This window comes from Schistocerca gregaria, chromosome 3 (assembly GCF_023897955.1).
Source record: "Schistocerca gregaria isolate iqSchGreg1 chromosome 3, iqSchGreg1.2, whole genome shotgun sequence".
Lineage (NCBI taxonomy): Eukaryota > Metazoa > Arthropoda > Insecta > Orthoptera > Acrididae > Schistocerca > Schistocerca gregaria.
This window is the reverse complement of record NC_064922.1, coordinates 52,501,776-52,573,864: the sequence shown is the minus strand read 5'-3', so window position 1 is coordinate 52,573,864 and position 72,089 is coordinate 52,501,776.

Sequence of the window (72,089 nt, the reverse complement as noted above, 5' to 3'; positions counted from 1 at the left end):
GATGCACATCTGGAGGCATTCTGTGTTCTGTGGACTATCTGAGTGTTGATGAAACACAGAAATTGCATCGGGATTGAATACAACGGTCACCATGCGCACTTTCCTTCATGGGAGTAATGTTTCAAACAGTCTACGCTTTGATCCGTCCCTTGAAGACCAGTTGTAGTTTCCGATGCACATCTGGAGTCATTCTGTAATCTGTGGACTATCAGACTGTTGATGAAACACAGAAATTGCATCGAGATTGAAAACAACAGTCACCATGCGCACTTTCCTCCATGGGAATAATGTCTCTAACATTCTACGATTTGATCGTTCCATGGAAGACCAGTAGTAGTTTCCGATGAACATCTATAAGCATTCTGTAATCTGTGGACCTTCAAAGTGCTGATGAAACACAGTAATTGCATCGGGATTGAATACAACAGTCAGCATCCGCTTTTTCCACCGTGTTAGTGATGTCTCAAACAGTCTACGCTTTGATCGTGCCCTGGAACACCAGTGTTAGTTTCCGATTATCATCTGGAGGCATTCTGTAATCTGTGGACTATCAGAGTGTTGATGAAACACAGAAATTGCATTGGGATTGAATACAACAGTCACCATGCACACTTTCCTCCATGGGAGTAATGTCTCTAACAGTCTACGCTTTGATCGTTCCCTGGAAGACCAGTAGTAGTTTCCGATGCACATCTGGTATCACTCTGTAATCTGTGGACTATCAGACTGTAGATGAAACACAGATTTTGCATCGAGATTGATACAACAGTGACCATGCGTACTTTCCTCCATGGGAGTAATGTCTCAAACAGTCTACGCTTTGGTCGTTCTCTGGAAGACCAGTAGTAGTTTCCGATGCACATCTGGAGGCATTCTGTAAGCTGTGGAGTATCAGAGTGATGATGAAACATAGAAACTGCATCGGGATTGAATACAACAGTCAACATGCGCACCTTCTTCCATGTTAGTAATTCTCAAACAGTCTACGCTTTGATCGTTCCCTGGATGACCAGTAGTAGTTTCCGATGCACATCTGGAGGCATTCTGTAATCTGTGGACCTTCAAAGTGTTGATGAAACACAGAAATAACATCGGGATTGAATACAACAGTCACCATCCGCACTTTCCTACGTGTTAGTAATGTCTCAAACAGTATACGATTTGATCGTTCCCTGGAACACCAGTGTTAGTTTCCGATGCACATCTGGAGGCATTCTGTAATCTGTGGACTATCAGAGTGTTGATGAAACACTGAAATTGCATCGGGATTGAATACAACAGTCACCATGCGCACTTTCTTCCATGGTAGTAATGTCTCTAACAGTCTGCACTTTGATCGTTCCCTGGAAGACCAGTAGTAGTTTCCGATGCACATCTGGAGTCATTCTGTAATCCGTGGACTATCAGACTGTTGATAAAACACGGAAATTGCATCGGGATTGAATACAACAGTCACCATGGGCACCTTCCTCCATGGGAGTAATGTCTCAAAAAGTCAACGCTTTGATCGTTCCCTGGAAGTCCAGTAGTAGTTTCCGATGCACATTTGGAGGCATTCTGTAATCTGTGGAGTATCAGAGTGTTGATGAAACACAGATATTGCCTCGGGATTGAATACAACATACACCATGCGCACTTGCCCCCATGGGAGTAATGTCTCAAACAGTCTACGCTTTGATCGTTCCCTGTAAGACCAGTAGTAGTTTCCGATGCACATCTGGAGGCATTCTGTAATCTGTGGACTATCTGAGTGTTGATGAAACACAGAAATTGCATCGAGATTGAATACAACAGTCACCATGCCCACTTTCCTCCATATGAGTAATGTCTCAAACAGTCTACGCTTTGATCGTTCCCTTGAAGACCAGTAGTAGTTTCCGATGCACATCTGGAGGCATTCTGTAATCTGTGGACTATCAGACTGTTGATGAAACACAGAAATTGCATCGAGATTGAAAACAACAGTCACCATGCGCACTTTCCTCCATGGGAGTAATGTCGCTAACATTCTACGATTTGATCGTTCCATGGAAGACCAGTAGTAGTTTATGATGCACATCTGGTGGCTCTCTGTAATCTGTGACTATCAGACTGTTGATGAAACACAGAAATTGCATCGATATTGAATACAACAGTCACCATGCGCACTTTCCTCCATGGGAGTAATGTCTCAAACAGTCTACGCTTTGATCGTTCACTGGAAGACCAGTAGTAGTTTCCGATGCACATCTGGATGCATTCTGTAATCTGTGGAGTATCAGAGTGTTGATGAAACACAGAAATTGCATTGGGATTGAATACAACAGTCACCATGCGCACCTTTCTCCATGGGAGTAACGTCTCAAATAGTCTACGCTGTGATCGTTCACTGGAAGACCAGTAGTAGTTTCCGATGCACATCTGGTGGCATTCTGTAGTCTGTGGAGTATCAGAGTGTTGATGAAACACAGAAATTGCATCGGGATTGAATACAACAGACACCATGCGCACTTTCCTCCATGGGAGTAATTTTCAAACAGTCTACGCATTGATCGTCCCCTGGAAGACCAGTAGTAGCTTCCGATGCACATCTGGAGGCATTCTGTAATTTGTGGACCTTCAAAGTGTTGATGAAACACAGATATTGCCTCGGGAATGAATACAACATACACCATGCGCACATTCCTCCATGGGAGTAATGTCCTAAACAGTCTACGCTTTGATCGTTCCCTGTAAGACCAGTAGTAGTTTCCGATGCACATCTGGAGGCATACTGTAGTCTGTGGACTATCTGAGGGTTGATGAAACACAGAAATTACATCGGGATTGAATACAACAGTCACCATGCGCACTTTCCTCCATGGGAGTAATGTCTCAAACAGTCTAAGCTTTGATCGTTCCCTGTAAGACCTGTTGTAGTTTCCGATGCACATCTGGAGGCATTCCGTAGTCTGTGGACTATCTGAGTGTTGATGAAACACAGAAATTGCATCGGGATTGAATACAACAGTCACCATGTGCACTTTCCTCCATGGAAGCAATGTCTCAAACAGTCTACGCTTTGATCGTTCCTGGAGCACCAGTGTTAGTTTCCGATGCACATCTGGATTCATTCTGTAATCTGTGGACCTTCAAAGTGTTGATGAAGCAAAGAAATTGCATCGGGATTGAATACAACAGTCACCATGCGCACTTTCCTCCATGGGAGTAATGTCTCTAACAGTCCACGCTTTGATCGTTCCATGGAAGACCAGTAGTAGTTTCCGATGCACATCTGGTGGCACTCTGTAATCTGTGGACTATCAGACTGTTGATGAAACACAGAAATTGCATCGAGATTGAATACAACAGCCACCATGGGCACCTTCCTCCATGGGAGTAACGTCTTAAACAGTCAACGCGTTGATCGTTCCCTGGAAGACCACTAGTAGTTTCCGATGCACATCTGGAGGCATTCTGTAATCTGTGGAGTATCTGAGTGTTGATGAAACACAGAAATTGCATCGGGATTGAATACAACAGGCACGATGCGCACTTTGCTCCATGTTAGTAATTCTCAAAAAGTCTACGCTTTGATCATTCCCTGGAAGCCCAGTAATAGTTTCCGATGCACATCTGGAGGCATTCTGTAATCTTTGGAGTATCAGAGTGTTGATGAATCACAGAAATTGCATCGGGATTGAATACAACAGTCACTATGCGCACCTTTCTCCATGGGAGTAATGTCTCAAATATTCTACGCTTTGATCGTTCCCTGGAAGACCAGTAGTAGTTTCCGATGAACATCTATAAGCATTCTGTAATCTGTGGACCTTCAAAGTGCTGATGAAACACAGTAATTGCATCGGGATTGAATACAACAGTCAGCATCCGCACTTTCCTCCGTGTTAGTGATGTCTCAAACAGTCTACGCTTTGATCGTTCCCTGGAACACCAGTGTTAGTTTCCGATTATCATCTGGAGGCATTCTGTAATCTGTGGACTATCAGAGTGTTGATGAAACACAGAAATTGCATTGGGATTGAATAAAACAGTCACCATGCACACTTTCCTCCATGGGAGTAATGTCTCTAACAGTCTACGCTTTGATCGTTCCCTGGAAGACCAGTAGTAGTTTCCGATGCACATCTGGTATCACTCTGTAATCTGTGGACTATCAGACTGTAGATGAAACACAGATTTTGCATCGAGATTGATACAACAGTGACCATGCGTACTTTCCTCCATGGGAGTAATGTCTCAAACAGTCTACGCTTTGGTCGTTCTCTGGAAGACCAGTAGTAGTTTCCGATGCACATCTGGAGGCATTCTGTAAGCTGTGGAGTATCAGAGTGATGATGAAACATAGAAACTGCATCGGGATTGAATACAACAGTCACCATGCGCACCTTCTTCCATGTTAGTAATTCTCAAACAGTCTACGCTTTGATCGTTCCCTGGATGACCAGTAGTAGTTTCCGATGCACATCTGGAGGCATTCTGTAATCTGTGGACCTTCAAAGTGTTGATGAAACACAGAAATTGCATCGGGATTGAATACAAAAGTCACCATCCGCACTTTCCTACGTGTTAGTAATGTCTCAAACAGTCTACGATTTGATCGTTCCATGGAACACCAGTGTTAGTTTCCGATGCACATCTGGAGGCATTCTGTAATCTGTGGACTATCAGAGTGTTGATGAAACACTGAAATTGCATCGGGATTGAATACAACAGTCACCATGCGCACTTTCTTCCATGGTAGTAATGTCTCTAACAGTCTGCACTTTGATCGTTCCCTGGAAGACCAGTAGTAGTTTCCGATGCACATCTGGAGTCATTCTGTAATCCGTGGACTATCAGACTGTTGATAAAACACGAAAATTGCATCGGGATTGAATACAACAGTCACCATGGGCACCTTCCTCCATGGGAGTAATGTCTCAAAAAGTCAACGCTTTGATCGTTCCCTGGAAGTCCAGTAGTAGTTTCCGATGCACATTTGGAGGCATTCTGTAATCTGTGGAGTATCAGAGTGTTGATGAAACACAGATATTGCCTCGGGATTGAATACAACATACACCATGCGCACTTGCCCCCATGGGAGAAATGTCTCAAACAGTCTACGCTTTGATCGTTCCCTGTAAGACCAGTAGTAGTTTCCGATGCACATCTGGAGGCATTCTGTAATCTGTGGACTATCTGAGTGTTGATGAAACACAGAAATTGCATCGAGATTGAATACAACAGTCACCATGCCCACTTTCCTCCATATGAGTAATGTCTCAAACAGTCTACGCTTTGATCGTTCCCTTGAAGACCAGTAGTAGTTTCCGATGCACATCTGGAGGCATTCTGTAATCTGTGGACTATCAGACTGTTGATGAAACACAGAAATTGCATCGAGATTGAAAACAACAGTCACCATTCGCACTTTCCACCATGGGAGTAATGTCGCTAACATTCTACGATTTGATCGTTCCATGGAAGACCAGTAGTAGTTTATGATGCACATCTGGTGGCTCTCTGTAATCTGTGACTATCAGACTGTTGATGAAACACAGAAATTGCATTGGGATTGAATACAACAGTCACCATGCGCACCTTTCTCCATGGGAGTAATGTCTCAAATAGTCTACGCTGTGATCGTTCACTGGAAGACCAGTAGTAGTTTCCGATGCACATCTGGAGGCATTCTGTAGTCTGTGGAGTATCAGAGTGTTGATGAAACACAGAAATTGCATCGGGATTGAATACAACAGACACCATGCGCACTTTCCTCCATGGGAGTAATTTTCAAACAGTCTACGCATTGATCGTTCCCTGGAAGACCAGTAGTAGCTTCCGATGCACATCTGGAGGCATTCTGTAATTTGTGGACCTTCAAAGTGTTGATGAAACACAGATATTGCCTCGGGAATGAATACAACATACACCATGCGCACATTCCTCCATGGGAGTAATGACCTAAACAGTCTACGCTTTGATCGTTCCCTGTAAGACCAGTAGTAGTTTCCGATGCACATCTGGAGGCATACTGTAGTCTGTGGACTATCTGAGGGTTGATGAAACACAGAAATTACATCGGGATTGAATACAACAGTCACCATGCGCACTTTCCTCCATGGGAGTAATGTCTCAAACAGTCTAAGCTTTGATCGTTCCCTGTAAGACCAGTAGTAGTTTCCGATGCACATCTGGAGGCATTCCGTAGTCTGTGGACTATCTGAGTGTTGATGAAACACAGAAATTGCATCGGGATTGAATACAACAGTCATCATGTGCACTTTCCTCCATGGAAGCAATGTCTCAAACAGTCTACGCTTTGATCGTTCCTGGAACACCAGTGTTAGTTTCCGATGCACATCTGGATTCATTCTGTAATCTGTGGACCTTCAAAGTGTTGATGAAACAAAGAAATTGCATCTTGATTGAATACAACAGTCACCATGCGCACTTTCCTCCATGGGAGTAATGTCTCTAACAGTCCACGCTTTGATCGTTCCATGGAAGACCAGTAGTAGTTTCCGATGCACATCTGGTGGCACTCTGTAATCTGTGGACTATCAGACTGTTGATGAAACACAGAAATTGCATCGAGATTGAATACAACAGCCACCATGGGCACCTTCCTCCATGGGAGTAACGTCTTAAACAGTCAACGCGTTGATCGTTCCCTGGAAGACCACTAGTAGTTTCCGATGCACATCTGGAGGCATTCTGTAATCTGTGGAGTATCAGAGTGTTGATGAAACACAGAAATTGCCTCGGGATTGAATACAACATACACCATGCGCACTTGCCTCCATGGGAGTAATGTCTCAAACAGTCTACTTCTTTATCGTTCCCTGTAAGACCAGTAGTAGTTTCCGATGCACATCTGGAGGCATTCTGTGTTCTGTGGACTATCTGAGTGTTGATGAAACACAGAAATTGCATCGGGATTGAATACAACGGTCACCATGCGCACTTTCCTCCATGGGAGTAATGTTTCAAACAGTCTACGCTTTGATCCGTCCCTTGAAGACCAGTTGTAGTTTCCGATGCACATCTGGAGTCATTCTGTAATCTGTGGACTATCAGACTGTTGATGAAACACAGAAATTGCATCGAGATTGAAAACAACAGTCACCATGCGCACTTTCCTCCATGGGAGTAATGTCTCTAACATTCTACGATTTGATCGTTCCATGGAAGACCAGTAGTAGTTTTCGATGAACGTCTATAAGCATTCTGTAATCTGTGGACCTTCAAAGTGCTGATGAAACACAGTAATTGCATCGGGATTGAATACAACAGTCAGCATCCGCTTTTTCCTCCGTGTTAGTGATGTCTCAAACAGTCTACGCTTTGATCGTTCCCTGGAACACCAGTGTTAGTTTCCGATTATCATCTGGAGGCATTCTGTAATCTGTGGACTATCAGAGTGTTGATGAAACACAGAAATTGCATTGGGATTGAATACAACAGTCACCATGCACACTTTCCTCCATGGGAGTAATGTCTCTAACAGTCTACGCTTTGATCGTTCCCTGGAAGACCAGTAGTAGTTTCCGATGCACATCTGGTATCACTCTGTAATCTGTGGACTATCAGACTGTAGATGAAACACAGATTTTGCATCGAGATTGATACAACAGTGACCATGCGTACTTTCCTCCATGGGAGTAATGTCTCAAACAGTCTACGCTTTGGTCGTTCTCTGGAAGACCAGTAGTAGTTTCCGATGCACATCTGGAGGCATTCTGTAAGCTGTGGAGTATCAGAGTGATGATGAAACATAGAAACTGCATCGGGATTGAATACAACAGTCACCATGCGCACCTTCTTCCATGTTAGTAATTCTCAAACAGTCTACGCTTTGATCGTTCCCTGGATGACCAGTAGTAGTTTCCGATGCACATCTGGAGGCATTCTGTAATCTGTGGACCTTCAAAGTGTTGATGAAACACAGAAATTGCATCGGGATTGAATACAACAGTCACCATCCGCACTTTCCTACGTGTTACTAATGTCTCAAACAGTCTACGATTTGATCGTTCCCTGGAACACCAGTGTTAGTTTCCGATGCACATCTGGAGGCCTTCTGTAATCTGTGGACTATCAGAGTGTTGATGAAACACTGAAATTGCATCGGGATTGAATACAACAGTCACCATGCGCACTTTCTTCCATGGTAGTAATGTCTCTAACAGTCTGCACTTTGATCGTTCCCTGGAAGACCAGTAGTAGTTTCCGATGCACATCTGGAGTCATTCTGTAATCCGTGGACTATCAGACTGTTGATAAAACACGGAAATTGCATCGGGATTGAATACAACAGTCACCATGGGCACCTTCCTCCATGGGAGTAATGTCTCAAAAAGTCAACGCTTTGATCGTTCCCTGGAAGTCCAGTAGTAGTTTCCGATGCACATTTGGAGGCATTCTGTAATCTGTGGAGTATCAGAGTGTTGATGAAACACAGATATTGCCTCGGGATTGAATACAACATACACCATGCGCACTTGCCCCCATGGGAGTAATGTCTCAAACAGTCTACGCTTTGATCGTTCAATGTAAGACCAGTAGTAGTTTCCGATGCACATCTGGAGGCATTCTGTAATCTGTGGACTATCTGAGTGTTGATGAAACACAGAAATTGCATCGAGATTGAATACAACAGTCACCATGCCCACTTTCCTCCATATGAGTAATGTCTCAAACAGTCTACGCTTTGATCGTTCCCTTGAAGACCAGTAGTAGTTTCCGATGCACATCTGGAGGCATTCTGTAATCTGTGGACTATCAGACTGTTGATGAAACACAGAAATTGCATCGAGATTGAAAACAACAGTCACCATGCGCACTTTCCTCCATGGGAGTAATGTCGCTAACATTCTACGATTTGATCGTTCCATGGAAGACCAGTAGTAGTTTATGATGCACATCTGGTGGCTCTCTGTAATCTGTGACTATCAGACTGTTGATGAAACACAGAAATTGCATCGATATTGAATACAACAGTCACCATGCGCACTTTCCTCCATGGGAGTAATGTCTCAAACAGTCTACGCTTTGATCGTTCACTGGAAGACCAGTAGTAGTTTCCGATGCACATCTGGATGCATTCTGTAATCTGTGGAGTATCAGAGTGTTGATGAAACACAGAAATTGCATTGGGATTGAATACAACAGTCACCATGCGCACCTTTCTCCATGGGAGTAACGTCTCAAATAGTCTACGCTGTGATCGTTCACTGGAAGACCAGTAGTAGTTTCCGATGCACATCTGGTGGCATTCTGTAGTCTGTGGAGTATCAGAGTGTTGATGAAACACAGAAATTGCATCGGGATTGAATACAACAGACACCATGCGCACTTTCCTCCATGGGAGTAATTTTCAAACAGTCTACGCATTGATCGTCCCCTGGAAGACCAGTAGTAGCTTCCGATGCACATCTGGAGGCATTCTGTAATTTGTGGACCTTCAAAGTGTTGATGAAACACAGATATTGCCTCGGGAATGAATACAACATACACCATGCGCACATTCCTCCATGGGAGTAATGTCCTAAACAGTCTACGCTTTGATCGTTCCCTGTAAGACCAGTAGTAGTTTCCGATGCACATCTGGAGGCATACTGTAGTCTGTGGACTATCTGAGGGTTGATGAAACACAGAAATTACATCGGGATTGAATACAACAGTCACCATGCGCACTTTCCTCCATGGGAGTAATGTCTCAAACAGTCTAAGCTTTGATCGTTCCCTGTAAGACCAGTTGTAGTTTCCGATGCACATCTGGAGGCATTCCGTAGTCTGTGGACTATCTGAGTGTTGATGAAACACAGAAATTGCATCGGGATTGAATACAACAGTCACCATGTGCACTTTCCTCCATGGAAGCAATGTCTCAAACAGTCTACGCTTTGATCGTTCCTGGAGCACCAGTGTTAGTTTCCGATGCACATCTGGATTCATTCTGTAATCTGTGGACCTTCAAAGTGTTGATGAAACAAAGAAATTGCATCGGGATTGAATACAACAGTCACCATGCGCACTTTCCTCCATGGGAGTAATGTCTCTAACAGTCCACGCTTTGATCGTTCCATGGAAGACCAGTAGTAGTTTCCGATGCACATCTGGTGGCACTCTGTAATCTGTGGACTATCAGACTGTTGATGAAACACAGAAATTGCATCGAGATTGAATACAACAGCCACCATGGGCACCTTCCTCCATGGGAGTAACGTCTTAAACAGTCAACGCGTTGATCGTTCCCTGGAAGACCACTAGTAGTTTCCGATGCACATCTGGAGGCATTCTGTAATCTGTGGAGTATCTGAGTGTTGATGAAACACAGAAATTGCATCGGGATTGAATACAACAGGCACGATGCGCACTTTGCTCCATGTTAGTAATTCTCAAAAAGTCTACGCTTTGATCATTCCCTGGAAGCCCAGTAATAGTTTCCGATGCACATCTGGAGGCATTCTGTAATCTTTGGAGTATCAGAGTGTTGATGAATCACAGAAATTGCATCGGGATTGAATACAACAGTCACTATGCGCACCTTTCTCCATGGGAGTAATGTCTCAAATATTCTACGCTTTGATCGTTCCCTGGAAGACCAGTAATAGTTTCCGATGAACATCTATAAGCATTCTGTAATCTGTGGACCTTCAAAGTGCTGATGAAACACAGTAATTGCATCGGGATTGAATACAACAGTCAGCATCCGCACTTTCCTCCGTGTTAGTGATGTCTCAAACAGTCTACGCTTTGATCGTTCCCTGGAACACCAGTGTTAGTTTCCGATTATCATCTGGAGGCATTCTGTAATCTGTGGACTATCAGAGTGTTGATGAAACACAGAAATTGCATTGGGATTGAATACAACAGTCACCATGCACACTTTCCTCCATGGGAGTAATGTCTCTAACAGTCTACGCTTTGATCGTTCCCTGGAAGACCAGTAGTAGTTTCCGATGCACATCTGGTATCACTCTGTAATCTGTGGACTATCAGACTGTAGATGAAACACAGATTTTGCATCGAGATTGATACAACAGTGACCATGCGTACTTTCCTCCATGGGAGTAATGTCTCAAACAGTCTACGCTTTGGTCGTTCTCTGGAAGACCAGTAGTAGTTTCCGATGCACATCTGGAGGCATTCTGTAAGCTGTCGAGTATCAGAGTGATGATGAAACATAGAAACTGCATCGGGATTGAATACAACAGTCACCATGCGCACCTTCTTCCATGTTAGTAATTCTCAAACAGTCTACGCTTTGATCGTTCCCTGGATGACCAGTAGTAGTTTCCGATGCACATCTGGAGGCATTCTGTAATCTGTGGACCTTCAAAGTGTTGATGAAACACAGAAATTGCATCGGGATTGAATACAACAGTCACCATCCGCACTTTCCTACGTGTTAGTAATGTCTCAAACAGTCTACGATTTGATCGTTCCATGGAACACCAGTGTTAGTTTCCGATGCACATCTGGAGGCATTCTGTAATCTGTGGACTATCAGAGTGTTGATGAAACACTGAAATTGCATCGGGATTGAATACAACAGTCACCATGCGCACTTTCTTCCATGGTAGTAATGTCTCTAACAGTCTGCACTTTGATCGTTCCCTGGAAGACCAGTAGTAGTTTCCGATGCACATCTGGAGTCATTCTGTAATCCGTGGACTATCAGACTGTTGATAAAACACGAAAATTGCATCGGGATTGAATACAACAGTCACCATGGGCACCTTCCTCCATGGGAGTAATGTCTCAAAAAGTCAACGCTTTGATCGTTCCCTGGAAGTCCAGTAGTAGTTTCCGATGCACATTTGGAGGCATTCTGTAATCTGTGGAGTATCAGAGTGTTGATGAAACACAGATATTGCCTCGGGATTGAATACAACATACACCATGCGCACTTGCCCCCATGGGAGTAATGTCTCAAACAGTCTACGCTTTGATCGTTCCCTGTAAGACCAGTAGTAGTTTCCGATGCACATCTGGAGGCATTCTGTAATCTGTGGACTATCTGAGTGTTGATGAAACACAGAAATTGCATCGAGATTGAATACAACAGTCACCATGCCCACTTTCCTCCATATGAGTAATGTCTCAAACAGTCTACGCTTTGATCGTTCCCTTGAAGACCAGTAGTAGTTTCCGATGCACATCTGGAGGCATTCTGTAATCTGTGGACTATCAGACTGTTGATGAAACACAGAAATTGCATCGAGATTGAAAACAACAGTCACCATTCGCACTTTCCACCATGGGAGTAATGTCGCTAACATTCTACGATTTGATCGTTCCATGGAAGACCAGTAGTAGTTTATGATGCACATCTGGTGGCTCTCTGTAATCTGTGACTATCAGACTGTTGATGAAACACAGAAATTGCATTGGGATTGAATACAACAGTCACCATGCGCACCTTTCTCCATGGGAGTAATGTCTCAAATAGTCTACGCTGTGATCGTTCACTGGAAGACCAGTAGTAGTTTCCGATGCACATCTGGAGGCATTCTGTAGTCTGTGGAGTATCAGAGTGTTGATGAAACACAGAAATTGCATCGGGATTGAATACAACAGACACCATGCGCACTTTCCTCCATGGGAGTAATTTTCAAACAGTCTACGCATTGATCGTTCCCTGGAAGACCAGTAGTAGCTTCCGATGCACATCTGGAGGCATTCTGTAATTTGTGGACCTTCAAAGTGTTGATGAAACACAGATATTGCCTCGGGAATGAATACAACATACACCATGCGCACATTCCTCCATGGGAGTAATGTCCTAAACAGTCTACGCTTTGATCGTTCCCTGTAAGACCAGTAGTAGTTTCCGATGCACATCTGGAGGCATACTGTAGTCTGTGGACTATCTGAGGGTTGATGAAACACAGAAATTACATCGGGATTGAATACAACAGTCACCATGCGCACTTTCCTCCATGGGAGTAATGTCTCAAACAGTCTAAGCTTTGATCGTTCCCTGTAAGACCAGTAGTAGTTTCCGATGCACATCTGGAGGCATTCCGTAGTCTGTGGACTATCTGAGTGTTGATGAAACACAGAAATTGCATCGGGATTGAATACAACAGTCATCATGTGCACTTTCCTCCATGGAAGCAATGTCTCAAACAGTCTACGCTTTGATCGTTCCTGGAACACCAGTGTTAGTTTCCGATGAACATCTGGATTCATTCTGTAATCTGTGGACCTTCAAAGTGTTGATGAAACAAAGAAATTGCATCGGGATTGAATACAACAGTCACCATGCGCACTTTCCTCCATGGGAGTAATGTCTCTAACAGTCCACGCTTTGATCGTTCCATGGAAGACCAGTAGTAGTTTCCGATGCACATCTGGTGGCACTCTGTAATCTGTGGACTATCAGACTGTTGATGAAACACAGAAATTGCATCGAGATTGAATACAACAGCCACCATGGGCACCTTCCTCCATGGGAGTAACGTCTTAAACAGTCAACGCGTTGATCGTTCCCTGGAAGACCACTAGTAGTTTCCGATGCACATCTGGAGGCATTCTGTAATCTGTGGAGTATCAGAGTGTTGATGAAACACAGAAATTGCCTCGGGATTGAATACAACATACACCATGCGCACTTGCCTCCATGGGAGTAATGTCTCAAACAGTCTACTTCTTTATCGTTCCCTGTAAGACCAGTAGTAGTTTCCGATGCACATCTGGAGGCATTCTGTGTTCTGTGGACTATCTGAGTGTTGATGAAACACAGAAATTGCATCGGGATTGAATACAACGGTCACCATGCGCACTTTCCTCCATGGGAGTAATGTTTCAAACAGTCTACGCTTTGATCCGTCCCTTGAAGACCAGTTGTAGTTTCCGATGCACATCTGGAGTCATTCTGTAATCTGTGGACTATCAGACTGTTGATGAAACACAGAAATTGCATCGAGATTGAAAACAACAGTCACCATGCGCACTTTCCTCCATGGGAGTAATGTCTCTAACATTCTACGATTTGATCGTTCCATGGAAGACCAGTAGTAGTTTCCGATGAACGTCTATAAGCATTCTGTAATCTGTGGACCTTCAAAGTGCTGATGAAACACAGTAATTGCATCGGGATTGAATACAACAGTCAGCATCCGCTTTTTCCTCCGTGTTAGTGATGTCTCAAACAGTCTACGCTTTGATCGTTCCCTGGAACACCAGTGTTAGTTTCCGATTATCATCTGGAGGCATTCTGTAATCTGTGGACTATCAGAGTGTTGATGAAACACAGAAATTGCATTGGGATTGAATACAACAGTCACCATGCACACTTTCCTCCATGGGAGTAATGTCTCTAACAGTCTACGCTTTGATCGTTCCCTGGAAGACCAGTAGTAGTTTCCGATGCACATCTGGTATCACTCTGTAATCTGTGGACTATCAGACTGTAGATGAAACACAGATTTTGCATCGAGATTGATACAACAGTGACCATGCGTACTTTCCTCCATGGGAGTAATGTCTCAAACAGTCTACGCTTTGGTCGTTCTCTGGAAGACCAGTAGTAGTTTCCGATGCACATCTGGAGGCATTCTGTAAGCTGTGGAGTATCAGAGTGATGATGAAACATAGAAACTGCATCGGGATTGAATACAACAGTCACCATGCGCACCTTCTTCCATGTTAGTAATTCTCAAACAGTCTACGCTTTGATCGTTCCCTGGATGACCAGTAGTAGTTTCCGATGCACATCTGGAGGCATTCTGTAATCTGTGGACCTTCAAAGTGTTGATGAAACACAGAAATTGCATCGGGATTGAATACAACAGTCACCATCCGCACTTTCCTACGTGTTACTAATGTCTCAAACAGTCTACGATTTGATCGTTCCCTGGAACACCAGTGTTAGTTTCCGATGCACATCTGGAGGCATTCTGTAATCTGTGGACTATCAGAGTGTTGATGAAACACTGAAATTGCATCGGGATTGAATACAACAGTCACCATGCGCACTTTCTTCCATGGTAGTAATGTCTCTAACAGTCTGCACTTTGATCGTTCCCTGGAAGACCAGTAGTAGTTTCCGATGCACATCTGGAGTCATTCTGTAATCCGTGGACTATCAGACTGTTGATAAAACACGGAAATTGCATCGGGATTGAATACAACAGTCACCATGGGCACCTTCCTCCATGGGAGTAATGTCTCAAAAAGTCAACGCTTTGATCGTTCCCTGGAAGTCCAGTAGTAGTTTCCGATGCACATTTGGAGGCATTCTGTAATCTGTGGAGTATCAGAGTGTTGATGAAACACAGATATTGCCTCGGGATTGAATACAACATACACCATGCGCACTTGCCCCCATGGGAGTAATGTCTCAAACAGTCTACGCTTTGATCGTTCCCTGTAAGACCAGTAGTAGTTTCCGATGCACATCTGGAGGCATTCTGTAATCTGTGGACTATCTGAGTGTTGATGAAACACAGAAATTGCATCGAGATTGAATACAACAGTCACCATGCCCACTTTCCTCCATATGAGTAATGTCTCAAAAAGTCTACGCTTTGATCGTTCCCTTGAAGACCAGTAGTAGTTTCCGATGCACATCTGGAGGCATTCTGTAATCTGTGGACTATCAGACTGTTGATGAAACACAGAAATTGCATCGAGATTGAAAACAACAGTCACCATGCGCACTTTCCTCCATGGGAGTAATGTCGCTAACATTCTACGATTTGATCGTTCCATGGAAGACCAGTAGTAGTTTATGATGCACATCTGGTGGCTCTCTGTAATCTGTGACTATCAGACTGTTGATGAAACACAGAAATTGCTTCGAGATTGAAAACAACAGTCACCATGCGCACTTTCCTCCATGGGAGTAATGTCTCAAACAGTCTACGCTTTGATCGTTCACTGGAAGACCAGTAGTAGTTTCCGATGCACATCTGGATGCATTCTGTAATCTGTGGAGTATCAGAGTGTTGATGAAACACAGAAATTGCATTGGGATTGAATACAACAGTCACAATGCGCACCTTTCTCCATGGGAGTAACGTCTCAAATAGTTTACGCTGTGATCGTTCACTGGAAGACCAGTAGTAGTTTCCGATGCACATCTGGTGGCATTCTGTAGTCTGTGGAGTATCAGAGTGTTGATGAAACACAGAAATTGCATCGGGATTGAATACAACAGACACCATGCGCACTTTCCTCCATGGGAGTAATTTTCAAACAGTCTACGCATTGATCGTCCCCTGGAAGACCAGTAGTAGCTTCCGATGCACATCTGGAGGCATTCTGTAATTTGTGGACCTTCAAAGTGTTGATGAAACACAGATATTGCCTCGGGAATGAATACAACATACACCATGCGCACATTCCTCCATGGGAGTAATGTCCTAAACAGTCTACGCTTTGATCGTTCCCTGTAAGACCAGTAGTAGTTTCCGATGCACATCTGGAGGCATACTGTAGTCTGTGGACTATCTGAGGGTTGATGAAACACAGAAATTACATCGGGATTGAATACAACAGTCACCATGCGCACTTTCCTCCATGGGAGTAATGTCTCAAACAGTCGAAGCTTTGATCGTTCCCTGTAAGACCAGTAGTAGTTTCCGATGCACATCTGGAGGCATTCCGTAGTCTGTGGACTATCTGAGTGTTGATGAAACACAGAAATTGCATCGGGATTGAATACAACAGTCACCATGTGCACTTTCCTCCATGGAAGCAATGTCTCAAACAGTCTACGCTTTGATCGTTCCTGGAGCACCAGTGTTAGTTTCCGATGCACATCTGGATTCATTCTGTAATCTGTGGACCTTCAAAGTGTTGATGAAACAAAGAAATTGCTTCGGGATTGAATACAACAGTCACCATGCGCACTTTCCTCCATGGGAGTAATGTCTCTAACAGTCCACGCTTTGATCGTTCCATGGAAGACCAGTAGTAGTTTCCGATGCACATCTGGTGGCACTCTGTAATCTGTGGACTATCAGACTGTTGATGAAACACAGAAATTGCATCGAGATTGAATACAACAGCCACCATGGGCACCTTCCTCCATGGGAGTAACGTCTTAAACAGTCAACGCGTTGATCGTTCCCTGGAAGACCACTAGTAGTTTCCGATGCACATCTGGAGGCATTCTGTAATCTGTGGAGTATCAGAGTGTTGATGAAACACAGAAATTGCCTCGGGATTGAATACAACATACACCATGCGCACTTGCCTCCATGGGAGTAATGTCTCAAACAGTCTACGCCTTTATCGCTCCCTGTAAGACCAGTAGTAGTTTCCGATGCACATCTGGAGGCATTCTGTGTTCTGTGGACTATCTGAGTGTTGATGAAACACAGAAATTGCATCGGGATTGAATACAACGGTCACCATGCGCACTTTCCTCCATGGGAGTAATGTTTCAAACAGTCTACGCTTTGATCCGTCCCTTGAAGACCAGTTGTAGTTTCCGATGCACATCTGGAGTCATTCTGTAATCTGTGGACTATCAGACTGTTGATGAAACACAGAAATTGCATCGAGATTGAAAACAACAGTCACCATGCGCACTTTCCTCCATGGGAATAATGTCTCTAACATTCTACGATTTGATCGTTCCATGGAAGACCAGTAGTAGTTTCCGATGAACATCTATAAGCATTCTGTAATCTGTGGACCTTCAAAGTGCTGATGAAACACAGTAATTGCATCGGGATTGAATACAACAGTCAGCATCCGCTTTTTCCTCCGTGTTAGTGATGTCTCAAACAGTCTACGCTTTGATCGTGCCCTGGAACACCAGTGTTAGTTTCCGATTATCATCTGGAGGCATTCTGTAATCTGTGGACTATCAGAGTGTTGATGAAACACAGAAATTGCATTGGGATTGAATACAACAGTCACCATGCACACTTTCCTCCATGGGAGTAATGTCTCTAACAGTCTACGCTTTGATCGTTCCCTGGAAGACCAGTAGTAGTTTCCGATGCACATCTGGTATCACTCTGTAATCTGTGGACTATCAGACTGTAGATGAAACACAGATTTTGCATCGAGATTGATACAACAGTGACCATGCGTACTTTCCTCCATGGGAGTAATGTCTCAAACAGTCTACGCTTTGGTCGTTCTCTGGAAGACCAGTAGTAGTTTCCGATGCACATCTGGAGGCATTCTGTAAGCTGTGGAGTATCAGAGTGATGATGAAACATAGAAACTGCATCGGGATTGAATACAACAGTCAAAATGCGCACCTTCTTCCATGTTAGTAATTCTCAAACAGTCTACGCTTTGATCGTTCCCTGGATGACCAGTAGTAGTTTCCGATGCACATCTGGAGGCATTCTGTAATCTGTGGACCTTCAAAGTGTTGATGAAACACAGAAATTGCATCGGGATTGAATACAACAGTCACCATCCGCACTTTCCTACGTGTTAGTAATGTCTCAAACAGTATACGATTTGATCGTTCCCTGGAACACCAGTGTTAGTTTCCGATGCACATCTGGAGGCATTCTGTAATCTGTGGACTATCAGAGTGTTGATGAAACACTGAAATTGCATCGGGATTGAATACAACAGTCACCATGCGCACTTTCTTCCATGGTAGTAATGTCTCTAACAGTCTGCACTTTGATCGTTCCCTGGAAGACCAGTAGTAGTTTCCGATGCACATCTGGAGTCATTCTGTAATCCGTGGACTATCAGACTGTTGATAAAACACGGAAATTGCATCGGGATTGAATACAACAGTCACCATGGGCACCTTCCTCCATGGGAGTAATGTCTCAAAAAGTCAACGCTTTGATCGTTCCCTGGAAGTCCAGTAGTAGTTTCCGATGCACATTTGGAGGCATTCTGTAATCTGTGGAGTATCAGAGTGTTGATGAAACACAGATATTGCCTCGGGATTGAATACAACATACACCATGCGCACTTGCCCCCATGGGAGTAATGTCTCAAACAGTCTACGCTTTGATCGTTCCCTGTAAGACCAGTAGTAGTTTCCGATGCACATCTGGAGGCATTCTGTAATCTGTGGACTATCTGAGTGTTGATGAAACACAGAAATTGCATCGAGATTGAATACAACAGTCACCATGCCCACTTTCCTCCATATGAGTAATGTCTCAAACAGTCTACGCTTTGATCGTTCCCTTGAAGACCAGTAGTAGTTTCCGATGCACATCTGGAGGCATTCTGTAATCTGTGGACTATCAGACTGTTGATGAAACACAGAAATTGCATCGAGATTGAAAACAACAGTCACCATGCGCACTTTCCTCCATGGGAGTAATGTCGCTAACATTCTACGATTTGATCGTTCCATGGAAGACCAGTAGTAGTTTATGATGCACATCTGGTGGCTCTCTGTAATCTGTGACTATCAGACTGTTGATGAAACACAGAAATTGCATCGATATTGAATACAACAGTCACCATGCGCACTTTCCTCCATGGGAGTAATGTCTCAAACAGTCTACGCTTTGATCGTTCACTGGAAGACCAGTAGTAGTTTCCGATGCACATCTGGATGCATTCTGTAATCTGTGGAGTATCAGAGTGTTGATGAAACACAGAAATTGCATTGGGATTGAATACAACAGTCACCATGCGCACCTTTCTCCATGGGAGTAACGTCTCAAATAGTCTACGCTGTGATCGTTCACTGGAAGACCAGTAGTAGTTTCCGATGCACATCTGGTGGCATTCTGTAGTCTGTGGAGTATCAGAGTGTTGATGAAACACAGAAATTGCATCGGGATTGAATACAACAGACACCATGCGCACTTTCCTCCATGGGAGTAATTTTCAAACAGTCTACGCATTGATCGTCCCCTGGAAGACCAGTAGTAGCTTCCGATGCACATCTGGAGGCATTCTGTAATTTGTGGACCTTCAAAGTGTTGATGAAACACAGATATTGCCTCGGGAATGAATACAACATACACCATGCGCACATTCCTCCATGGGAGTAATGTCCTAAACAGTCTACGCTTTGATCGTTCCCTGTAAGACCAGTAGTAGTTTCCGATGCACATCTGGAGGCATACTGTAGTCTGTGGACTATCTGAGGGTTGATGAAACACAGAAATTACATCGGGATTGAATACAACAGTCACCATGCGCACTTTCCTCCATGGGAGTAATGTCTCAAACAGTCTAAGCTTTGATCGTTCCCTGTAAGACCAGTTGTAGTTTCCGATGCACATCTGGAGGCATTCCGTAGTCTGTGGACTATCTGAGTGTTGATGAAACACAGAAATTGCATCGGGATTGAATACAACAGTCACCATGTGCACTTTCCTCCATGGAAGCAATGTCTCAAACAGTCTACGCTTTGATCGTTCCTGGAGCACCAGTGTTAGTTTCCGATGCACATCTGGATTCATTCTGTAATCTGTGGACCTTCAAAGTGTTGATGAAACAAAGAAATTGCATCGGGATTGAATACAACAGTCACCATGCGCACTTTCCTCCATGGGAGTAATGTCTCTAACAGTCCACGCTTTGATCGTTCCATGGAAGACCAGAAGTAGTTTCCGATGCACATCTGGTGGCACTCTGTAATCTGTGGACTATCAGACTGTTGATGAAACACAGAAATTGCATCGAGATTGAATACAACAGCCACCATGGGCACCTTCCTCCATGGGAGTAACGTCTTAAACAGTCAACGCGTTGATCGTTCCCTGGAAGACCACTAGTAGTTTCCGATGCACATCTGGAGGCATTCTGTAATCTGTGGAGTATCTGAGTGTTGATGAAACACAGAAATTGCATCGGGATTGAATACAACAGGCACGATGCGCACTTTGCTCCATGTTAGTAATTCTCAAAAAGTCTACGCTTTGATCATTCCCTGGAAGCCCAGTAATAGTTTCCGATGCACATCTGGAGGCATTCTGTAATCTTTGGAGTATCAGAGTGTTGATGAATCACAGAAATTGCATCGGGATTGAATACAACAGTCACTATGCGCACCTTTCTCCATGGGAGTAATGTCTCAAATATTCTACGCTTTGATCGTTCCCTGGAAGACCAGTAGTAGTTTCCGATGAACATCTATAAGCATTCTGTAATCTGTGGACCTTCAAAGTGCTGATGAAACACAGTAATTGCATCGGGATTGAATACAACAGTCAGCATCCGCACTTTCCTCCGTGTTAGTGATGTCTCAAACAGTCTACGCTTTGATCGTTCCCTGGAACACCAGTGTTAGTTTCCGATTATCATCTGGAGGCATTCTGTAATCTGTGGACTATCAGAGTGTTGATGAAACACAGAAATTGCATTGGGATTGAATAAAACAGTCACCATGCACACTTTCCTCCATGGGAGTAATGTCTCTAACAGTCTACGCTTTGATCGTTCCCTGGAAGACCAGTAGTAGTTTCCGATGCACATCTGGTATCACTCTGTAATCTGTGGACTATCAGACTGTAGATGAAACACAGATTTTGCATCGAGATTGATACAACAGTGACCATGCGTACTTTCCTCCATGGGAGTAATGTCTCAAACAGTCTACGCTTTGGTCGTTCTCTGGAAGACCAGTAGTAGTTTCCGATGCACATCTGGAGGCATTCTGTAAGCTGTCGAGTATCAGAGTGATGATGAAACATAGAAACTGCATCGGGATTGAATACAACAGTCACCATGCGCACCTTCTTCCATGTTAGTAATTCTCAAACAGTCTACGCTTTGATCGTTCCCTGGATGACCAGTAGTAGTTTCCGATGCACATCTGGAGGCATTCTGTAATCTGTGGACCTTCAAAGTGTTGATGAAACACAGAAATTGCATCGGGATTGAATACAACAGTCACCATCCGCACTTTCCTACGTGTTAGTAATGTCTCAAACAGTCTACGATTTGATCGTTCCATGGAACACCAGTGTTAGTTTCCGATGCACATCTGGAGGCATTCTGTAATCTGTGGACTATCAGAGTGTTGATGAAACACTGAAATTGCATCGGGATTGAATACAACAGTCACCATGCGCACTTTCTTCCATGGTAGTAATGTCTCTAACAGTCTGCACTTTGATCGTTCCCTGGAAGACCAGTAGTAGTTTCCGATGCACATCTGGAGTCATTCTGTAATCCGTGGACTATCAGACTGTTGATAAAACACGAAAATTGCATCGGGATTGAATACAACAGTCACCATGGGCACCTTCCTCCATGGGAGTAATGTCTCAAAAAGTCAACGCTTTGATCGTTCCCTGGAAGTCCAGTAGTAGTTTCCGATGCACATTTGGAGGCATTCTGTAATCTGTGGAGTATCAGAGTGTTGATGAAACACAGATATTGCCTCGGGATTGAATACAACATACACCATGCGCACTTGCCCCCATGGGAGAAATGTCTCAAACAGTCTACGCTTTGATCGTTCCCTGTAAGACCAGTAGTAGTTTCCGATGCACATCTGGAGGCATTCTGTAATCTGTGGACTATCTGAGTGTTGATGAAACACAGAAATTGCATCGAGATTGAATACAACAGTCACCATGCCCACTTTCCTCCATATGAGTAATGTCTCAAACAGTCTACGCTTTGATCGTTCCCTTGAAGACCAGTAGTAGTTTCCGATGCACATCTGGAGGCATTCTGTAATCTGTGGACTATCAGACTGTTGATGAAACACAGAAATTGCATCGAGATTGAAAACAACAGTCACCATTCGCACTTTCCACCATGGGAGTAATGTCGCTAACATTCTACGATTTGATCGTTCCATGGAAGACCAGTAGTAGTTTATGATGCACATCTGGTGGCTCTCTGTAATCTGTGACTATCAGACTGTTGATGAAACACAGAAATTGCATTGGGATTGAATACAACAGTCACCATGCGCACCTTTCTCCATGGGAGTAATGTCTCAAATAGTCTACGCTGTGATCGTTCACTGGAAGACCAGAAGTAGTTTCCGATGCACATCTGGAGGCATTCTGTAGTCTGTGGAGTATCAGAGTGTTGATGAAACACAGAAATTGCATCGGGATTGAATACAACAGACACCATGCGCACTTTCCTCCATGGGAGTAATTTTCAAACAGTCTACGCATTGATCGTTCCCTGGAAGACCAGTAGTAGCTTCCGATGCACATCTGGAGGCATTCTGTAATTTGTGGACCTTCAAAGTGTTGATGAAACACAGATATTGCCTCGGGAATGAATACAACATACACCATGCGCACATTCCTCCATGGGAGTAATGTCCTAAACAGTCTACGCTTTGATCGTTCCCTGTAAGACCAGTAGTAGTTTCCGATGCACATCTGGAGGCATACTGTAGTCTGTGGACTATCTGAGGGTTGATGAAACACAGAAATTACATCGGGATTGAATACAACAGTCACCATGCGCACTTTCCTCCATGGGAGTAATGTCTCAAACAGTCTAAGCTTTGATCGTTCCCTGTAAGACCAGTAGTAGTTTCCGATGCACATCTGGAGGCATTCCGTAGTCTGTGGACTATCTGAGTGTTGATGAAACACAGAAATTGCATCGGGATTGAATACAACAGTCATCATGTGCACTTTCCTCCATGGAAGCAATGTCTCAAACAGTCTACGCTTTGATCGTTCCTGGAACACCAGTGTTAGTTTCCGATGCACATCTGGATTCATTCTGAAATCTGTGGACCTTCAAAGTGTTGATGAAACAAAGAAATTGCATCTTGATTGAATACAACAGTCACCATGCGCACTTTCCTCCATGGGAGTAATGTCTCTAACAGTCCACGCTTTGATCGTTCCATGGAAGACCAGTAGTAGTTTCCGATGCACATCTGGTGGCACTCTGTAATCTGTGGACTATCAGACTGTTGATGAAACACAGAAATTGCATCGAGATTGAATACAACAGCCACCATGGGCACCTTCCTCCATGGGAGTAACGTCTTAAACAGTCAACGCGTTGATCGTTCCCTGGAAGACCACTAGTAGTTTCCGATGCACATCTGGAGGCATTCTGTAATCTGTGGAGTATCAGAGTGTTGATGAAACACAGAAATTGCCTCGGGATTGAATACAACATACACCATGCGCACTTGCCTCCATGGGAGTAATGTCTCAAACAGTCTACTTCTTTATCGTTCCCTGTAAGACCAGTAGTAGTTTCCGATGCACATCTGGAGGCATTCTGTGTTCTGTGGACTATCTGAGTGTTGATGAAACACAGAAATTGCATCGGGATTGAATACAACGGTCACCATGCGCACTTTCCTCCATGGGAGTAATGTTTCAAACAGTCTACGCTTTGATCCGTCCCTTGAAGACCAGTTGTAGTTTCCGATGCACATCTGGAGTCATTCTGTAATCTGTGGACTATCAGACTGTTGATGAAACACAGAAATTGCATCGAGATTGAAAACAACAGTCACCATGCGCACTTTCCTCCATGGGAGTAATGTCTCTAACATTCTACGATTTGATCGTTCCATGGAAGACCAGTAGTAGTTTCCGATGAACGTCTATAAGCATTCTGTAATCTGTGGACCTTCAAAGTGCTGATGAAACACAGTAATTGCATCGGGATTGAATACAACAGTCAGCATCCGCTTTTTCCTCCGTGTTAGTGATGTCTCAAACAGTCTACGCTTTGATCGTTCCCTGGAACACCAGTGTTAGTTTCCGATTATCATCTGGAGGCATTCTGTAATCTGTGGACTATCAGAGTGTTGATGAAACACAGAAATTGCATTGGGATTGAATACAACAGTCACCATGCACACTTTCCTCCATGGGAGTAATGTCTCTAACAGTCTACGCTTTGATCGTTCCCTGGAAGACCAGTAGTAGTTTCCGATGCACATCTGGTATCACTCTGTAATCTGTGGACTATCAGACTGTAGATGAAACACAGATTTTGCATCGAGATTGATACAACAGTGACCATGCGTACATTCCTCCATGGGAGTAATGTCTCAAACAGTCTACGCTTTGGTCGTTCTCTGGAAGACCAGTAGTAGTTTCCGATGCACATCTGGAGGCATTCTGTAAGCTGTGGAGTATCAGAGTGATGATGAAACATAGAAACTGCATCGGGATTGAATACAACAGTCACCATGCGCACCTTCTTCCATGTTAGTAATTCTCAAACAGTCTACGCTTTGATCGTTCCCTGGATGACCAGTAGTAGTTTCCGATGCACATCTGGAGGCATTCTGTAATCTGTGGACCTTCAAAGTGTTGATGAAACACAGAAATTGCATCGGGATTGAATACAACAGTCACCATCCGCACTTTCCTACGTGTTACTAATGTCTCAAACAGTCTACGATTTGATCGTTCCCTGGAACACCAGTGTTAGTTTCCGATGCACATCTGGAGGCATTCTGTAATCTGTGGACTATCAGAGTGTTGATGAAACACTGAAATTGCATCGGGATTGAATACAACAGTCACCATGCGCACTTTCTTCCATGGTAGTTATGTCTCTAACAGTCTGCACTTTGATCGTTCCCTGGAAGACCAGTAGTAGTTTCCGATGCACATCTGGAGTCATTCTGTAATCCGTGGACTATCAGACTGTTGATAAAACACGGAAATTGCATCGGGATTGAATACAACAGTCACCATGGGCACCTTCCTCCATGGGAGTAATGTCTCAAAAAGTCAACGCTTTGATCGTTCCCTGGAAGTCCAGTAGTAGTTTCCGATGCACATTTGGAGGCATTCTGTAATCTGTGGAGTATCAGAGTGTTGATGAAACACAGATATTGCCTCGGGATTGAATACAACATACACCATGCGCACTTGCCCCCATGGGAGTAATGTCTCAAACAGTCTACGCTTTGATCGTTCCCTGTAAGACCAGTAGTAGTTTCCGATGCACATCTGGAGGCATTCTGTAATCTGTGGACTATCTGAGTGTTGATGAAACACAGAAATTGCATCGAGATTGAATACAACAGTCACCATGCCCACTTTCCTCCATATGAGTAATGTCTCAAACAGTCTACGCTTTGATCGTTCCCTTGAAGACCAGTAGTAGTTTCCGATGCACATCTGGAGGCATTCTGTAATCTGTGGACTATCAGACTGTTGATGAAACACAGAAATTGCATCGAGATTGAAAACAACAGTCACCATGCGCACTTTCCTCCATGGGAGTAATGTCGCTAACATTCTACGATTTGATCGTTCCATGGAAGACCAGTAGTAGTTTATGATGCACATCTGGTGGCTCTCTGTAATCTGTGACTATCAGACTGTTGATGAAACACAGAAATTGCATCGATATTGAATACAACAGTCACCATGCGCACTTTCCTCCATGGGAGTAATGTCTCAAACAGTCTACGCTTTGATCGTTCACTGGAAGACCAGTAGTAGTTTCCGATGCACATCTGGATGCATTCTGTAATCTGTGGAGTATCAGAGTGTTGATGAAACACAGAAATTGCATTGGGATTGAATACAACAGTCACCATGCGCACCTTTCTCCATGGGAGTAACGTCTCAAATAGTCTACGCTGTGATCGTTCACTGGAAGACCAGTAGTAGTTTCCGATGCACATCTGGTGGCATTCTGTAGTCTGTGGAGTATCAGAGTGTTGATGAAACACAGAAATTGCATCGGGATTGAATACAACAGACACCATGCGCACTTTCCTCCATGGGAGTAATTTTCAAACAGTCTACGCATTGATCGTCCCCTGGAAGACCAGTAGTAGCTTCCGATGCACATCTGGAGGCATTCTGTAATTTGTGGACCTTCAAAGTGTTGATGAAACACAGATATTGCCTCGGGAATGAATACAACATACACCATGCGCACATTCCTCCATGGGAGTAATGTCCTAAACAGTCTACGCTTTGATCGTTCCCTGTAAGACCAGTAGTAGTTTCCGATGCACATCTGGAGGCATACTGTAGTCTGTGGACTATCTGAGGGTTGATGAAACACAGAAATTACATCGGGATTGAATACAACAGTCACCATGCGCACTTTCCTCCATGGGAGTAATGTCTCAAACAGTCTAAGCTTTGATCGTTCCCTGTAAGACCAGTTGTAGTTTCCGATGCACATCTGGAGGCATTCCGTAGTCTGTGGACTATCTGAGTGTTGATGAAACACAGAAATTGCATCGGGATTGAATACAACAGTCACCATGTGCACTTTCCTCCATGGAAGCAATGTCTCAAACAGTCTACGCTTTGATCGTTCCTGGAGCACCAGTGTTAGTTTCCGATGCACATCTGGATTCATTCTGTAATCTGTGGACCTTCAAAGTGTTGATGAAACAAAGAAATTGCATCGGGATTGAATACAACAGTCACCATGCGCACTTTCCTCCATGGGAGTAATGTCTCTAACAGTCCACGCTTTGATCGTTCCATGGAAGACCAGTAGTAGTTTCCGATGCACATCTGGTGGCACTCTGTAATCTGTGGACTATCAGACTGTTGATGAAACACAGAAATTGCATCGAGATTGAATACAACAGCCACCATGGGCACCTTCCTCCATGGGAGTAACGTCTTAAACAGTCAACGCGTTGATCGTTCCCTGGAAGACCACTAGTAGTTTCCGATGCACATCTGGAGGCATTCTGTAATCTGTGGAGTATCTGAGTGTTGATGAAACACAGAAATTGCATCGGGATTGAATACAACAGGCACGATGCGCACTTTGCTCCATGTTAGTAATTCTCAAAAAGTCTACGCTTTGATCATTCCCTGGAAGCCCAGTAATAGTTTCCGATGCACATCTGGAGGCATTCTGTAATCTTTGGAGTATCAGAGTGTTGATGAATCACAGAAATTGCATCGGGATTGAATACAACAGTCACTATGCGCACCTTTCTCCATGGGAGTAATGTCTCAAATATTCTACGCTTTGATCGTTCCCTGGAAGACCAGTAATAGTTTCCGATGAACATCTATAAGCATTCTGTAATCTGTGGACCTTCAAAGTGCTGATGAAACACAGTAATTGCATCGGGATTGAATACAACAGTCAGCATCCGCACTTTCCTCCGTGTTAGTGATGTCTCAAACAGTCTACGCTTTGATCGTTCCCTGGAACACCAGTGTTAGTTTCCGATTATCATCTGGAGGCATTCTGTAATCTGTGGACTATCAGAGTGTTGATGAAACACAGAAATTGCATTGGGATTGAATACAACAGTCACCATGCACACTTTCCTCCATGGGAGTAATGTCTCTAACAGTCTACGCTTTGATCGTTCCCTGGAAGACCAGTAGTAGTTTCCGATGCACATCTGGTATCACTCTGTAATCTGTGGACTATCAGACTGTAGATGAAACACAGATTTTGCATCGAGATTGATACAACAGTGACCATGCGTACTTTCCTCCATGGGAGTAATGTCTCAAACAGTCTACGCTTTGGTCGTTCTCTGGAAGACCAGTAGTAGTTTCCGATGCACATCTGGAGGCATTCTGTAAGCTGTCGAGTATCAGAGTGATGATGAAACATAGAAACTGCATCGGGATTGAATACAACAGTCACCATGCGCACCTTCTTCCATGTTAGTAATTCTCAAACAGTCTACGCTTTGATCGTTCCCTGGATGACCAGTAGTAGTTTCCGATGCACATCTGGAGGCATTCTGTAATCTGTGGACCTTCAAAGTGTTGATGAAACACAGAAATTGCATCGGGATTGAATACAACAGTCACCATCCGCACTTTCCTACGTGTTAGTAATGTCTCAAACAGTCTACGATTTGATCGTTCCATGGAACACCAGTGTTAGTTTCCGATGCACATCTGGAGGCATTCTGTAATCTGTGGACTATCAGAGTGTTGATGAAACACTGAAATTGCATCGGGATTGAATACAACAGTCACCATGCGCACTTTCTTCCATGGTAGTAATGTCTCTAACAGTCTGCACTTTGATCGTTCCCTGGAAGACCAGTAGTAGTTTCCGATGCACATCTGGAGTCATTCTGTAATCCGTGGACTATCAGACTGTTGATAAAACACGAAAATTGCATCGGGATTGAATACAACAGTCACCATGGGCACCTTCCTCCATGGGAGTAATGTCTCAAAAAGTCAACGCTTTGATCGTTCCCTGGAAGTCCAGTAGTAGTTTCCGATGCACATTTGGAGGCATTCTGTAATCTGTGGAGTATCAGAGTGTTGATGAAACACAGATATTGCCTCGGGATTGAATACAACATACACCATGCGCACTTGCCCCCATGGGAGTAATGTCTCAAACAGTCTACGCTTTGATCGTTCCCTGTAAGACCAGTAGTAGTTTCCGATGCACATCTGGAGGCATTCTGTAATCTGTGGACTATCTGAGTGTTGATGAAACACAGAAATTGCATCGAGATTGAATACAACAGTCACCATGCCCACTTTCCTCCATATGAGTAATGTCTCAAACAGTCTACGCTTTGATCGTTCCCTTGAAGACCAGTAGTAGTTTCCGATGCACATCTGGAGGCATTCTGTAATCTGTGGACTATCAGACTGTTGATGAAACACAGAAATTGCATCGAGATTGAAAACAACAGTCACCATTCGCACTTTCCACCATGGGAGTAATGTCGCTAACATTCTACGATTTGATCGTTCCATGGAAGACCAGTAGTAGTTTATGATGCACATCTGGTGGCTCTCTGTAATCTGTGACTATCAGACTGTTGATGAAACACAGAAATTGCATTGGGATTGAATACAACAGTCACCATGCGCACCTTTCTCCATGGGAGTAATGTCTCAAATAGTCTACGCTGTGATCGTTCACTGGAAGACCAGTAGTAGTTTCCGATGCACATCTGGAGGCATTCTGTAGTCTGTGGAGTATCAGAGTGTTGATGAAACACAGAAATTGCATCGGGATTGAATACAACAGACACCATGCGCACTTTCCTCCATGGGAGTAATTTTCAAACAGTCTACGCATTGATCGTTCCCTGGAAGACCAGTAGTAGCTTCCGATGCACATCTGGAGGCATTCTGTAATTTGTGGACCTTCAAAGTGTTGATGAAACACAGATATTGCCTCGGGAATGAATACAACATACACCATGCGCACATTCCTCCATGGGAGTAATGTCCTAAACAGTCTACGCTTTGATCGTTCCCTGTAAGACCAGTAGTAGTTTCCGATGCACATCTGGAGGCATACTGTAGTCTGTGGACTATCTGAGGGTTGATGAAACACAGAAATTACATCGGGATTGAATACAACAGTCACCATGCGCACTTTCCTCCATGGGAGTAATGTCTCAAACAGTCTAAGCTTTGATCGTTCCCTGTAAGACCAGTAGTAGTTTCCGATGACATCTGGAGGCATTCCGTAGTCTGTGGACTATCTGAGTGTTGATGAAACACAGAAATTGCATCGGGATTGAATACAACAGTCATCATGTGCACTTTCCTCCATGGAAGCAATGTCTCAAACAGTCTACGCTTTGATCGTTCCTGGAACACCAGTGTTAGTTTCCGATGCACATCTGGATTCATTCTGTAATCTGTGGACCTTCAAAGTGTTGATGAAACAAAGAAATTGCATCGGGATTGAATACAACAGTCACCATGCGCACTTTCCTCCATGGGAGTAATGTCTCTAACAGTCCACGCTTTGATCGTTCCATGGAAGACCAGTAGTAGTTTCCGATGCACATCTGGTGGCACTCTGTAATCTGTGGACTATCAGACTGTTGATGAAACACAGAAATTGCATCGAGATTGAATACAACAGCCACCATGGGCACCTTCCTCCATGGGAGTAACGTCTTAAACAGTCAACGCGTTGATCGTTCCCTGGAAGACCACTAGTAGTTTCCGATGCACATCTGGAGGCATTCTGTAATCTGTGGAGTATCAGAGTGTTGATGAAACACAGAAATTGCCTCGGGATTGAATACAACATACACCATGCGCACTTGCCTCCATGGGAGTAATGTCTCAAACAGTCTACTTCTTTATCGTTCCCTGTAAGACCAGTAGTAGTTTCCGATGCACATCTGGAGGCATTCTGTGTTCTGTGGACTATCTGAGTGTTGATGAAACACAGAAATTGCATCGGGATTGAATACAACGGTCACCATGCGCACTTTCCTCCATGGGAGTAATGTTTCAAACAGTCTACGCTTTGATCCGTCCCTTGAAGACCAGTTGTAGTTTCCGATGCACATCTGGAGTCATTCTGTAATCTGTGGACTATCAGACTGTTGATGAAACACAGAAATTGCATCGAGATTGAAAACAACAGTCACCATGCGCACTTTCCTCCATGGGAGTAATGTCTCTAACATTCTACGATTTGATCGTTCCATGGAAGACCAGTAGTAGTTTCCGATGAACGTCTATAAGCATTCTGTAATCTGTGGACCTTCAAAGTGCTGATGAAACACAGTAATTGCATCGGGATTGAATACAACAGTCAGCATCCGCTTTTTCCTCCGTGTTAGTGATGTCTCAAACAGTCTACGCTTTGATCGTTCCCTGGAACACCAGTGTTAGTTTCCGATTATCATCTGGAGGCATTCTGTAATCTGTGGACTATCAGAGTGTTGATGAAACACAGAAATTGCATTGGGATTGAATACAACAGTCACCATGCACACTTTCCTCCATGGGAGTAATGTCTCTAACAGTCTACGCTTTGATCGTTCCCTGGAAGACCAGTAGTAGTTTCCGATGCACATCTGGTATCACTCTGTAATCTGTGGACTATCAGACTGTAGATGAAACACAGATTTTGCATCGAGATTGATACAACAGTGACCATGCGTACTTTCCTCCATGGGAGTAATGTCTCAAACAGTCTACGCTTTGGTCGTTCTCTGGAAGACCAGTAGTAGTTTCCGATGCACATCTGGAGGCATTCTGTAAGCTGTGGAGTATCAGAGTGATGATGAAACATAGAAACTGCATCGGGATTGAATACAACAGTCACCATGCGCACCTTCTTCCATGTTAGTAATTCTCAAACAGTCTACGCTTTGATCGTTCCCTGGATGACCAGTAGTAGTTTCCGATGCACATCTGGAGGCATTCTGTAATCTGTGGACCTTCAAAGTGTTGATGAAACACAGAAATTGCATCGGGATTGAATACAACAGTCACCATCCGCACTTTCCTACGTGTTACTAATGTCTCAAACAGTCTACGATTTGATCGTTCCCTGGAACACCAGTGTTAGTTTCCGATGCACATCTGGAGGCATTCTGTAATCTGTGGACTATCAGAGTGTTGATGAAACACTGAAATTGCATCGGGATTGAATACAACAGTCACCATGCGCACTTTCTTCCATGGTAGTAATGTCTCTAACAGTCTGCACTTTGATCGTTCCCTGGAAGACCAGTAGTAGTTTCCGATGCACATCTGGAGTCATTCTGTAATCCGTGGACTATCAGACTGTTGATAAAACACGGAAATTGCATCGGGATTGAATACAACAGTCACCATGGGCACCTTCCTCCATGGGAGTAATGTCTCAAAAAGTCAACGCTTTGATCGTTCCCTGGAAGTCCAGTAGTAGTTTCCGATGCACATTTGGAGGCATTCTGTAATCTGTGGAGTATCAGAGTGTTGATGAAACACAGATATTGCCTCGGGATTGAATACAACATACACCATGCCCACTTGCCCCCATGGGAGTAATGTCTCAAACAGTCTACGCTTTGATCGTTCCCTGTAAGACCAGTAGTAGTTTCCGATGCACATCTGGAGGCATTCTGTAATCTGTGGACTATCTGAGTGTTGATGAAACACAGAAATTGCATCGAGATTGAATACAACAGTCACCATGCCCACTTTCCTCCATATGAGTAATGTCTCAAACAGTCTACGCTTTGATCGTTCCCTTGAAGACCAGTAGTAGTTTCCGATGCACATCTGGAGGCATTCTGTAATCTGTGGACTATCAGACTGTTGATGAAACACAGAAATTGCATCGAGATTGAAAACAACAGTCACCATGCGCACTTTCCTCCATGGGAGTAATGTCGCTAACATTCTACGATTTGATCGTTCCATGGAAGACCAGTAGTAGTTTATGATGCACATCTGGTGGCTCTCTGTAATCTGTGACTATCAGACTGTTGATGAAACACAGAAATTGCATCGAGATTGAATACAACAGTCACCATGCGCACTTTCCTCCATGGGAGTAATGTCTCAAACAGTCTACGCTTTGATCGTTCACTGGAAGACCAGTAGTAGTTTCCGATGCACATCTGGATGCATTCTGTAATCTGTGGAGTATCAGAGTGTTGATGAAACACAGAAATTGCATTGGGATTGAATACAACAATCACCATGCGCACCTTTCTCCATGGGAGTAACGTCTCAAATAGTCTACGCTGTGATCGTTCACTGGAAGACCAGTAGTAGTTTCCGATGCACATCTGGTGGCATTCTGTAGTCTGTGGAGTATCAGAGTGTTGATGAAACACAGAAATTGCATCGGGATTGAATACAACAGACACCATGCGCACTTTCCTCCATGGGAGTAATTTTCAAACAGTCTACGCATTGATCGTCCCCTGGAAGACCAGTAGTAGCTTCCGATGCACATCTGGAGGCATTCTGTAATTTGTGGACCTTCAAAGTGTTGATGAAACACAGATATTGCCTCGGGAATGAATACAACATACACCATGCGCACATTCCTCCATGGGAGTAATGTCCTAAACAGTCTACGCTTTGATCGTTCCCTGTAAGACCAGTAGTAGTTTCCGATGCACATCTGGAGGCATACTGTAGTCTGTGGACTATCTGAGGGTTGATGAAACACAGAAATTACATCGGGATTGAATACAACAGTCACCATGCGCACTTTCCTCCATGGGAGTAATGTCTCAAACAGTCGAAGCTTTGATCGTTCCCTGTAAGACCAGTAGTAGTTTCCGATGCACATCTGGACGCATTCCGTAGTCTGTGGACTATCTGAGTGTTGATGAAACACAGAAATTGCATCGGGATTGAATACAACAGTCACCATGTGCACTTTCCTCCATGGAAGCAATGTCTCAAACAGTCTACGCTTTGATCGTTCCTGGAGCACCAGTGTTAGTTTCCGATGAACATCTGGATTCATTCTGTAATCTGTGGACCTTCAAAGTGTTGATGAAACAAAGAAATTGCTTCGGGATTGAATACAACAGTCACCATGCGCACTTTCCTCCATGGGAGTAATGTCTCTAACAGTCCACGCTTTGATCGTTCCATGGAAGACCAGTAGTAGTTTCCGATGCACATCTGGTGGCACTCTGTAATCTGTGGACTATCAGACTGTTGATGAAACACAGAAATTGCATCGAGATTGAATACAACAGCCACCATGGGCACCTTCCTCCATGGGAGTAACGTCTTAAACAGTCAACGCGTTGATCGTTCCCTGGAAGACCACTAGTAGTTTCCGATGCACATCTGGAGGCATTCTGTAATCTGTGGAGTATCAGAGTGTTGATGAAACACAGAAATTGCCTCGGGATTGAATACAACATACACCATGCGCACTTGCCTCCATGGGAGTAATGTCTCAAACAGTCTACGCCTTTATCGTTCCCTGTAAGACCAGTAGTAGTTTCCGATGCACATCTGGAGGCATTCTGTGTTCTGTGGACTATCTGAGTGTTGATGAAACACAGAAATTGCATCGGGATTGAATACAACGGTCACCATGCGCACTTTCCTCCATGGGAGTAATGTTTCAAACAGTCTACGCTTTGATCCGTCCCTTGAAGACCAGTTGTAGTTTCCGATGCACATCTGGAGTCATTCTGTAATCTGTGGACTATCAGACTGTTGATGAAACACAGAAATTGCATCGAGATTGAAAACAACAGTCACCATGCGCACTTTCCTCCATGGGAGTAATGTCTCTAACATTCTACGATTTGATCGTTCCATGGAAGACCAGTAGTAGTTTCCGATGAACATCTATAAGCATTCTGTAATCTGTGGACCTTCAAAGTGCTGATGAAACACAGTAATTGCATCGGGATTGAATACAACAGTCAGCATCCGCTTTTTCCTCCGTGTTAGTGATGTCTCAAACAGTCTACGCTTTGATCGTGCCCTGGAACACCAGTGTTAGTTTCCGATTATCATCTGGAGGCATTCTGTAATCTGTGGACTATCAGAGTGTTGATGAAACACAGAAATTGCATTGGGATTGAATACAACAGTCACCATGCACACTTTCCTCCATGGGAGTAATGTCTCTAACAGTCTACGCTTTGATCGTTCCCTAGAAGACCAGTAGTAGTTTCCGATGCACATCTGGTATCACTCTGTAATCTGTGGACTATCAGACTGTAGATGAAACACAGATTTTGCATCGAGATTGATACAACAGTGACCATGCGTACTTTCCTCCATGGGAGTAATGTCTCAAACAGTCTACGCTTTGGTCGTTCTCTGGAAGACCAGTAGTAGTTTCCGATGCACATCTGGAGGCATTCTGTAAGCTGTGGAGTATCAGAGTGATGATGAAACATAGAAACTGCATCGGGATTGAATACAACAGTCAACATGCGCACCTTCTTCCATGTTAGTAATTCTCAAACAGTCTACGCTTTGATCGTTCCCTGGATGACCAGTAGTAGTTTCCGATGCACATCTGGAGGCATTCTGTAATCTGTGGACCTTCAAAGTGTTGATGAAACACAGAAATTGCATCGGGATTGAATACAACAGTCACCATCCGCACTTTCCTACGTGTTAGTAATGTCTCAAACAGTATACGATTTGATCGTTCCCTGGAACACCAGTGTTAGTTTCCGATGCACATCTGGAGGCATTCTGTAATCTGTGGACTATCAGAGTGTTGATGAAACACTGAAATTGCATCGGGATTGAATACAACAGTCACCATGCGCACTTTCTTCCATGGTAGTAATGTCTCTAACAGTCTGCACTTTGATCGTTCCCTGGAAGACCAGTAGTAGTTTCCGATGCACATCTGGAGTCATTCTGTAATCCGTGGACTATCAGACTGTTGATAAAACACGGAAATTGCATCGGGATTGAATACAACAGTCACCATGGGCACCTTCCTCCATGGGAGTAATGTCTCAAAAAGTCAACGCTGTGATCGTTCCCTGGAAGTCCAGTAGTAGTTTCCGATGCACATTTGGAGGCATTCTGTAATCTGTGGAGTATCAGAGTGTTGATGAAACACAGATATTGCCTCGGGATTGAATACAACATACACCATGCGCACTTGCCCCCATGGGAGTAATGTCTCAAACAGTCTACGCTTTGATCGTTCCCTGTAAGACCAGTAGTAGTTTCCGATGCACATCTGGAGGCATTCTGTAATCTGTGGACTATCTGAGTGTTGATGAAACACTGAAATTGCATCGAGATTGAATACAACAGTCACCATGCCCACTTTCCTCCATATGAGTAATGTCTCAAACAGTCTACGCTTTGATCGTTCCCTTGAAGACCAGTAGTAGTTTCCGATGCACATCTGGAGGCATTCTGTAATCTGTGGACTATCAGACTGTTGATGAAACACAGAAATTGCATCGAGATTGAAAACAACAGTCACCATGCGCACTTTCCTCCATGGGAGTAATGTCGCTAACATTCTACGATTTGATCGTTCCATAGAAGACCAGTAGTAGTTTATGATGCACATCTGGTGGCTCTCTGTAATCTGTGACTATCAGACTGTTGATGAAACACAGAAATTGCATCGAGATTGAATACAACAGTCACCATGCGCACCTTCCTCCATGGGAGTAATGTCTCAAACAGTCTACGCTTTGAACGTTCACTGGAAGACCAGTAGTAGTTTCCGATGCACATCTGGATGCATTCTGTAATCTGTGGAGTATCAGAGTGTTGATGAAACACAGAAATTGCATTGGGATTGAATACAACAGTCACCATGCGCACCTTTCTCCATGGGAGTAATGTCTCAAATAGTCTACGCTGTGATCGTTCACTGGAAGACCAGTAGTAGTTTCCGATGCACATCTGGAGGCATTCTGTAGTCTGTGGAGTATCAGAGTGTTGATGAAACACAGGAATTGCATCGGGATTGAATACAACAGACACCATGCGCACTTTCCTCCATGGGAGTAATTTTCAAACAGTCTACGCTTTGATCGTTCCCTGGAAGACCAGTAGTAGCTTCCGATGCACATCTGGAGGCATTCTGTAATTTGTGGACCTTCAAAGTGTTGATGAAACACAGATATTGCCTCGGGAATGAATACAACATACACCATGCGCACATTCCTCCATGGGAGTAATGTATTAAACAGTCTACGCTTTGATCGTTCCCTGTAAGACCAGTAGTAGTTTCCGATGCACATCTGGAGGCATACTGTAGTCTGTGGACTATCTGAGTGTTGATGAAACACAGAAATTGCATCGGGATTGAATACAACAGTCACCATGTGCACTTTCCTCCATGGAAGCATTGTCTCAAACAGTCTACGCTTTGATCGTTCCTGGAACACCAGTGTTAGTTTCCGATGCACATCTGGATTCATTCTGTAATCTGTGGACCTTCAAAGTGTTATGAAACAAAGAAATTGCATCGGGATTGAATACAACAGTCACCATGCGCACTTTCCTCCATGGGAGTAATGTCTCTAACAGTCCACGCTTTGATCGTTCCATGGAAGACCAGTAGTAGTTTCCGATGCACATCTGGTGGCACTCTGTAATCTGTGGACTATCAGACTGTTGATGAAACACAGAAATTGCATCGAGATTGAATACAACAGTCACCATGGGCACCTTCCTCCATGGGAGTAACGTCTTAAACAGTCAACGCATTGATCGTTCCCTGGAAGACCACTAGTAGTTTCCGATGCACATCTGGAGGCATTCTGTGTTCTGTGGACTATCTGAGTGTTGATGAAACACAGAAATTGCATCGCGATTGAATACATCGGTCACCATGCGCACTTTCCTCCATGGGAGTAATGTTTCAAACAGTCTACGCTTTGATCCGTCCCTTGAAGACCAGTTGTAGTTTCCGATGCACATCTGGAGTCATTCTGTAATCTGTGGACTATCAGACTGTTGATGAAACACAGAAATTGCATCGAGATTGAAAACAACAGTCACCATGCGCCTTTCCTCCATGGGAGTAATGTCTCAAACAGTCTACGCTCTGATCGTTCACTGGAAGACCAGTAGTAGTTTCCGATGCACATCTGGAGGCATTCTGTAATCTGTGGAGTATCAGAGTGTTGATGAAACACAGAAATTGCATTGGGATTGAATACACCAGTCACTATGCGCACTTTCCTCCATGGGAGTAATGTCTCAAACAGTCTACGCTTTCATCGTTCCCTGGAAGACCAGTACTAGTTTCCGAAGCATATCTGGAGGCATTCTGTAACCTGTGGAGTATCAGAGTGTTGTTGAAACACAGAACTTGCATCGGGATTGAATACAACAGACACCATGCGCACTTTCCTCCATGGGAGTAATTCTCAAACAGTCTGATCTTTGATCGTTCCCTGGAAGACCAGTAGTAGTTTCCGATGCACATCTGGATACATTCTGTAATCTGTGGACCTTCAAAGTTTTGATGAAACACAGAAATTGCCTCGGGATTGAATACCACATACACCATGCGCACTTTCCTCCATGGGAGTAATGTCTCAAACAGTCAACGCTTTGATCGTTCCCTGTAAGACCAGTAGTAGCTTCCGATGCACATCTGGAGGCATTCTGTAATTTGTGGACCTTCAAAGTGTTGATGAAACACAGATATTGCCTCGGGAATGAATACAACATACACCATGCGCAAATTCCTCCATGGGAGTAATGTCCTAAACAGTCTACGCTTTGATCGTTCCCTGTAAGACCAGTAGTAGTTTCCGATGCACATCTGGAGGCATACTGTAGTCTGTGGACTATCTGAGGGTTGATGAAACACAGAAATTACATCGGGATTGAATAAAACAGTCACCATGCGCACTTTCCTCCATGGGAGTACTGTCTAAAACAGTCTAAGCTTTGATCGTTCCCTGTAAGACCAGTAGTAGTTTCCGATGCACATCTGGAGGCATTCCGTAGTCTGTGGACTATCTGAGTGTTGATGAAACACAGAAATTGCATCGGGATTGAATACAACAGTCACCATGTGCACTTTCCTCCATGGAAGCAATGTCTCAAACAGTCTACGCTTTGATCGTTCCTGGAACACCAGTGTTAGTTTCCGATGCACATCTGGATTCATTCTGTAATCTATGGACCTTCAAAGTGTTGATGAAACAAAAAAATGGCATCGGGATTGAATACAACAGTCACCATGCGCACTTTCCTCCATGGGAGTAATGTCTCTAACAGTCCACGCTTTGATCGTTCCATGGAAGACCAGTAGTAGTTTCCGATGCACATCTGGTGGCACTCTGTAATCTGTGGACTATCAGACTGTTGATGAAACACAGAAATTGCATCGAGATTGAATACAACAGTCACCATGGGCACCTTCCTCCATGGGAGTAATGTCTTAAACAGTCAACGCGTTGATCGTTCCCTGGAAGACCACTAGTAGTTTCCGATGCACATCTGGAGGAATTCTGTAATCTGTGGAGTATCAGAGTGTTGATGAAACACAGAAATTGCCTCGGGATTGAATACAACATACACCATGCGCACTTGCCTCCATGGGAGTAATGTCTCAAACAGTCTACGCCTTTATCGTTCCCTGTAAGACCAGTAGTAGTTTCCGATGCACATCTGGAGGCATTCTGTGTTCTGTGGACTATCTGAGTGTTGATGAAACACAGAAATTGCATCGCGATTGAATACAACGGTCACCATGCGCACTTTCCTCCATGGGAGTAATGTTTCAAACAGTCTACGCTTTGATCCGTCCCTTGAAGACCAGTTGTAGTTTCCGATGCACATCTGGAGTCATTCTGTAATCTGTGGACTATCAGACTGTTGATGAAACACAGAAATTGCATCGAGATTGAAAACAACAGTCACCATGCGCACATTCCTCCATGGGAGTAATGTCTCTAACATTCTACGATTTGATCGTTCCATGGAAGACCAGTAGTAGTTTCCGATGCACATCTGGTGGCACTCTGTAATCTGTGACTATCAGACTGTTGATGAAACACAGAAATTGCACCGAGATTGAATACAACAGTCACCATGCGCCTTTCCTCCATGGGAGTAATGTCTCAAACAGTCTACGTTCTGATCGTTCACTGGAAGACCAGTAGTAGTTTCCGATGCACATCTGGAGGCATTCTGTAATCTGTGGAGTATCAGAGTGTTGATGAAACACAGAAATTGCTTTGGGATTGAATACACCAGTCACTATGCGCACTTTCCTCCATGGGAGTAATGTCTGAAACAGTCTACGCTTTGATCGTTCCCTGGAAGACCAGTAGTAGTTTCCGAAGCATATCTGGAGGCATTCTGTAACCTGTGGAGTATCAGAGTGTTGATGAAACACAGAACTTGCATCGGGATTGAATACAACAGACACCATGCGCACTTTCCTCCATGGGAGTAATTCTCAAACAGTCTGATCTTTGATCGTTCCCTGGAAGACCAGTAGTAGTTTCCGATGCACATCTGGATACATTCTGTAATCTGTGGACCTTCAAAGTTTTGATGAAACACAGAAATTGCCTCGGGATTGAATACCACATACACCATGCGCACTTTCCTCCATGGGAGTAATGTCTCAAACAGTCAACGCTTTGATCGTTCCCTGTAAGACCTGTAGTAGTTTCCGATGCACATCTGAAGGCATTCTGTAATCTGTGGAGTATCAGAGTGTTGATGAAAAACAGAAATTGCATCGGGATTGAATAGAACAGTCACCGTGCGCACTTTCCTCCATTGGAGAAATGTCTCAAACAGTCTACGCTTTGATCGTTCCCTTGAAGACCAGTAGTAGTTTCCGATGCACATCTGGAGGAATTCTGTAATCTGTGGACTATCAGAGTGTTGATGAAACACAGAAATTGCATCGGGATTGAATACAACAGTCACCATGCGCACTTTCCTCCATGTAAGTAATTCTCAAAAAGTTTACGCTTTGATCGTTCCCTGGAAGCCCAGTAATAGTTTCCGATGCACATCTGGAGGCATTCTGTAATCTGTGGACCTTCAAAGTGTTGATGAAACACAGAAATTGCATCGTAATTGAATACAACAGTCACCATGCGCACTTTCCTCCATAAGAGTAATGTCTCAAACATTCAACGCTTTGATCGTTCCTTGGAAGCCCAGTAGTAGTTTCCGATGCACATCTGCAGGCATTCTGTGATTCGTGGACTATCAGACTGTTGATGAAACACAGAAATTGCATCGGGATTGAATACAACAGTCACAGTGCGCACTTTCCTCCATGGGAGTAATGTCTCTAACAGTCTACGCTTTGATCCTTCCCTGGAAGACCAGTAGCAGTTTCCGATGCACATCTGGAGGCACTCTGTAACCTGTGGAGTATCAGAGTGTTGATGAAACACAGAAATTGCATCGGGATTGAATACAACAGTCACCATGGGCACCTTCATGGGAGTAATGTCTAAACAGTCTACGCTTTGATCGTTCCCTCGAAGACCAGTGTTAGTTTCCGATGCACATCTGGAGGCATTCTGTAATCTGTGGAGTATCAGAGTGTAGATGAAACACAGAAATTGCATCGGGATTGAATACAAAAGTCACCATGCGCACTTTCCTCCGTGTTAGTAATTCTCAAACAGTCTACGCTTTGATCGTTCCCTGGAAGACCAGTTGTAGTTTGCGATGCACATCTGGAGGCATTCTGTAATCTGTGGAGTATCAGAGTGTTGATGAAACACAGAAATTGCATCGAGATTGAATACAACAGTCACCATGCGCACCTTCCTCCATGGGAGTAATGTCTCAAACAGTCTACGCTTTGATCGTTCCCTGGAGGATCAGTAGGAATTTCCGATGCACATCTGGAGTCATTCTGTAATCTGTGGAGTATCAGAGTGTTGATGAAACACAGATATTGCATTGGGATTGAATACAAAAGACACCTTGCGCAGTTTCCTCCATGGGAGTAATTCTCAAACAGTCTACGCTTTGATCGTTCCCTGGAAGACCAGTAGTAGTTTCCGATGAACATCTGGAGGCATTCTGTAATCTGTGGACCTTCAAAGTGTTGATGAAACACAGAAAATGCCTCGGGATTGAATACAACATACACCATGCGCACTTTCCTCCATGGGAGTAATGGCTCAAACAGTCTACCCTTTGATTGTTCCCTGTAAGACCAGTAGTAGTTTCCGATGCACATCTGGAGGCATTCCGTAGTCTGTGGACTATCTGAGTGTTGACGAAACACAGAAATTGCATCGGGATTGAATACAACAGTCACCATGCACACTTTCCTCCATGGGAGTAATGTCTCTAACATTCTACGCTTTGATCGTTCCATGGAAGACCAGTAGTATTTTCCAATGCACATCTGGTGGCACTCTGTAATCTGTGGACTATCAGACTGTTGATGAAACACAGAAATTGCATCGAGATTGAATACAGCAGTCACCATGCGCACTTTCCGCCATGGGAGTAATGTCTCTAACAGTCTACGCTTTGATCGTTCCCTGTAAGACCAGTAGTAGTTTCCGATGCACATCTGGAGACATTCTGTAATCTGTGAACCTTCAAAGTGTTGATGAAACACAGAAATTGCCTCGGGATTGAATACAACAGTCACCATGCGCACTTTCCTCAATGGGAGTAATGTCTCTAACAGTCCACGCTTTGATCGTTCACTGGAAGACCAGTAGTAGTTTCCGATGCACATTTGGAGTCATTCTGTAATCCGTGGACTATCAGACTGTTGATAAAACACAGACATTGCATCGGGATTGAATACAACTCTCACCATGGGCTCCTTCCTCCATGGGAGTAATGTCTCAAACAGTCAACGCTTTGATCGTCCCCTGGAAGACCAGTAGTAGTTTCCGATGCACATCTGGAGGCATTCGGTAATCTGTGGAGTATCAGAGTGTTGATGAAACACAGAAATTGCCTCGGGATTGAATACAACATACACCATGCGCACTTGCCCCCATGGGAGTAATGTCTAAAACAGTCTACGCTTTGATCGTTCGCTGTAAGACCAGTAGTAGTTTTCGATGCACATCTGGAGGCATTCTGTAGTCTGTGGACTATCTGAGTGTTGATGAAACACAGAAATTGCATCGCGATTAAATACAACGGTCACCATGCGCTCTTTCCTCCATGGGAGTAATGTCTCTAACATTCTACGATTTGATCGTTCCATGGAAGACCAGTAGTAGTTTCCGATGCACATCTGGTGGCACTCTGCAATCTGTGACTATCAGACTGTTGATGAAACACAGAAATTGCATCGAGATAGAATACAACAGTCACCATGCGCCTTCCCTCCATGGGAGTAATGTCTCAAACAGTCTACGCTTTGATCGTTCACTGGAAGACCAGTAGTTGTTTCCGATGCACATCTGGAGGCATTCTGTAATCTGTGGAGTATCAGAGTGTTGATGAAACACAGAAATTGCATTGGGATTGAATACAACATCCACCATGCGCACCTTCCTCCATAAGAGTAATGTCTCAAACAGTCTACGCTTTGATCGTTCCCTGGAAGACCAGTAGTAGTTTCCGATGCACATCTGGAGGCATTCTGTGTTCTGTGGACTATCTGAGTGTTGATGAAACACAGAAATTGCATCGCGATTGAATACAACGGTCTTCATGCGCACTTTCCTCCATGGGAGTAATGTTTCAAACAGTCTACGCTTTGATCCGTCCCTTGAAGACCAGTTGTAGTTTCCGATGCACATCTGGAGTCATTCTGTAATCTGTGGACTATCAGACTGCTGATGAAACACAGAAATAGCATCGAGATTTAATACAACAGTCACCATGCGCCTTTCCTCCATGGGAGTAATGTCTCTAACATTCTACGATTTGATTGTTCCATGGAAGACCAGTAGTAGTTTCCGATGCACATCTGGTGGCACTCTGTAATCTGTGACTATCAGACTGTTGATGAAACACAGAAATTGCATCGAGATTTAATACAACAGTCACCATGCGCCTTTCCTCCATGGGAGTAATGTCTCTAACAGTCTACGCTTTGATCCTTCCCTGGAAGACCAGTAGCAGTTTCCGATGCACATCTGGAGGCACTCTGTAACCTGTGGAGTATCAGAGTGTTGATGAAACACAGAAATTGCATCGGGATTGAATACAACAGTCACCATGGGCACCTTCATGGGAGTAATGTCTAAACAGTCTACGCTTTGATCGTTAGCTCGAAGACCAGTGTTAGTTTCCGATGCACATCTGGAGGAATTCTGTAATCTGTGGACTATCAGAGTGTTGATGAAACACAGAAATTGCATCGGGATTGAATACAACAGTCACCATGCGCACTTTCCTCCATGTAAGTAATTCTCAAAAAGTTTACGCTTTGATCGTTCCCTGGAAGCCCAGTAATAGTTTCCGATGCACATCTGGAGGCATTCTGTAATCTGTGGACCTTCAAAGTGTTGATGAAACACAGAAATTGCATCGTAATTGAATACAACAGTCACCATGCGCACTTTCCTCCATAAGAGTAATGTCTCAAACATTCAACGCTTTGATCGTTCCCTGGAGGATCAGTAGGAATTTCCGATGCACATCTGGAGTCATTCTGTAATCTGTGGAGTATCAGAGTGTTGATGAAACACAGATATTGCATCGGGATTGAATACAAAAGACACCATATGCAGTTTCCTCCATGGGAGTAATTCTCAAACAGTCTACGCTTTGATCGTTCCCTGGAAGTCCAGTAGTAGTTTCCGATGAACATCTGGATGCATTCTGTAATCTGTGGACCTTCAAAGTGTTGATGAAACACAGAAATTGCCTCGGGATTGAATACAACATACACCATGCGCACTTTCCTCCATGGGAGTAATGGCTCAAACAGTCTACCCTTTGATTGTTCCCTGTAAGACCAGTAGTAGTTTCCGATGCACATCTGGAGGCATTCCGTAGTCTGTGGACTATCTGAGTGTTGACGAAACACAGAAATTGCATCGGGATTGAATACAACAGTCACCATGCACACTTTCCTCCATGGGAGTAATGTCTCTAACATTCTACGCTTTGATCGTTCCATGGAAGACCAGTAGTAGTTTCCAATGCACATCTGGTGGCACTCTGTAATCTGTGGACTATCAGACTGTTGATGAAACACAGAAATTGCATCGAGATTGAATACAGCAGTCACCATGCGCACTTTCCGCCATGGGAGTAATGTCTCTAACAGTCTACGCTTTGATCGTTCCCTGTAAGACCAGTAGTAGTTTCCGATGCACATCTGGAGACATTCTGTAATCTGTGAACCTTCAAAGTGTTGATGAAACACAGAAATTGCCTCGGGATTGAATACAACAGTCACCATGCGCACTTTCCTCAATGGGAGTAATGTCTCTAACAGTCCACGCTTTGATCGTTCACTGGTAGACCAGTAGTAGTTTCCGATGCACATTTGGAGTCATTCTGTAATCCGTGGACTATCAGACTGTTGATAAAACACAGACATTGCATCGGGATTGAATACAACTCTCACCATGGGCTCCTTCCTCCATGGGAGTAATGTCTCAAACAGTCAACGCTTTGATCGTCCCCTGGAAGACCAGTAGTAGTTTCCGATGCACATCTGGAGGCATTCGGTAATCTGTGGAGTATCAGAGTGTTGATGAAACACAGAAATTGCCTCGGGATTGAATACAACATACACCATGCGCACTTGCCTCCATGGGAGTAATGTCTCAAACAGTCTACGCTTTGATCGTTCCCTGTAAGACCAGTAGTAGTTTTCGATGCACATCTGGAGGCATTCTGTAGTCTGTGGACTATCTGAGTGTTGATGAAACACAGAAATTGCATCGCGATTAAATACAACGGTCACCATGCGCTCTTTCCTCCATGGGAGTAATGTCTCTAACATTCTACGATTTGATCGTTCCATGGAAGACCAGTAGTAGTTTCCGATGCACATCTGGTGGCACTCTGCAATCTGTGACTATCAGACTGTTGATGAAACACAGAAATTGCATCGAGATAGAATACAACAGTCACCATGCGCCTTCCCTCCATGGGAGTAATGTCTCAAACAGTCTACGCTTTGATCGTTCACTGGAAGACCAGTAGTTGTTTCCGATGCACATCTGGAGGCATTCTGTAATCTGTGGAGTATCAGAGTGTTGATGAAACACAGAAATTGCATTGGGATTGAATACAACATCCACCATGCGCACCTTCCTCCATAAGAGTAATGTCTCAAACAGTCTACGCTTTGATCGTTCCCTGGAAGACCAGTAGTAGTTTCCGATGCACATCTGGAGGCATTCTGTGTTCTGTGGACTATCTGAGTGTTGATGAAACACAGAAATTGCATCGCGATTGAATACAACGGTCTTCATGCGCACTTTCCTCCATGGGAGTAATGTTTCAAACAGTCTACGCTTTGATCCGTCCCTTGAAGACCAGTTGTAGTTTCCGATGCACATCTGGAGTCATTCTGTAATCTGTGGACTATCAGACTGCTGATGAAACACAGAAATAGCATCGAGATTGAAAACAACAGTCACCATGCGCACTTTCCTCCATGGGAGTAATGTCTCTAACATTCTACGATTTGTTTGTTCCATGGAAGACCAGTAGTAGTTTCCGATGCACATCTGGTGGCACTCTGTAATCTGTGACTATCAGACTGTTGATGAAACACAGAAATTGCATCGAGATTTAATACAACAGTCACCATGCGCCTTTCCTCCATGGGAGTAATGTCTCAAACAGTCTACGCTCTGATCGTTCACTGGAAGACCAGTAGTATTTTCCGATGCACATCTGGAGGCATTCTGTAATCTGTGGAGTATCAGAGTGTTGATGAAACACAGAAATTGCATTGGGATTGAACACACCAGTCACTATGCGCACTTTCCTCCATGCGAGTAATGTCTCAAACAGTCTACGCTTTGATCGTTCCCTGGAAGACCAGTAGTAGTTTCCGAAGCACATCTGGAGGCATTCTGTAATCTGTGGAGTATCAGAGTGTTGATGAAATACAGAACTTGCATCGGGATTGAATACAACAGACACCGTGGCCACTTTCCTCCATGGGAGTAATTCTCAAACAGTCTAATCTTTGATCGTTCCCTGGAAGACCAGTAGTAGTTTCCGATGCACATCTGGATGCATTCTGTAATCTGTGGACCTTCAAAGCGTTGATGATACACAGAATTTGCCTCGGGATTGAATACAACATACACCATGCGCACTTTCCTCCATGGGAGTAATGTCTCAAACAGTCAACGCTTTGATCGTTCCCTGTAAGACCAGTAGTAGTTTCCGATGCACATCTGGAGGCATTCTGTAGTCTGTGGACCGTCAAAGAGTTGATGAAACACAGAAATTGCCTCGGGATTAAATACAACAGACACCATGCGCACTTTCCTCCATGGGAGTAATGTCTCAAACAGTCTACGTTTTGATCGTTCCCAAGAGGACCAGTAGTAGTTTCCGATGCACATCTGGAGGCTTTCTGTAATCTGTGGAGTATCAGAGAGTTGATGAAACACTGACATTGCATCAGGATTGAATACAACCGTCACCAAGCGCACCTACCTCCATAGGAGTAATGTCTCAAACAGTCTACGCTTTGATCGTTCCCTGGAAGTCCAGTAGTAGTTTCCGATGCACATCTGGAGGCATTCTGTAATCCGTGGACTATCAGACTGTTGATGAAAAACAGAAATTGCATCGGGATTGAATACAACAGTCACCGTGCACACTTTCCTCCATTGGAGTAATGTCTCAAACAGTCTACGCTTTGATCGTTCCCTTGAAGACCAGTAGTAGTTTCCGATGCACATCTGGAGGAATTCTGTAATCTGTGGACCTTCAAAGGGTTGATGAAGCACAGAAATTGCATCGTAATTGAATACAACAGTCACCATGCGCACTTTCCTCCATAAGAGTAATGTCTCAAACATTCATCGCTTTGATCGTTCCTTGGAAGCCCAGTAGTAGTTTCCGATGCACATCTGCAGGCATTCTGTAATTCGTGGACTATCAGACTGTTGATGAAACACAGAAATTGCATCGGGATTGAATACAACAGTCACAGTGCGCACTTTCCTCCATGCTAGTAATGTCTCTAACAGTCTACGCTTTGATCCTTCCCTGGAAGACCAGTAGTAGTTTCCGATGCACATCTGGAGGCACTCTGTAACCTGTGGAGTATCAGAGTGTTGATGAAACACAGAAATTGCATCGGGATTGAATACAACAGTCACCATGGGCACCTTCCTTCATGGGAGTAATGTCTCAAACAGTCTACGCTTTGATCGTTCCCTCGAAGACCAGTGTTAGTTTCCGATGCACATCTGGAGGCATTCTGTAATCTGTGGAGTATCAGAGTGTTGATGAAACACAGAAATTGCATCGGGATTGAATACAAAAGTCACCATGCGCACTCTCCTCCGTGTTAGTAATTCTCAAACAGTCTACGCTTTGATCGTTCCCTGGAAGACCAGTAGTAGCTTCCGATGCACATCTGGAGGCATTCTGTAATCTGTGGAGTATCAGAGTGTTGATGAAACACAGAAATTGCATCGAGATTGAATACAACAGTCACCATGCGCACCTTCCTCCATGGGAGTAATGTCTCAAACAGTCTACGCTTTGATCGTTCCCTGGAGGACCAGTAGAAATTTCCGATGCACATCTGGAGGCATTCTGTAATCTGTGGAGTATCAGAGTGTTGATGAAACACAGAAATTTCATCGGGATTGAATACAAAAGACACCATGCGCAGTTTCCTCCATGGGAGTAATTCTCAAACAGTCTACGCTTTGATCGTTCCCTGGAAGACCAGTGGTAGTTTCCGATGAACATCTGGAGGCATTCTGTAATCTGTGGACCTTCAAAGTGTTGATGAAACACAGAAATTGCCTCGGGATTGAATACAACATACACCATGCGCACTTTCCTCCATGGGAGTAATGGCTCAAACAGTCTACGCTTTGATCGTTCCCTGTAAGACCAGTAGTAGTTTCCGATGCACATCTGGAGGCATTCCGTAGTCTGTGGACTATCTGAGTGTTGACGAAACACAGAAATTGCATCGGGATTGAATACAAAAGTCACCATGCGCACTTTCCTCCGTGTTAGTAATTCTCAAACAGTCTACGCTTTGATCGTTCCCTGGAAGACCAGTAGTAGCTTCCGATGCACATCTGGAGGCATTCTGTAATCTGTGGAGTATCAGAGTGTTGATGAAACACAGAAATTGCATCGAGATTGAATACAACAGTCACCATGCGCACCTTCCTCCATGGGAGTAATGTCTCAAACAGTCTACGCTTTGATCGTTCCCTGGAGGACCAGTAGAAATTTCCGATGCACATCTGGAGGCATTCTGTAATCTGTGGAGTATCAGAGTGTTGATGAAACACAGAAATTTCATCGGGATTGAATACAAAAGACACCATGCGCAGTTTCCTCCATGGGAGTAATTCTCAAACAGTCTACGCTTTGATCGTTCCCTGGAAGACCAGTAGTAGTTTCCGATGAACATCTGGAGGCATTCTGTAATCTGTGGACCATCAAAGTGTTGATGAAACACAGATATTGCCTCGGGATTGAATACAACATACACCATGCGCACTTTCCTCCATGGGAGTAATGGCTCAAACAGTCTACGCTTTGATCGTTCCCTGTAAGACCAGTAGTAGTTTCCGATTCACATCTGGAGGCATTCCGTAGTCTGTGGACTATCTGAGTGTTGACGAAACACAGAAATTGCATCGGGATTGAATACAACAGTCACCATGCACACTTTCCTCCATGGGAGTAATGTCTCTAACATTCTACGCTTTGATCGTTCCCTGGAGGACCAGTAGAAATTTCCGATGCACATCTGGAGGCATTCTGTAATCTGTGGAGTATCAGAGTGTTGATGAAACACAGAAATTTCATCGGGATTGAAGACAAAAGACACCATGCGCAGTTTCCTCCATGGGAGTAATTCTCAAACAGTCTACGCTTTGATCGTTCCCTGGAAGTCCAGTAGTAGTTTCCGATGAACATCTGGAGGCATTCTGTAATCTGTGGACCATCAAAGTGTTGATGAAACACAGATATTGCCTCGGGATTGAATACAACATACACCATGCGCACTTTCCTCCATGGGAGTAATGGCTCAAACAGTCTACGCTTTGATCGTTCCCTGTAAGACCAGTAGTAGTTTCCGATGCACATCTGGAGGCATTCCGTAGTCTGTGGACTATCTGAGTGTTGACGAAACACAGAAATTGCATCGGGATTGAATACAACAGTCACCATGCACACTTTCCTCCATGGGAGTAATGTCTCTAACATTCTACGCTTTGATCGTTCCATGGAAGACCAGTACTAATTTCCGATGCACATCTGGTGGCACTCTGTAATCTGTGGAGTATCAGAGTGTTGATGAAACACAGAAATTGCATCGAGATTGAATACAGCAGTCACCATGCGCACTTTCCGCCATGGGAGTAATGTCTCTAACAGTCTACGCTTTGATCGTTCCCTGTAAGACCAGTAGTAGTTTCCGATGCACATCTGGAGGCATTCTGTAATCTGTGAACCTTCAAAGTGTTGATGAAACACAGAAATTGCCTCGGGATTGAATACAACAGTCACAATGCGCACTTTCCTCAATGGGAGTAATGTCTCTAACAGTCTACGCTTTGATCGTTCACTGGAAGACCAGTAGTAGTTTCCGATGCACATTTGGAGTCATTCTGTAATCCGTGGACTATCAGACTGTCGATAAAACACAGACATTGCATCGGGATTGAATACAACAGTCACCATGGGCTCCTTCCTCCATGGGAGTAATGTCTCAAACAGTCAACGCTTTGATCGTCCCCTGGAAGACCAGTAGTAGTTTCCGATGCACATCTGGAGGCTTTCTGTAATCTGTGGAGTATCAGAGAGTTGATGAAACACAGGAATTGCATCGGGATTGAATACAACAGACACTATGCGCACTTTCCTGCATGGGAGCAATTCTCAAACAGTCTACGCTTTGATCGTTCCGTGGAAGACCAGTAGTAGCTTCCGATGCACATCTGGAGGCATTCTGAAATCTGTGGACCTTCAAAATGTTGATGAAACACAGAAATTGCCTCGGGATTGAATACAACTTACACCATGCGCACTTTCCTCCATGGGAGTAATGTCTCAAACAGTCTACGCTTCGATCGTTCCCTGTAAGACCAGCAGTAGTTTCCGATGCACATCTGGAGGCATTCTGTAATCTGTGGACTATCAGAGTGTTGATGAAACGCTAAAATTGCTTCGGGATTGAATACAACAGGCACCATGCGCACTCTCCTCCATACGAGTAATGTCTCAAAGAGTCTACGCTTTGATCGTTCATTGGAAGTCCAGTAGTAGTTTCCGATGCACATCTGAAGTCATTCTGTAATCCGTGGACTATCAGACTGTTGATGAAACACAGATATTGCATCTGGATTGAATACAACAGTCACCGTGCGCACTTTCCTCTATGGGAGTAATGTCTCAAACAGTCTACGCTTTGATCGTTCCCTTGAAGACCAGTAGTAGTTTCCGATGCACATCTGGAGGCATTCTGTAATCTGTGGACTATCAGAGTGTTGATGAAACTCAGAAATTGCATCGGGATTGAATACAACAGTCATCATGTGCACTTTCCTCCATGGGAGCAATGTCTCAAACAGTCTACGCTTTGATCGTTCCCTGGAAGACCAGTGTTAGTTTCCGATGCACATCTGGAGGCATTCTGTAGTCTGTGGACTACCTGAGGGTTGATGAAACACAGAAATTTCATTGGGATTGAATACAACGGTCACCATGCACACTTTCCTCCATGGGAGTAATGTCTCAAACAGTCTACGCTTTGATCGTTCCATGGAAGACCAGTAGTAGTTTCCGATGCACATCTGGTGGCACTCTGTAATCTGTGGACTATCAGACTGTTGATGAAACACAGAAATTGCATCGAGATTGAATACAACAGTCACCATGCGCACTTTCCTCAATGGGAGTAATGTCTCTAACAGTCTACGCTTTGATCGATCCCTGGAAGTCCAGTAGTAGCTTCCGATGCACATCTGGAGTCATTCTGTAATCCGTGGACTATCATACTGTTGATAAAACACAGAAATTGCATCGTGATTGAATAGAACAGTCACCATGCGCACTTTCCTCCATGGGAGTAATGTCTCAAACTGTCTACGTTTTGATCGTTCCCTGGAATACCAGTAGTAGTTTCCGATGCACATCTGGAGGCATTCTGTAGTCTGTGGAGTATCAGAGTGTTGATGAAACACAGAAATTGCCTCGGGATTGAATACAACATACACCATGCGCACTTGCCTCAACGTGAGTAATGTCTCAAACAGTCTACGATTTGATCGTTCCCTGTAAGACCAGTAGTAGTTTCCGATGCACATCTGGAGGCATTCTGTAGTCTGTGGACCTTCAAAGAGTTGATGAAACACAGAAATTGCCTCGGGATTAAATACAACAGACACCATGCGCACTTCCCTCCATGGGAGTAATGTCTCAAATAGTCTACGTTTTGATCGTTCCCTGGAAGACCAGTAGTAGTTTCCGATGCACATCTGGAGGCTTTCTGTAATCTGTGGAGTATCAGAGAGTTGATGAAACACAGAAATTGCATCGGGATTGAATACAACCGTCACCATGCGCACTTTCCTCCATGGGAGTAATGTCTCTAACAGTCTACGCTTTGATCGTTCCCTGGAAGACCAATAGTAGTTTCCGATGCACATCTGGAGGCATTCTGTAATCTGTGGACTATCAGAGTGTTGATGAAACGCTAAAATTGCTTCGGGATTGAATACAACAGGCACCATGCGCACTCTCCTCCATACGAGTAATGTCTCAAAGAGTCTACGCTTTGATCGTTCATTGGAAGTCCAGTAGTAGTTTCCGATGCACATCTGAAGTCATTCTGTAATCCGTGGACTATCAGACTGTTGATGAAACACAGATATTGCATCTGGATTGAATACAACAGTCACCGTGCGCACTTTCCTCTATGGGAGTAATGTCTCAAACAGTCTACGCTTTGATCGTTCCCTTGAAGACCAGTAGTAGTTTCCGATGCACATCTGGAGGCATTCTGTAATCTGTGGACTATCAGAGTGTTGATGAAACTCAGAAATTGCATCGGGATTGAATACAACAGTCATCATGTGCACTTTCCTCCATGGGAGCAATGTCTCAAACAGTCTCCGCTTTGATCGTTCCCTGGAAGACCAGTGTTAGTTTCCGATGCACATCTGGAGGCATTCTGTAATCTGTGGACCTTCAAAGTGTTGATGAAACACAGAAATTGCATCGGGATTGAATACAACAGTCACCATGCGCACTTTCCTCCATAAGTGTAATGTTTCAAACATTCAACGCTTTGATCGTCCCTGGAAGTATAGTAGTAGTTTCCGATGCACATCTGGAGGCATTCGGTAATCTGTGGAGTATCAGAGTGTTGATGAAACACAGAAATTGCCTCGGGATTGAATACAACATACACCATGCGCACTTGCCTCTATGGGAGTAATGTCTCAAACAGTCTACGCTTTGATCGTTCCCTGTAAGACCAGTAGTAGTTTCCAATGCACATCTGGAGGCATTCTGTAGTCTTTGGACTATCTGAGTGTTGATGAAACACAGAAATTGCATCGCGATTGTATACAACGGTCACCATGCGCACTTTCCTCCATGGTAGTAATGTTTCAAACAGTCTACGCTTTGATCGTTCCCTTGAAGACCAGTAGTAGTTTCCGATGCACATCTGGAGCCATTCTGTAATCTGTGGACTATCAGACTGTTGATGAAACACAGAAATTGCATCGAGATTGAAAACAACAGTCACCATGCGCACTATCCTCCATGGGAGTAATGTCTCTAACATTCTACGATTTGATCGTTCCATGTAAGACCAGTAGTAGTTTCCGATGCACATCTGGTGGCACTCTGCTATCTGTGACTATCAGACTGTTGATGAAACACAGAAATTGCATCGAGATAGAATACAACAGTCACCATGCGCCTTTCCTCCATGGGAGTAATTCTCAAACAGTCTACGCTTTGATCTTTCACTGGAAGACCAGTAGTAGTTTCCGATGCACATCTGGAGGCATTCTCTAATCTGTGGAGTATCAGAGTGTTGATGAAACACAGAAATTGCATTGGGATTGAATACAACATCCTCCATGCGCACCTTCCTCCATAAGAGTAATGTCTCAAACAGTCTACGCTTTGATCGTTCCCTGGAAGACCAGTAGTAGTTTCCGATGCACATCTGGAGGCATTCTGTAATCTGAGGAGTATCAGAGTGTTGATGAAACACAGAAATTGCATCGGGATTGAATACAACAGACACTATGCGCACTTTCCTGCATGGGAGCAATTCTCAAACAGTCTACGCTTTGATCGTTCCCTGGAAGACCAGTAGTAGCTTCCGATGCACATCTGGAGGCATTCTGTAATCTGTGGACCTTCAAAATGTTGATGAAACACAGAAATTGCTTCGGGATTGAATACAACTTACACCATGCGCACTTTCCTCCATGGGAGTAATGTCTCAAACAGTCTTCGTTTTGATCGTTCCCTGGAAGACCAGTAGTAGTTTCCGATGCACATCTGGAGGCATTCTGTAGTCTGTGCAGTATCAGAGTGTTGATGAAACACTAAAATTGCCTCGGGATTGAATACAACATACACCATGCGCCCTTGCCTCCATGTGAGTAATGTCTCAAACAGTCTACGCTTTGATCGTCCCCTGTAAGACCAGTAGTAGTTTCCGATGCACATCTGGAGGCATTCTGTAGTCTGTGGACCTTCAAAGAGTTGATGAAACACAGATATTGCCTCGGGATTATATACAACAGACACCATGCGCACTTCCCTCCATGGGAGTAGTGTCTCAAACAGTCTACGCTTTGATCGTTCCCTGGAAGTCCAGTAGTAGTTTACGATGCACATCTGGAGGCATTCTGTAATCCGTGGACTATCAGACTGTTGATGAAACACAGAAATTGCATTGGGATTGAATACAACAGTCACCATGCGCACCTTCCTCCATGGGAGTAATGTCTCAAACAGTCTACGCTTTGATCGTTCCCTGGAAGACCAGTAGTAGCTTCCGATGCACATCTGGAGGCATTCTGTAATCTGTGGAGTATCAGAGTGTTGATGAAAGACAGAAATTGCATCGGGATTGAATACAACAGACACCATGCGCACTTGCTTCCATGGGAGTAATTCTCAAAGAGTCTACGCTTTGATCGTTCCCTGGAAGACCAGTAGTAGTTTCCGATGCACATCTGGAGGCATTCTGTAATTCGTGGACTATCAGACTGTTGATGAAACACAGAAATTGCATCGAGATAGAATACAACAGTCACCATGCGCCTTTCCTCCATGGGAGTAATGTCTCTAACAGACCACGCTTTGATCGTTCCCTGGAAGTCCAGTAGTAGTTTCCGATGCACATCTGGAGGCATTCTGTAGTCTGTGGACCTTCAAAGAGTTGATGAAACACAGAAATTGCCTCGGGATTAAATACAACAGACACCATGCGCACTTCCCTCCATGGGAGTAACGTCTCAAACAGTCTACGCTTTGATCGTTCCCTGGAAGTCCAGTAGTAGATTCCGATGCACATATGGAGGCATTCTGTAATCTGTGGAGTATCAGAGTGTTGATGAAACACAGAAATTGCATCGGGATTGAATAAAACAGTCACCATGCGCACTTTCCCCCATAAGAGTAATGTCTCAAACATTCAACGCTTTGATCGTTCCCTAGAAGTATAGTAGTAGTTTCCGATGCACATCTGGAGGCATTCTGTAATCCGTGGACCATCAGACTATTGATGAAACACAGAAATTGCATCTGGATTGAATACAACAGTCACCGTGCGCACTTTCCTCCATGGGAGTAATGTCTCAAACAGTCTACGCTTTGATCGTTCCCTTGAAGACCAGTAGTAGTTTTTGATGCACATCTGGAGGCATTCTGTAATCTGTGGACTATCAGAGTGTGGATGAAACTCAGAAATTGCATCGGGATTGAATACAACAGTCATCATGTGCACTTTCCTCCATGGGAGCAATGTCTCAAACAGTCTACGCTTTGATCGTTCCCTGGAAGACCAGTAGTAGTTTCCGATGCACATCTGGAGGCATTCTGTAGTCTGCGGACTATCAGAGTGTTGATGAAACACAGAAATGGCATCGGGAGTGAATACAACAGTCACCATGCGCACTTTCCTCCATGGGAGTAATTTCCTAACATTCTACTCTTTGATCGTTCCATGGAAGACCAGTAGTAGTTTCCGATGCACATCTGGTCGCACTCTGTAATCTGTTGACTATCAGACTGTTGATGAAACACAGAAATTGCATTGGGATTGAATACAACAGTCACCATGCCCACCTTCCTCCATGGGAGTAATGTCTCAAAGAGTCTACGCCTTGAACGTTCCCTGGAAGACCAGTAGTAGTTTCCGATGCACATATTCAGGCATTCTGAAATCTGTGGACCTTCAAAGTGTTGATGAAACACAGAAATTGCCTCGGGATTAAATACAACAGACACCATGCGCACTTTCCTCCATGGGAGTAATGTCTCAAACAGTCTAGGCTTTGATCGATCCCTGGAAGACCAGTAGTAGTTTCCGATGCACATCTGGAGTCATTCTGTAATCCGTGGACTATCATACTGTTGATACACAGAAACTGCATCGGGATTGAATACAACAGTCACCATGCGAACTTGCCTCCATGGGAGTAATGTCTCAAACAGACTACGCTTTGATCGTTCCCTGGAAGACCAGTAGTAGTTTCCGATGCACATCTGGAGGCATTCTGTAGTCTGTGGACTATCTGAGTGTTGATGAAACACAGAAATTGCATCGCGATTGAATACAACGGTCACAATTCGCAATTTCCTCCATGGGAGTAATGTTTCAAACAGTCTACGCTTTGATCGTTCCCTTGAAGACCAGTAGTAGTTTCAGATGCACATCTGGAGTCATTCTGTAATCTGTGGACCTTAAAAATGTTGATGAAACACAGAAATTGCCTCGGGATTGAATACAACATACACCATGCGCACTTTCCTCCATGGGAGTAATGTCTCTAACAGTCTACGCTTTGATCGATCCCTGGAAGACCAGTAGTAGTTTCCGATGCACATCTGGAGTCATTCTGTAATCCGTGGACTATCATACTGTTGATAAAACACAGAAATTGCATCGAGATTGAATACCAAAGTCACCATGCGCACTTTCCTCCATGGGAGTAATGTCTCAAACAGTCTACGTTTTGATCGTTCCCTGGAAGACCAGTAGTAGTTTCCGATGCACATCTGGAGGCATTCTGTAGTCTGTGGAGTATCAGAGTGTTGATGAAACACAGAAATTGCCTCGGGATTGAATACAACATACACCATGCGCCCTTGCCTCCATGTGAGTAATGTCTCAAACAGTCTACGCTTTGATCGTCCCCTGTAAGACCAGTAGTAGTTTCCGATGCACATCTGGAGGCATTCTGTAGTCTGTGGACCTTCAAAGAGTTGATGAAACACAGAAATTGCCTCGGGATTAAATACAACAGACACCATGCGCACTTCCCTCCATGGGAGTAATGTCTCAAACAGTCTACGCTTTGATCGTTCCCTGGAAGTCCAGTAGTAGTTTACGATGCACATCTGGAGGCATTCTGTAATCCGTGGACTATCAGACTGTTGATGAAACACAGAAATTGCATTGGGATTGAATACAACAGTCACCATGCGCACCTTCCTCCATGGGAGTAATGTCTCAAACAGTCTACGCTTTGATCGTTCCCTGGAAGACCAGTAGTAGCTTCCGATGCACATCTGGAGGCATTCTGTAATCTGTGGAGTGTCAGAGTGTTGATGAAAGACAGAAATTGCATCGAAATTAAATACAACAGACACCATGCGCACATGCTTTCATGGGAGTAATTCTCAAAGAGTCTACGCTTTGATCGTTCCCTGGAAGACCAGTAGTAGTTTCCGATGCACATCTGGAGGCATTCTGTAATCTGTGGACCATCAGACTGTTGATGAAACACAGAAATTGCATCGAGATAGAATACAACAGTCACCATGCGCCTTTCCTCCATGGGAATAATGTCTCTAACAGTCCACGCTTTGATCGTTCCCTGGAAGACCAGTAGTAGTTTGCGATGCACATCTGGAGGCATTCTGTAACCTGTGGAGTATCAGAGTGTTGATGAAACACAGAAATTGCATCGGGATTGAATAAAACAGTCACCATGCGCACTTTCCCCATAAGAGTAATGTCTCAAACATTCAACGCTTTGATCGTTCCCTAGAAGTATAGTAGTAGTTTCCGATGCACATCTGGAGGCATTCTGTAATTCGTGGACTATCAGACTGTTGATGAAACACAGAAATTGCATCGGGATTGAATACAACAGTCACCATGCGCACTTTCCGCCATGGGAGTAATGTCTCTAACAGTCCACGCTTTGATCGTGCCCTGGAAGTCCAGTAGTAGTTTCCGATGCACATCTGGAGGCATTCTGTAGTCTGTGGACCTTCAAAGAGTTGATGAAACACAGAAATTGCCTCGGGATTAAATACAACAGACACTATGCGCACTTCCCTCCATGGGAGTAATGTCTCAAACAGTCTACGCTTTGATCGTTCCCTGGAAGTCCAGTAGTAGTTTCCGATGCACATCTGGAGGCATTCTGTAATCTGTGGAGTATCAGAGTGTTGAGGAAACACAGAAATTGCATCGGGATTGAATACAAAAGTCACCATGCGCACTTTCCTCCATGTTAGAAATTCTCAAACAGTCTACGCTTTGATCGTTCCCTGGAAGAACAGTAGTAGTTTCCGATGCACATCTGGAGGCATTCTGTAATCTATGGACCTTCAAAGTGTTGATGAAACACAGAAATTGCCTCGGGATTGAATACAACATACACCATGCGCACTTTCCTCCATGGGTGTAATGTCTCAAACAGTCTACGCTTTGATCGTTCCCTGTAAGACCAGTAGTAGTTTCCGATGCACATCTGGAGGCATTCTGTAGTCTGTGGACCTTCAAAGAGTTGATGAAACACAGAAATTGCCTCGGGATTAAATACAACAGACACCATGCGCACTTTCCTCCATGGGAGTAATGTCTCAAACAGTCTACGCTTTGATCGTTCCCTTGAAGACCAGTAGTAGTTTTTGATGCACATCTGGAGGCATTCTGTAATCTGTGGACTATCAGAGTGTGGATGAAACTCAGAAATTGCATCGGGATTGAATACAACAGTCATCATGTGCACTTTCCTCCATGGGAGCAATGTCTCAACAGTCTACGCTTTGATCGTTCCCTGGAAGACCAGTAGTAGTTTCCGATGCACATCTGGAGGCATTCTGTAGTCTGCGGACTATCAGAGTGTTGATGAAACACAGAAATGGCATCGGGATTGAATACAACAGTCACCATGCGCACTTTCCTCCATGGGAGTAATTTCCTAACATTCTACTCTTTGATCGTTCCATGGAAGACCAGTAGTAGTTTCCGATGCACATCTGGTGGCACTCTGTAATCTGTTGACTATCAGACTGTTGATGAAACACAGAAATTGCATTGGGATTGAATACAACAGTCATCATGCCCACCTTCCTCCATGGGAGTAATGTCTCAAAGAGTCTACGCTTTGATCGTTCCCTGGAAGACCAGTAGTAGTTTCCGATGCACATATTCAGGCATTCTGAAATCTGTGGACCTTCAAAGTGTTGATGAAACACAGAAATTGCCTCGGGATTAAATACAACAGACACCATGCGCACTTTCCTCCATGGGAGTAATGTCTCAAACAGTCTAGGCTTTGATCGATCCCTGGAAGACCAGTAGTAGTTTCCGATGCACATCTGGAGTCATTCTGTAATCCGTGGACTATCATAGTGTTGATACACAGAAACTGCATCGGGATTGAATACAACAGTCACCATGCGAACTTGCCTCCATGGGAGTAATGTCTCAAACAGACTACGATTTGATCGTTCCCTGTAAGACCAGTAGTAGTTTCCGATGCACATCTGGAGGCATTCTGTAGTCTGTGGACTATCTGAGTGTTGATGAAACACAGAAATTGCATCGCGATTGAATACAACGGTCACAATGCGCACTTTCCTCCATGGGAGTAATGTTTCAAACAGTCTACGCTTTGATCGTTCCCTTGAAGACCAGTAGTAGTGTCCGATGCACATCTGGAGTCATTCTGTAATCTGTGGACCTTAAAAATGTTGATGAAACACAGAAATTGCCTCGGGATTGAATACAACATACACCATGCGCACTTTCCTCCATGGGAGTAATGTCTCTAACAGTCTACGCTTTGATCGATCCCTGGAAGACCAGTAGTAGTTTCCGATGCACATCTGGAGTCATTCTGTAATCCGTGGACTATCATACTGTTGATAAAACACAGAAATTGCATCGAGATTGAATACCAAAGTCACCATGCGCACTTTCCTCCATGGGAGTAATGTCTCAAACAGTCTACGTTTTGATAGTTCCCTGGAAGACCAGTAGTAGTTTCCGATGCACATCTGGAGGCATTCTGTAGTCTGTGGAGTATCAGAGTGTTGATGAAACACAGAAATTGCCTCGGGATTGAATACAACATACACCATGCGCCCTTGCCTCCATGTGAGTAATGTCTCAAACAGTCTACGCTTTGATCGTCCCCTGTAAGACCAGTAGTAGTTTCCGATGCACATCTGGAGGCATTCTGTAGTCTGTGGACCTTCAAAGAGTTGATGAAACACAGAAATTGCCTCGGGATTAAATACAACAAACACCATGCGCACTTCCCTCCATGGGAGTAATGTCTCAAACAGTCTACGATTTGATCGTTCCCTGGAAGTCCAGTAGTAGTTTACGATGCACATCTGGAGGCATTCTGTAATCCGTGGACTATCAGACTGTTGATGAAACACAGAAATTGCATTGGGATTGAATACAACAGTCACCATGCGCACCTTCCTCCATGGGAGTAATGTCTCAAACAGTCTACGCTTTGATCGTTCCCTGGAAGACCAGTAGTAGCTTCCGATGCACATCTGGAGGCATTCTGTAATCTGTGGAGTGTCAGAGTGTTGATGAAAGACAGAAATTGCATCGAAATTAAATACAACAGACACCATGCGCACTTGCTTCCATGGGAGTAATTCTCAAAGAGTCTACGCTTTGATCGTTCCCTGGAAGACCAGTAGTAGTTTCCGATGCACATCTGGAGGCATTCTGTAATTCTTGGACTATCAGACTGTTGATGAAACACAGAAATTGCATCGAGATAGAATACAACAGTCACCATGCGCCTTTCCTCCATGGGAATAATGTCTCTAACAGTCCACGCTTTGATCGTTCCCTGGAAGACCAGTAGTAGTTTGCGATGCACATCTGGAGGCATTCTGTAACCTGTGGAGTATCAGAGTGTTGATGAAACACAGAAATTGCATCGGGATTGAATAAAACAGTCACCATGCGCACTTTCCCCCATAAGAGTAATGTCTCAAACATTCAACGCTTTGATCGTTCCCTAGAAGTATAGTAGTAGTTTCCGATGCACATCTGGAGGCATTCTGTAATCTATGGACCTTCAAAGTGTTGATGAAACACAGAAATTGCCTCGGGATTGAATACAAAATACACCATGCGCACTTTCCTCCATGGGTGTAATGTCTCAAACAGTCTACGCTTTGATCGTTCCCTGTAAGACCAGTAGTAGTTTCCGATGCACATCTGGAGGCATTCTGTAGTCTGTGGACCTTCAAAGAGTTGATGAAACACAGAAATTGCCTCGGGATTAAATACAACAGACACCAAGCGCACTTTCCTCCATGGGAGTAATGTCTCTAACAGTCTACGCTTTGATCGTTCCCTGGAAGACCAATAGTAGTTTCCGATGCACATCTGGAGGCATTCTGTAATCTGTGGACTATCAGAGTGTTGATGAAACGCTAAAATTGATTCGTTATTGAATACAACAGTCACCATGCGCACTCTCCTCCATACGAGTAATGTCTCAAACAGTCTATGCTTTGATCGTTCCCTGGAAGTTAAGTAGTAGTTTCCGATGCACATCTGGAGGCATTCTGTAATCCGTGGACCATCAGACTATTGATGAAACACAGATATTGCATCTGGATTGAATACAACAGTCACTGTGCGCACATTCCTCCATGGGAGTAATGTCTCAAACAGTCTACGCTTTGATCGATCCCTGGAAGACCAGTAGTAGTTTCCGATGCACATCTGGAGTCATTCTGTAATCCGTGGACTATCATACTGTTGATAAAACACAGAAATTGCATCGAGATTGAATACCAAAGTCACCATGCGCACTTTCCTCCATGGGAGTAATGTCTCAAACAGTCTACGTTTTGATCGTTCCCTGGAAGACCAGTAGTAGTTTCCGAAGCACATCTGGAGGCATTCTGTAGTCTGTGGAGTATCAGAGTGTTGATGAAACACAGAAATTGCCTCGGGATTGAATACAACATACACCATGCGCCCTTGCCTCCATGTGAGTAATGTCTCAAACAGTCTACGCTTTGATCGTCCCCTGTAAGACCAGTAGTAGTTTCCGATGCACATCTGGAGGCATTCTGTAGTCTGTGGACCTTCAAAGAGTTGATGAAACACAGAAATTGCCTCGGGATTAAATACAACAGACACCATGCGCACTTCCCTCCATGGGAGTAATGTCTCAAACAGTCTACGCTTTGATCGTTCCCTGGAAGTCCAGTAGTAGTTTACGATGCACATCTGGAGGCATTCTGTAATCCGTGGACTATCAGACTGTTGATGAAACACAGAAATTGCATTGGGATTGAATACAACAGTCACCATGCGCACCTTCCTCCATGGGAGTAATGTCTCAAACAGTCTACGCTTTGATCGTTCCCTGGAAGACCAGTAGTAGCTTCCGATGCACATCTGGAGGCATTCTGTAATCTGTGGAGTGTCAGAGTGTTGATGAAAGACAGAAATTGCATCGAAATTAAATACAACAGACACCATGCGCACATGCTTTCATGGGAGTAATTCTCAAAGAGTCTACGCTTTGATCGTTCCCTGGAAGACCAGTAGTAGTTTCCGATGCACATCTGGAGGCATTCTGTAATCTGTGGACCATCAGACTGTTGATGAAACACAGAAATTGCATCGAGATAGAATACAACAGTCACCATGCGCCTTTCCTCCATGGGAATAATGTCTCTAACAGTCCACGCTTTGATCGTTCCCTGGAAGACCAGTAGTAGTTTGCGATGCACATCTGGAGGCATTCTGTAACCTGTGGAGTATCAGAGTGTTGATGAAACACAGAAATTGCATCGGGATTGAATAAAACAGTCACCATGCGCACTTTCCCCATAAGAGTAATGTCTCAAACATTCAACGCTTTGATCGTTCCCTAGAAGTATAGTAGTAGTTTCCGATGCACATCTGGAGGCATTCTGTAATTCGTGGACTATCAGACTGTTGATGAAACACAGAAATTGCATCGGGATTGAATACAACAGTCACCATGCGCACTTTCCGCCATGGGAGTAATGTCTCTAACAGTCCACGCTTTGATCGTGCCCTGGAAGTCCAGTAGTAGTTTCCGATGCACATCTGGAGGCATTCTGTAGTCTGTGGACCTTCAAAGAGTTGATGAAACACAGAAATTGCCTCGGGATTAAATACAACAGACACTATGCGCACTTCCCTCCATGGGAGTAATGTCTCAAACAGTCTACGCTTTGATCGTTCCCTGGAAGTCCAGTAGTAGTTTCCGATGCACATCTGGAGGCATTCTGTAATCTGTGGAGTATCAGAGTGTTGAGGAAACACAGAAATTGCATCGGGATTGAATACAAAAGTCACCATGCGCACTTTCCTCCATGTTAGAAATTCTCAAACAGTCTACGCTTTGATCGTTCCCTGGAAGAACAGTAGTAGTTTCCGATGCACATCTGGAGGCATTCTGTAATCTATGGACCTTCAAAGTGTTGATGAAACACAGAAATTGCCTCGGGATTGAATACAACATACACCATGCGCACTTTCCTCCATGGGTGTAATGTCTCAAACAGTCTACGCTTTGATCGTTCCCTGTAAGACCAGTAGTAGTTTCCGATGCACATCTGGAGGCATTCTGTAGTCTGTGGACCTTCAAAGAGTTGATGAAACACAGAAATTGCCTCGGGATTAAATACAACAGACACCATGCGCACTTTCCTCCATGGGAGTAATGTCTCAAACAGTCTACGCTTTGATCGTTCCCTTGAAGACCAGTAGTAGTTTTTGATGCACATCTGGAGGCATTCTGTAATCTGTGGACTATCAGAGTGTGGATGAAACTCAGAAATTGCATCGGGATTGAATACAACAGTCATCATGTGCACTTTCCTCCATGGGAGCAATGTCTCAACAGTCTACGCTTTGATCGTTCCCTGGAAGACCAGTAGTAGTTTCCGATGCACATCTGGAGGCATTCTGTAGTCTGCGGACTATCAGAGTGTTGATGAAACACAGAAATGGCATCGGGATTGAATACAACAGTCACCATGCGCACTTTCCTCCATGGGAGTAATTTCCTAACATTCTACTCTTTGATCGTTCCATGGAAGACCAGTAGTAGTTTCCGATGCACATCTGGTGGCACTCTGTAATCTGTTGACTATCAGACTGTTGATGAAACACAGAAATTGCATTGGGATTGAATACAACAGTCATCATGCCCACCTTCCTCCATGGGAGTAATGTCTCAAAGAGTCTACGCTTTGATCGTTCCCTGGAAGACCAGTAGTAGTTTCCGATGCACATATTCAGGCATTCTGAAATCTGTGGACCTTCAAAGTGTTGATGAAACACAGAAATTGCCTCGGGATTAAATACAACAGACACCATGCGCACTTTCCTCCATGGGAGTAATGTCTCAAACAGTCTAGGCTTTGATCGATCCCTGGAAGACCAGTAGTAGTTTCCGATGCACATCTGGAGTCATTCTGTAATCCGTGGACTATCATAGTGTTGATACACAGAAACTGCATCGGGATTGAATACAACAGTCACCATGCGAACTTGCCTCCATGGGAGTAATGTCTCAAACAGACTACGATTTGATCGTTCCCTGTAAGACCAGTAGTAGTTTCCGATGCACATCTGGAGGCATTCTGTAGTCTGTGGACTATCTGAGTGTTGATGAAACACAGAAATTGCATCGCGATTGAATACAACGGTCACAATGCGCACTTTCCTCCATGGGAGTAATGTTTCAAACAGTCTACGCTTTGATCGTTCCCTTGAAGACCAGTAGTAGTGTCCGATGCACATCTGGAGTCATTCTGTAATCTGTGGACCTTAAAAATGTTGATGAAACACAGAAATTGCCTCGGGATTGAATACAACATACACCATGCGCACTTTCCTCCATGGGAGTAATGTCTCTAACAGTCTACGCTTTGATCGATCCCTGGAAGACCAGTAGTAGTTTCCGATGCACATCTGGAGTCATTCTGTAATCCGTGGACTATCATACTGTTGATAAAACACAGAAATTGCATCGAGATTGAATACCAAAGTCACCATGCGCACTTTCCTCCATGGGAGTAATGTCTCAAACAGTCTACGTTTTGATAGTTCCCTGGAAGACCAGTAGTAGTTTCCGATGCACATCTGGAGGCATTCTGTAGTCTGTGGAGTATCAGAGTGTTGATGAAACACAGAAATTGCCTCGGGATTGAATACAACATACACCATGCGCCCTTGCCTCCATGTGAGTAATGTCTCAAACAGTCTACGCTTTGATCGTCCCCTGTAAGACCAGTAGTAGTTTCCGATGCACATCTGGAGGCATTCTGTAGTCTGTGGACCTTCAAAGAGTTGATGAAACACAGAAATTGCCTCGGGATTAAATACAACAGACACCATGCGCACTTCCCTCCATGGGAGTAATGTCTCAAACAGTCTACGATTTGATCGTTCCCTGGAAGTCCAGTAGTAGTTTACGATGCACATCTGGAGGCATTCTGTAATCCGTGGACTATCAGACTGTTGATGAAACACAGAAATTGCATTGGGATTGAATACAACAGTCACCATGCGCACCTTCCTCCATGGGAGTAATGTCTCAAACAGTCTACGCTTTGATCGTTCCCTGGAAGACCAGTAGTAGCTTCCGATGCACATCTGGAGGCATTCTGTAATCTGTGGAGTGTCAGAGTGTTGATGAAAGACAGAAATTGCATCGAAATTAAATACAACAGACACCATGCGCACTTGCTTCCATGGGAGTAATTCTCAAAGAGTCTACGCTTTGATCGTTCCCTGGAAGACCAGTAGTAGTTTCCGATGCACATCTGGAGGCATTCTGTAATTCTTGGACTATCAGACTGTTGATGAAACACAGAAATTGCATCGAGATAGAATACAACAGTCACCATGCGCCTTTCCTCCATGGGAATAATGTCTCTAACAGTCCACGCTTTGATCGTTCCCTGGAAGACCAGTAGTAGTTTGCGATGCACATCTGGAGGCATTCTGTAACCTGTGGAGTATCAGAGTGTTGATGAAACACAGAAATTGCATCGGGATTGAATAAAACAGTCACCATGCGCACTTTCCCCCATAAGAGTAATGTCTCAAACATTCAACGCTTTGATCGTTCCCTAGAAGTATAGTAGTAGTTTCCGATGCACATCTGGAGGCATTCTGTAATTCGTGGACTATCAGACTGTTGATGAAACACAGAAATTGCATCGGGATTGAATACAACAGTCACCATGCGCACTTTCCGCCATGGGAGTAATGTCTCTAACAGTCCACGCTTTGATCGTACCCTGGAAGTCCAGTAGTAGTTTCCGATGCACATCTGGAGGCATTCTGTAGTCTGTGGACCTTCAAAGAGTTGATGAAACACAGAAATTGCCTCGGGATTAAATACAACAGACACTATGCGCACTTCCCTCCATGGGAGTAATGTCTCAAACAGTCTACGCTTTGATCGTTCCCTGGAAGTCCAGTAGTAGTTTCCGATGCACATCTGGAGGCATTTTGTAATCTGTGGAGTATCAGAGTGTTGAGGAAACACAGAAATTGCATCGGGATTGAATACAAAAGTCACCATGCGCACTTTCCTCCATGTTAGAAATTCTCAAACAGTCTACGCTTTGATCGTTCCCTGGAAGAACAGTAGTAGTTTCCGATGCACATCTGGAGGCATTCTGTAATCTATGGACCTTCAAAGTGTTGATGAAACACAGAAATTGCCTCGGGATTGAATACAAAATACACCATGCGCACTTTCCTCCATGGGTGTAATGTCTCAAACAGTCTACGCTTTGATCGTTCCCTGTAAGACCAGTAGTAGTTTCCGATGCACATCTGGAGGCATTCTGTAGTCTGTGGACCTTCAAAGAGTTGATGAAACACAGAAATTGCCTCGGGATTAAATACAACAGACACCAAGCGCACTTTCCTCCATGGGAGTAATGTCTCTAACAGTCTACGCTTTGATCGTTCCCTGGAAGACCAATAGTAGTTTCCGATGCACATCTGGAGGCATTCTGTAATCTGTGGACTATCAGAGTGTTGATGAAACGCTAAAATTGATTCGTTATTGAATACAACAGTCACCATGCGCACTCTCCTCCATACGAGTAATGTCTCAAACAGTCTATGCTTTGATCGTTCCCTGGAAGTTAAGTAGTAGTTTCCGATGCACATCTGGAGGCATTCTGTAATCCGTGGACCATCAGACTATTGATGAAACACAGATATTGCATCTGGATTGAATACAACAGTCACTGTGCGCACATTCCTCCATGGGAGTAATGTCTCAAACAGTCTACGCTTTGATCGTTCCCTGGAAGTCCAGTAGTAGTTTCCGATGCACATCTGGAGGCATTTTGTAATCTGTGGACTATCAGACTGTTGATGAAACACAGAAATTGCATCGAGATAGAATACAACAGTCACCATGCGCCTTTCCTCCATGGGAATAATGTCTCTAACAGTCCACGCTTTGATCGTTCCCTGGAAGACCAGTAGTAGTTTCCGATGCACATCTGGAGGCATTCTGTAGTCTGCGGACTATCAGAGTGTTGATGAAACACAGAAATAGCATCGGGATTGAATACAACAGTCACCATGCGCACTTTCCTCCAGCGGGAGTAATTTCTCTAACATTCTACTCTTTGATCGTTCCATGGAATACCAGTAGTAGTTTCCGATGCACATCTGGTGGCACTCTGTAATCAGTTGACTATCAGACTGTTGATGAAACACAGAAATTGCATTGGGATTGAATACAACAGTCACCATGCCCACCTTCCTCCATGGGAGTAATGTCTCAAAGAGTCTGCGATTTGATCGTTCCCTGGAAGACCAGTAGTACTTTCCGATGCAAATCTGGAGGCATTCTGTAATCTGTGGAGTATCAGAGTGTTGATTGTAGACAGAAATTGCATCGGGATTGAATACAACAGACACCATGCGCACTTGCTTCCATTTGAGTAATTCTCAAAGAGTCTACGCTTTGATCGTTCAGTGGAAGACCAGTAGTAGTTTCCGATGCACATATTCAGGCATTCTGAAATCTGTGGACCTTCAAAGTGTTGATGAAACACAGAAATTGCATCGGGATTAAATACAACAGACACCATGCGCACTTTCCTCCATGGGAGTAATGTCTCAAACAGTCTAGGCTTTGATCGATCCCTGGAAGACCAGTAGTAGTTTCCGATGGTCATCTGGAGTCATTCTGTAATCCGTGGACTATCATACTGTTGATACACAGATATTGCATCGGGATTGAATACAACAGTCACCATGCGAACTTGCCTCCATGGGAGTAATGTCTCAAACAGACTACGCTTTGATCGTTCCCTGTAAGACCAGTAGTAGTTTCCGATGCACATCTGGAGGCATTCTGTAGTCTGTGGACTATCTGAGTGTTGATGAAACACAGAAATTGCATCGCGATTGAATACAACGGTCACAATGCGCACTTTCCTCCATGGGAGTAATGTTTCAAACAGTCTACGCTTTGATCGTTCCCTTGAAGACCAGTAGTAGTTTCCGATGCACATCTGGAGTCATTCTGTAATCTGTGGACCTTCAAAATGTTGATGAAACACAGAAATTGCCTCGGGATTGAATACAACAGTCACCATGTGAACTTTCCTCCATGGAAGGAATGTCTTAAACAGTCTACGATTTGATCGTTCCCTGGAACACCAGTGTTAGTTTCCGGTGCACATCTGTAGGCATTCTGTAATCTGTGGACTATCAGAGTGTTTATGAAACACAGAGATTGCATCGTGATTGAATAGAACAGTTACCAAGCGCACCTTCCCCCATGGGAGTAATGTCTCAAACAGTCTACGCTTTGATCGTCCCCTGTAAGACCAGTAGTAGTTTCCGATGCACATCTGGAGGCATTCTGTAGTCTGTGGACCTTCAAAGAGTTGATGAAACACAGAAATTGCCTCGGGATTAAATACAACAGACACCATGCGCACTTCCCTCCATGGGAGTAATGTCTCAAACAGTCTACGCTTTGATCGTTCCCTGGAAGTCCAGTAGTAGTTTACGATGCACATCTGGAGGCATTCTGTAATCCGTGGACTATCAGACTGTTGATGAAACACAGAAATTACATTTAGATTGAATACAACAGTCACCATGCGCACCTTCCTCCATGGGAGTAATGTCTCAAACAGTCTACGCTTTGATCGTTCCCTGGAAGACCAGTAGTAGCTTCCGATGCACATCTGGAGGCATTCTGTAATCTGTGGAGTATCAGAGTGTTGATGAAAGACAGAAATTGCATCGAAATTGAATACAACAGACACCATGCGCACTTGCTTCCATGGGAGTAATTCTCAAAGAGTCTACGCTTTGATCGTTCCCTGGAAGACCAGTAGTAGTTTCCGATGCACATCTGGAGGCATTCTGTAATTCGTGGACTATCAGACTGTTGATGAAACACAGAAATTGCATCGAGATAGAATACAACAGTCACCATGCGCCTTTCCTCCATGGGAGTAATGTCTCTAACAGTCCACGCTTTGATCGTTCCCTGGAAGACCAGTAGTAGTTTGCGATGCACACCTGGAGGCATTCTGTAACCTGTGGAGTATCAGAGTGTTGATGAAACACAGAAATTGCATCGGGATTGAATAAAACAGTCACCATGCGCACTTTCCCCCATAAGAGTAATGTCTCAAACATTCAACGCCTTGATCGTTCCCTAGAAGTATAGTAGTAGTTTCCGATGCACATCTGGAGGCTTTCTGTAATTCGTGGACTATCAGACTGTTGATGAAACACAGAAATTGCATCGGGATTGAATACAACAGTCACCATGCGCACTTTCCGCCATGGGAGTAATGTCTCTAACAGTCCACGCTTTGATCGTACCCTGGAAGTCCAGTAGTAGTTTCCGATGCACATCTGGAGGCATTCTGTAGTCTGTGGACCTTCAAAGAGTTGATGAAACACAGAAATTGCCTCGGGATTAAAAACAACAGACACCATGCGCACTTCCCTCCATGGGAGTAATGTCTCAAACAGTCTACGCTTTGATCGTTCCCTGGAAGTCCAGTAGTAGTTTCCGATGCACATCTGGAGGCATTCTGTAATCTGTAGAGTATCAGAGTGTTGAGGAAACACAGAAATTGCATCGGGATTGAATACAAAAGTCACCATGCGCACTTTCCTCCATGTTAGAAATTCTCAAACAGTCTACGCTTTGATCGTTCCCTGGAAAAACAGTAGTAGTTTCCGATGCACATCTGGAGGCATTCTGTAATCTATGGACCTTCAAAGTGTTGATGAAACACAGAAATTGCATCGGGATTGAATACAACATACACCATGCGCACTTTCCTCCATGGGAGTAATGTCTCAAACAGTCTACGCTTTGATCGTTCCCTGTAAGACCAGTAGTAGTTTCCGATGCACATCTGGCGGCATTCTGTAGTCTGTGGACCTTCAAAGAGTTGATGAAACACAGAAATTGCCTCGGGATTAAATACAACAGACACCATGCGCACTTTCCTCCATGGGAGTAATGTCTCTAACGGTCTATGCTTTGATCGTTCCCTGGAAGTTAAGTAGTAGTTTCCGATGCACATCTGGAGGCATTCTGTAATCCGTGGACCATCAGACTATTGATGAAACACAGAAATTGCATCTGGATTGAATACAACAGTCACCGTGCGCACATTCCTCCATGGGAGTAATGTCTCAAACAGTCTACGCTTTGATCGTTCCCTTGAAGACCAGTAGTAGTTTTTGATGCACATCTGGAGGCATTCTGTAATCTGTGGACTATCAGAGTGTGGATGAAACTCAGAAATTGCGTCGGGATTGAATACAACAGTCATCATGTGCACTTTCCTCCATGGGAGCAATGTCTCAAACAGTCTACGCTTTGATCGTTCCCTGGAAGACCAGTAGTAGTTTCCGATGCACATCTGGAGGCATTCTGTAGTCTGCGGACTATCAGAGTGTTGATGAAACACAGAAATGGCATCGGGATTGAATACAACAGTCACCATGCGCACTTTCCTCCATGGGAGTAATTTCTCTAACATTCTACTCTTTGATCGTTCCATGGAAGACCAGTAGTAGTTTCCGATTCACATCTGGTGGCACTCTGTAATCTGTTGACTATCAGACTGTTGATGAAACACAGAAATTGCATTGGGATTCAATACAACAGTCACCATGCCCACCTTCCTCCATGGGAGTAATGTCTCAAAGAGTCTACGATTTGATCGTTCCCTGGAAGACCAGTAGTACTTTCCGATGCAAATCTGGAGGCATTCTGTAATCTGTGGAGTATCAGAGTGTTGATTGTAGATAGAAATTGCATCGGGATTGAATACAACAGACACCATGCGCACTTGCTTCCATTTGAGTAATTCTCAAAGAGTCTACGCTTTGATCGTTCAGTGGAAGACCAGTAGTAGTTTCCGATGCACATATTCAGGCATTCTGAAATCTGTGGACCTTCAAAGTGTTGATGAAACACAGAAATTGCC